General features: G+C 39.3%; 3 protein-coding genes across 4 annotated transcripts; 1 reads left to right on the forward strand and 2 right to left on the reverse strand.

The window, feature by feature from the left end:
• Window positions 1–14146: 14146 nt before the first annotated feature.
• On the reverse strand, window positions 14147–21577 carry LOC139164624 (cystatin-2-like). Its single transcript, XM_070747009.1, has 3 exons — window positions 21292–21577; window positions 18733–18846; window positions 14147–14481 (listed from the first exon to the last, which is right to left on the reverse strand). Exons 1-3 carry the CDS (start codon window positions 21514–21516, stop codon window positions 14404–14406), a joined length of 417 nt encoding a protein of 138 aa, XP_070603110.1. The 5' UTR covers window positions 21517–21577; the 3' UTR covers window positions 14147–14403.
• A 5693-nt stretch (window positions 21578–27270) lies between these two features.
• Window positions 27271–43943, reverse strand: CCT5 (chaperonin containing TCP1 subunit 5). Its single transcript, XM_070747010.1, has 11 exons — window positions 43593–43943; window positions 41571–41631; window positions 41317–41481; window positions 40834–41032; window positions 33174–33366; window positions 32840–32989; window positions 32061–32180; window positions 31797–31982; window positions 30397–30534; window positions 29651–29831; window positions 27271–27596 (listed from the first exon to the last, which is right to left on the reverse strand). Exons 1-11 carry the CDS (start codon window positions 43695–43697, stop codon window positions 27469–27471), a joined length of 1626 nt encoding a protein of 541 aa, XP_070603111.1. The 5' UTR covers window positions 43698–43943; the 3' UTR covers window positions 27271–27468.
• A 2252-nt stretch (window positions 43944–46195) lies between these two features.
• Window positions 46196–54876, forward strand: ATPSCKMT (ATP synthase c subunit lysine N-methyltransferase). Of its 2 annotated transcripts, XM_070749067.1 has the most exons (5): window positions 46196–46273; window positions 47519–47817; window positions 50837–50974; window positions 52104–52154; window positions 54055–54876. In XM_070749067.1, the coding sequence occupies exons 2-5, from the start codon at window positions 47533–47535 to the stop codon at window positions 54256–54258; spliced, it is 678 nt and encodes a 225-aa protein (XP_070605168.1). In that variant the 5' UTR covers window positions 46196–46273; window positions 47519–47532; the 3' UTR covers window positions 54259–54876. The 2 variants fall into 2 exon arrangements, with proteins under 2 accessions (XP_070605168.1, XP_070605169.1); XM_070749068.1 differs by lacking the exon at window positions 52104–52154.
• Window positions 54877–72089: the final 17213 nt, after the last annotated feature.

A 72089-nucleotide genomic window follows, 5' to 3' on the forward strand; every position in this document is an offset into this window, starting at 1 on the left:
TTTAATAGATTGTAAGAACGTATTAATTTCAGTTGAACATTTAGCAAGTTACCCGATGACATTCTGATTAGCAAGTAAATTAAGTACGTACGGGGTGGATTGCATGATATTAAGATTGGTACATATTCACAAAGTATTTGAATTCCCATCAAATGGAATGAGGTATCAAGATAAATAAAGTTTAATCTGAAACATATATTCATCAACATTTTTAATTAATGGCTTAGATGAAGAAATTGAGATAATTATTATCAAAGTAACAAGGATGTAAAATTGACTGTGGTAGTCAAAGCAGAAATAAAATCCAAAATGATACATTAGAAAAATTGGCTGATAGCAAAATTAAATTTAATATAAGAGGAATGCAGTGTCTTTCCATTAGGAAGGAAAAAATCAAATACCTAGCTAGATACTAATGGGTACCTAGCTTGGAATCATAGTTGTGAAAAATATTGGAATAGTAGTTGATTGCAAACTATCTATGAATTGGCAGGGAGATATGACTGCAAAAAGTTAGTTCTACGTGTAGAGTTTTCAAATCGTATGACTTATTAATTTTACTTCATTTTGTAGTGATCAGACTTCACGTCAAATATTAGATCCTTCACTTTGGGAATTGGAATAGCTTCAGAGCTTCAATCCAAGGGATGTCCAAGGGACTAGAAACTACAGCCCATGAGAAAGCAACCTTCAAATTCCTAGAAGGTCAAGGCACATTTTCCATCTTTCCGTAGTGCAACATGCAGAATAAATTATAGGACTGTGAAGGCATGGTGGCTCAGTGGTTAAAATGCAGTATTGCAAACTGACTCTACCCACAGCCTGAAGTTTAGTCCTGACCCACTCAAGGTTGACAGCCTTCTATTCTTCGTAGGTAAGTTAAATGAGAATCCAGGTCATTGGAGGTAATATGCTGACTGTGTAAAACCACTCAGATAGCATTTACCCAATACCTATTGTGAAATTGTCAAGGGCTTGGCTGGAAGTCAGGCTGAAATTGACATACTTTGTTTTATGTTTGGCATGAATGTTGCTGTTTGGTTTTTAAGTAATGATAGGGTTTTAATATTAGATTTGTTCCACTGTTATATTGTTTTTATTGCTGTTGTAAGCCGCCCCGAGTTTTCGGAGAGGGGCAGCATACAAATCTAATAAATAATAATAATAATCATCATCATCATCATCATCATCTTGCAGTTTGTGTTGATTTGGGGACTGTGAAAACTTTTGCATCTCATTTGGAAACCAAGGACCCAGAATCTGGAAGAAGAATGAAGAGGAACACACTGCAAGTTGCTTTGAGGGCCAGTGTAAATTTTTCACAGTCTATGTTGATTTGGTGAGCCATGTCATCTGCTGGTGTTGGTCCACTATGCTTCATTAAGTCCAGGGTCAACGCAGCCCTCTACCAGGAGATTTTGGAGCACTCCATGCTTCCATCCGCATATGAGCTTTATGGGGATGGTGACTTGAATTTTGCAGCAGGACTTAGCACCTGCCCACACTGCCAAAAGCACCAAAACCTGCTTCAATGACCATGGGATTATTGTCCTTGACTTGGCAGCAAATTCACCTGACCTGAACCCCATAGAGAATCTATGGGACATTGCCAAGAGAAAGATAAGAGACATGAGACCGAACAATACAGAAGAGCTGAAGGCCGCTATTGAAGCATCCTGGTCTTCCATAACACCTCAGCAATGCCACAGGCTGATAGCATCTATGCCATGGCACATTGAGGCAGTAATTGCTGCAAAAGGGCCCCAAAATACTGAGTACATATGCATGCTTATACTTTTCAGAGGTCCAATTACTGTTCCATGTACAATATTTTTTTTATTGATCGCATGTGATATTGTAATTTTCTGAGATGGGGGATTTGGGATTTTCATGAGCTGTACCCCATTATCCTCACAATTATGACAAATCACGGCTTGGGCTATCTTGCCTTGCATGTTATGAGTATCTCTCTTATATTAAGTTTCACCTTTTAAATTACATTACTGAAATAAATGAACATTTGCACGATATTCTAATTTTTCAAGTTTCACTTGTAGAGGACTCAGGCATTCTGACCAAAGCAAATATATTTGCAATTTAGCCAATAATCTAGCCTTTCAACTTACTCTCCCTTGTTAAGAGGCATTAATATTGTCTTCAAACTCATTAGATAATGTTAGCTAGGCCTGGACACTCTTTGTGGAATCTGATCTGCAACTCAGTTTCCCAACCTTATGGAAGAAGGCAAGGCTAAAACAAAAATGATTTAGTCCTTTTTTGGGAAGTTATTAAAGTTTCAAATATAATAAATAGTTTGAAATAGTGCTATTTAAATTAGGCTACTTTTCTGTCAAATTTCAATGGTGTAATTTCTGGATGCTGAGAGAGCTTTCGTGAGACCTCGAACTTGTCTTCTCCTAATATAAGCTTATGAACATTAAGAATCATAAGTGCTTTACATGCTGTTTGAAACATCTTATTCCATAATGGTTCAATAACGTCTGTTAAGTTACTTACCAAAAAGGATTTGACAGTTTTGATAGTATTCATTATAACATTTATATAAAGTAGAAACTATGTTGTAAGTTTGCTCTGTTCATCAGAATTTTTGACCTATTAAACAGTTGAGTTCTGGGTAATCTATCCTATTAGTCTCTTGGCAGAACTGGAGAAAATCACATTTTGCTACCTTAAAAAACTCTCTATGAAGTTATAGGACACATGTACAGCTTCTTTGCTATCAACACTCTTACATTATTTAAATTATTTTAAACTTGCATATGGAGACATTCACTTCAAATCTTCCCATCAATGTTCCAGCTGGAATCTCAGCTACTTAACAAGTTCTATCCAGGGGAAAAGGGGCATATTAGAAAAGTTACACCAAATAACCATTTAGGTATTGAGCAATGATTGTTCAAATATGGGTTCCCACACTGCACTGACCCATAATTTATTGTGATTATTATTTGTTGATACACACTAAGTCAAAAAAATATCCTACTATTTTATTGTTTGTTTGTTTATTATTTATTTATTATTTATTATTTATTATTTATTTATTTATTTATTGTTTGTTTGTTTGTTTGTTTACTCGACTTCTATGCCACCCAATCCCGAAGGACTCAAGGCGACTTACAATAATATGAAAAAGTACAGTTAACAATAAAAAGAAGTCAAGTACAAATTAAAACAATAACCCCAGTTAAAACCCACACCTCAGCAATCCAATCAAAACATACATACATATTTTATGGACAAAGAGGAATTAAGACTTGGTATGGTTCACTGAGGAGTTCATTTTACTTAGGGATATCACAACTGGGATGACCTGACTAAGACTAGTTGCGGTTTGATTCCTCAGCACTCCTCTCTCTGAAACCATGCAATAATAAAAAGGCAATGATGCTTTTGTATTAAAGGAAAGGTTATTTGGCGCCATCAAGTGGTCACTTAATGCATTTCTATAGGATTGATAATTGTTTTATAGGTTAAGCTGAATTGCAACACTGTGCAACGAATAGAATGAGAATATGCAGGGCAAATTCAGAATGTGAAAACTTGTTCTACTATTGATTTGTGATTTGGTATCTACTGTACTACCCCCAAAAGGCTTTTCAAAGCTGTACACTGATTTTTACACAATGTAGTGTGTATCACTTCCTATAACAAAATTGGTCACATTCTGCTTAAAATGAAACGTTTTAGACATTAGAATAGAATAGATTTTTTTATTGGCCAAGTGTGATTGGACACACAAGGAATTTGTCTTGGTGCATATGCTCTCAGCGTACATAAAATAAAATATACATTTGTGAAGAATCATGTGGTACAACACTTAATGATTGTCATAGGGGTCAAATAAGCAATGAAGAAACAATATTAATAAAAATCTTAGGATATAAGCAGCAAGTTACAGTCATACAGTCAACATGGGAGGAAATGGGTGAAAGGAATGATGAGAAAAACTATTAGAAAAAGAAGTGCAGATTTAGTAGAAAGTCTGACAGTGTTGAGGGAATTATTTGTTCACTAGAGTGATGGCATTCGGGAAAAAACTGTTCTTGTGTCTAGTTGTCTTGGTGTGCAGTGCTCTGTAGCGACGTTTTGAGGGTAGGAGTTGAAACAATTTGTGTCCAGGATGTGAGGGGTCAGTAAATATTTTCCCCGCCCTCTTTTTGATTCGTGCAGTATATATATATATTATAGAAATATATAACATTTAAATATGTTAAAGGGTTAAATAAGGTTTAGGAGGGAAGTGTTTTTAATAGGAAAGTGAACACAAGAAAAAGGGGGCACAATCTGAGGTTAGTTGGGGGAAAGGAGCAACGTGAGAAAATATTATTTTACTGAAAGAGTAGTAGATGATTGGAACAAACTTCCAGCAGATGTGGTTGGTAAATCCACAGTAACTGAATTTAAACATGCCTGGGATAAACTGAATTTAAACATGCCTGGGATAAACAGAAGACCATGAGGTCTTTTTCTGCTGTCAATTTTCACAGCAACTGAAGATTAAAATCACCAAAAGATTCAATGTAAATTATTATTCTGAAAGAAAATTGCCTTAAAATAGTTGCATATGAAATGTTAACTCCAAGCTTAAGAAATATGATGGGAGGGATGGACAGAAGTATTTTATGTTCAACTTGTAGTAATGGACATGGATCCCAAGGTAACTCATCATTTCAAAGGTCGTTCTTGCACCTTCAAAATTCACACATTGCTGATAGCATGACTGTATCTTTTTCACTTTGAATGCTCTGTTTTTTGTGTTCTATTCTGTAGGTTGTTATTAAATACTACTAACGCATGACTCATTTCAGAGTCAAGTGGGAGCAACTTCCACTTTCTTTCTTTGTAGGAAGCTGGTTAGAGAATATCAGAACTCTCTCTCTCTCCCTCTCCCCCCATCCCTAGTTCAGGTCAGGATTTTGCACCATTAAGTCATGGGTGACTCATGGCGACCATATAGATCTGGGATTCACAAACATGGCAACTTTAAGACTTGTAGACTTCAATTCCCAGAATTCTCCAGCCACTATGCTCCAGTAGCTCTGCTGGCTGGAGAATTCTGGGAATTGAAGTCCACAAGTCTTAAAGTTGCCAAGTCTGAATACCTCCGATACAGATTTTCTCTGATTTGTCCATGTCCTGGGTGCTCTTTTAGTGATGCTCTTTTACTGCTACTGTAACTGTGTCTATCCATCTTGCTGGTAGTCATCCTTTTCTTCTTTTTCCTTCTACCTTTCCTAGCATTAGAGCTTTCTCCAGAGCACCAAAACTTTGCACACTGTGTCTAAAATGGGATAATTTTAGCCTGCTCATTTGTGCCGCAAGTGAGAAAACTGAGTCGAATTGTTTGATGATGCATTAATAATAATAATAATAATAATAATAATAATAATAATAATAATAATTTGTTTATTATTTTGCTTCTTGACTGGTCCATGGTATATTTAGGAGTCTTCTCTAAGGGTCAAAACTGCCAATACTTTTCCTATCCAGCTCCAAGTCCATCTTTTCCTTCCATAAAGTGCCAGGGAAAATGCCATTGCTAGTAACAGTCTGATTTCTACACGTAAAAGTATAGCAACCAGAATTGGGACCAGTAGCTTTATCACTGAGTGAGTGGTTGATCATGACTGTACCCACTCACTGCCTTGCCCTTTGGAATGCTCACTCTTGGACTGAGATAATTAACAAAGAAGGAAATTTGTTTTTAAATTTACATTCATTGGAGAGGAAAGGATTATAAGAGAATAAGAAGGCACATAATGGAGAATATACATCAAAAGGAATGTAGTGGCACTATGTACATGCTACCTGCCTGATGCATTGCCCATTGTGTACCTGGTAATTTTTTTGTAATTCCTTCCTCTACTCTGCCACGCACAGGAAATTGCCCCCCCCCCCCCAAGATTTTTATTTCCCCTTGCAGAAAGAATGGGCACTTTCTAGGCACATTGGGCAGGGATTACAAGACACTAAGCAGACACACAATGGGGGGGGGGATGCATTGGTTTGATTGCATAGCACACTTGTAGCTCTTCATGGCTGCCAGCACCACCACATTCCTACCAATGCATATTCCTTATTGCGTGCCATCTTACACTCTTGCAATATCCTATTTCTCCACTCTGCAGGGGAAGAAAAGGGAAAAAAACAAAAATGTATTGACTGTAACAGCAATCACATTACTGATGGATGCTGCAAAGGTTGTATATCTGGGCATTACTCATAAAGTTATTTTTTCAGCACCATCATAACTTTCAACCATCAATGAATAAGCAATTGCCAACAAGGACTATCTGTATAGTCATACCACGGCATCTGATTTCTTTATAGGGCATTCATGGCTGCTCTACCAAGTACTAATCTGCAGTGTATTTCTTGACCACCTCTTCCTTTACTGTTGATGGCTGATTCTAAAAGGTAGAAGCTATCTACCACTTCAATATCCTCATTGTCAACTGAAATTACTCACATCTTCAAAACCTCCCCTAGTTGCATCTGCCTTACTTTAGTAAAGAGGAAATAATAAGGAAAGGGGTTTTTGTTTTAAGTGCTTTATTTAGCTATAACTTTCTGAGTAGCTAGGCAGCTAATTCAAGCAGTTTTGGTATGGCAACGTTTCTCCCAAACAAAAACACTGAACTCTTTGTACACTGAACTGAAACCCTGAGTACAGCTGCCTTTTGCTGAATCTGACTGTTCTTGGAAGAGCCATGTTTGTCAGAGCAATCACCCAAAATTTACAATCTTCCATAATTGGTTTTAAACATGGGATGGACAGGATATAAGATGAACCTGTGATCTGAAAAAACGTTGGTCTGTTGCAAAGATTTTCCTTGTGACTCTGGTTAAGTGGGCATTAAAATGTCACTGAAATTCATGGTGCAAGTCAGTAATGACTAACATAAGCACCATATATTTAATGAATTACATAATGATTAGGGTAAACACCTAGTATAACTTTTGTTTCCCTGAGTAAATTATTAAAACAATCCATCTTCTGCTCTTGAGGATTAACGTATCTGAGTCACTCTCCCTTTGCACCCATCTAATGGTCATCAGGATTTCTGCAGGGCAGATAAAATATTCCTACCTGGGAAGTAAATCACTTACTGAAAGCATTTTTTCTTTAACAGACTTCATTGTAAAAACAAACACTGCAATACTTTGGAAATGTGTCTGGTTGGCCCCCCAATCTCACAGATTTACTAAAACTAAAACAAACTCATCTGTTGGGAAACTCCCAGCCAGGGGAGGAGGAGGAATCAAACAGGGAGTTAACCTTGAGTCCAGCAAGAGGCTTCGGACTGATCCCTCTCCAAGTTCCATGAGACTTTTATCTGTTAGTTTCCAAGGGAAGATGAGCAGCCTAGGGAGATTAATATCAAGTGCAAAGAACCAGATCCACACATGAAAGCTGATTACTTTACAATCTTGTGCTCTTTTGTACAAGAATTTCTCTGGACTGTTCAGCCTCCCTGGAGAACAAACAAGTTCCATGGAACTTGGGGAAGGGTGTGATTGTACAATGACTCAACGCTAACTCCTTGTTTGATCCTTCCTGCTTGACTCCTTCCCAATGTCACCAATGTATTTTAGCCTAATATTTTTGGGAGTTATGCAGCTCTTGTTTCAGGAAAGCTTTTGTAACAGAAAGGTCTGGGGATATTATCCATGTCCAAGCAGAGAACTGAGTAGTTATGCAAAACAATATGCAGACTGTCAAGAGCTTTGTTTTTGATATCTCTCATTGTGGAGCAAAGTAGGTTGATTATCAGCAAGGCTCTTGATAGAGGAACAAAACCTGGAGTCATACAGAAATGGATTTAACTCTCACCTCAATGATACAGTCAAGTATCGCTATGCTCACATCTTTCTAATAATAAATATTATTATTATTATTATTATTATTATTATTATCATTATTATTATTATTAATTAGACTTGTATGCCACCCCTCTCCGAAGAATAGGCCTTCTGTTCATTGGAAAATTAACAAAGAATGTAATAATATACTGGGATACCACTTTTAGTTCTCAATATTATGTGCTCTGGCCTTCTTTGCAAACTTCTAAAAGGGAAAGGGAAAACAAGCTTTGTTTTCCTTCCTCCAGTTTAACATGTTATTTCTCATATATCACCCCACTTCATATCTACAGGGATCAATCTTGTCTACTTTTATTTAGCCCTTAAAACATTGTCCTCCTTTTTTCTGCCACGTACCTGTGCCAGTTTAGGTGCGGTATGAAATGCACAATTTTCAAGGTCAGATGCTCCCTGACAGCAAACAGTACATCCAATCTTAACAGTGAAGTAATACTTAATTCCACTGACAATCTGCATGATATAAAAAGTTGGAATATGCAACATTACGGCACTTACGCAATACATGTCTGAAAATATTTAGCATTCTGACTGCCCAAGATTACAAAGGATATTAAGTGATAGGCCTTACTACAAGAATATCAGCAAGTACAGCTATGGCCACCAAGTATGAGACAAGGGACACTTTCCTTTCTGATAAGTGATCATTTCCTTTGAGAAGGGGTGTCTTAGGACCCACACCTGGAGAATCTAATTCACCCAAAGGAAGCACCACAATATGGTGGCATTGCTATACTTTTCTAGATGCTCATCCAGCAGTTGCAGGAAGCTTAGGAATTGGGCAGCTCTCTCCTCCAACACACCATCATCATTCTCCACCCCCAATAGTTGTCACTCAAAACGTCCCAATCCTGCTTAGTGGTAGAAACAACTCTAACTGGATATAATTGATGACAGTTTCATCTCTACTGATCCAACTGCTCAAACAATAAAATGCCCTTTAAATATAGTACACTGCTGTTCCCCAAAGAGATGAATGCAAAATAATGTATCAGAATCAAAAGAGAGTGAGTTTCAAACAGAGGAAGTTCTCCAAAAAGCTTATTTGATGCTGGAGTGCATCTGATAAGAAGAAGTGCCACACTAGGCAGATGTGAACGAAAGCAGTTTGGATGCTGCTTCAACCAGGTATAAAGCTGGTGGCACTGCTAGATTTGCTAGATTGTCTGTGGAGAGGGCTGGCATACAAATCTAATAAATAATAATAATAATAATAATAATAATAATAATAATAATAATAATAATAATAATAATAGATTGCATGGCCCAATCACTGCTGGAAGCAGCAATTCTTTCATTTTATGTCATAGTAAGGGAGAAGAGCATGTTAGTGATAGCAAAATTATATAGGAAGGTAGAGCAGGGAGCAAATAAAGAACTGAAGCTGGGCGCTTGGGTGATAATGTTGACAGAATTAAGAAAAATATTTAGGATCTAACTTCATTGTTTGTAGGGGGAGGGGTATACATATATACACAAAAATCTCTCCTTGCCTCCTTCTTCCTTTTGATGATACCAGCTAACACTGGACATGACAATCACGCAAGCTGTCTGACTCTAAGATGTATCAAAATCAGCAGGCCAAGCAACAGAATAGGCTAGTTTTGATTAAGGAAGTGTATGAAAAACACACAATGTTCTGGGAATTGGATATACAATACTCCTGTGCAAGTTTTTTCTTTCCAGTTTAAATTTTTATTTGTTTGTTTGCTTGTTTGTCAAACATGTATAGGATAGTAAAAAGCAATGATTAAAAAAGGACAATAGGAGAGTAGGACAGGGACATTAGGCACTTAGGCACACTCTTCTTAGAAACGGAGAGAGGTCAACTGTAGACAATTTTCAAAAGCACTACAAATTGGATGATACCCAGGGACCGCAAACAAACATATCTAATCTCTGAACTGGGAATTGCAAAACAGATGGAAAGGAAAAGGGAGGCTCTCTTTGACCCAATTACAGAGCATTTTTAAAGTTATGCTGTATTTGTAATTGATTAATAATTGTTTTATAGGTTAAACTCCAACATTGTGCAAAGAATAGAATAAGAACATTCAGGGCAAGTTCAGAATGTGAAAACTTATTCTACTTTTGATTTGTGATTTGTGCTCTATGGTCCCCAAAAAGGCTTTTTTAAATAAAAACAATCAGTACTTATTCAAGAAAAATGTTTTAGTGGAGGAGGTTCGTTAATTAGCTTTTGTTTTTACTGTATAAAATTTAATTTTTGGTTTATCACACACGTGTTCCTTTATAAACAATTCAAGGTAGGGATCATACTTAAGATACCTCCCTTCTCCTATTTTCCCAATAATCACGTGAAATAGGTTGGGCTGAGAAAGTGGAACTGGCTGAAATACCTTAGCCGGCTTTCTTGACTATGGTAGGATAGAAATCTCAGGCTCCTGGTTGCAGCTTATTGGAGTTTTCAAATGATGCAAAAGAGTTTCTCAAGACTTTTGTAGTTTTTTCAACGCTGTACACTGATTTTTACACCATGTAGTGTGTATCATTCCCCATAAAAATTGGTCATATTTTGCTAAAAATAAAACACTATAGACATTACAAGACTTAAGTTTTATTTTTTTATATGGGTTTTTAATTATTTTTAGATCCTAATATAGTCACTATTTTTCTGTTGCATAGATATGTAACAGTTCTACTATTATATAGTTTAGTGTATCTAACCTTATGGGTATAATGAATTGATTTGATTTTTTATTTCAGCTGAGACTATGGGAGCCAAGATGAAAAGGACAGTATTTTCCAAATGAGTTTTCTTTCATTTAAAAATGAAACCGCAGATATGACAAACACATACCATGCATTCCACAGCAACTGAAGATTAAAATCACCAAAAGATTCAATGTAAATTATTTGCATTATCGTGGAAGAAAATAACTTTAAAACAGTTGTATATGAAATGTTAACCTCCAAGCTTAAGAAATACGATGGGATGGATGGACTGAAGTATTTTATGTTCAACTTGTAGTAATGGACGTGGATCCCAAGTTAACTCATCATTTCAAAGGTCATTCTTGCCTCTTGCAAAACTCACAAACTGCTGATAGCATGACTGTATCTTTTTCACTTTGAATGCTCTATTTTGAGTGTTCTATTCTGTAGATTGTTATTAAATGCTACTAACCCATTGGGTCATCATTTCAGAGATATTTCTTTAACAAATGAGCCTGGGTGGACCAAAAAAAGCAGTGGGAGCAACTTGCAATTTCTTTCCTTGTAGGAAGCTAGTAAGAGAGTATCAGCTCTCTCTCCTTCCCTCCCTAGTGCAGGTCAGGAATTATTCATGGGGTGCACAAAAGGTACTGCATGGGCCAGGAAGTGCACAGGTGTACCCAAAAGATGCCCTGCAGGTTGTGAAGAGCATGCAGGTGGGGGGGTGAGTCAGGAAGAGTATGTATAAGACATGCTGTGCAAGTTGGGAAAGCATGCAGAAGATAGTTCAAGGATACATGGGGAGATGTTGCATGAGTTGGGTAGGACATGTGGAGGGGCTAGGTCAAGGAAGGTGTATGGTGGTCCTGTGGAGTGAGATAACATGTGGGTCAGAGGGTGCACTAGTGGGCAGTACAGCTCACGAAAGGCGCGTGGGGGTTGCAGGGGTGCTTGAGAGCAGTGATGGGCTCCTACGGGAACAGTCAGGAACGCAGTTCCGGTAGCAAAATTTGGAGCTCCCCCCAATTTGCACTGAAAGATGTTGAAACAAAATGCATAAGCCATGCCCACAGTGGAAGTAAAATTTTTGGTAAGAGTACCTAGGAGTGTTTGGGAGTGTGAAAGAGGTGCTATGCAGGTCTGAGATATTGTGTGGGTACAGCATGGGTCAGGAAACATCCATGGGGTGCACAAGAGGTGCACATGGATCAGGGAAGGCATGCAAAGGTGGTGATGGCATGAGTTGGGAAGGGTGAGTGGAGATGCCTAAGAAGTGTTACATGGGTCAATGTGGGCCATGAAAGACACATTACATTCCTTCTTTTCTTTTCTCCTTATCTTCCTTCCTATTCCTTCTTTCCTCTTCCCTTCCCTTCCCAGCAGGCAAATGAGTGGCGACTGCAGGGTGAGGTTACAAGGGATTGTGAGATTGGCTGGAAAACAGTCACAGAACGTTGAAGATGAAGATCACATGAGCAGAACAGAAGCCTAGTAGCACAGCAGCATTGAAGCAGCCACAACTTTCCCAAATGTTATTCCCTCAGGAGTCATGGGTTCCAGATTTTGGACACATTCTGTAAGTCAACGCATTTGAGATATCTTGGTTCAAAAACTGTTGCCCTATGATCCATTTTTGCCTAGTTGAAGGTCACAACAAGAGTTTTAGCAGTACATTAATTGTAGTTTCCATCTGAAGGAGGAGGAGTACACCATTGAGAAGAACCAAGCTTCATTGCAACAAATAAAGAGGAACTCCCCACAACAGCAAAGCAAATATTTTTAATAGAAATGGAGGGCTACAAAATAGGAAATCCTAGCAATCTGATTGGCTGGCCAGTTTTGGAGATGCGAGGCAGGTCCTTGTCAGCATCAGTTCTATTGAGATGCCCTTCTTAGAGCTGCCCCTGGAGTGAAGTATAGGGGCTCCTATTTTGGGGGGATTGCAGGGGGCTTTGTTATGGAGAGGGAGTGTAAGTTTAGGCCTGATGGGATTAGGCCAGTGTTTTTCAACCAGTGTGCTGTGAGACATGGTCAGGTGTGCCGTAAAGAAATTAAACATGGGTCCCCAAACTATGGTCCGATCTGGCCCGCCTCCAGCACCTCCATCCGAGAATAAACATTCCCCTCACAATCCCTCCAGCTATCAGCGACAGGAAGAGTGGAGGCACAGGGAACGCTCACTGACTAATCACCTTCTAGAATTCATCCCGACCACTAGCGATGAACCAATAGCAGGCAACCTCTCATCCACACCCAGGAGGTCCCCTCTCGGGCTACCGCACATTTGCCATTCTATGGCTGCGGCAAGTAGTTGAAGCTGCAACTACTCCCCATGGTCCCGATTTCTAATCCTGGTCAGGACTGGAGGTAAATGTTGCCACCACAACCACATATCTATGTGAGCTGAGTTTCTCAAGCTTGACTGCGATAAAAACTAAAAACAGAGAAAGACTGAGAACTGTTGAGGAAGAGCTTTGTGTGCGTCTACCATTCCTGCCAGGATATCCCTTCTGTGTTCATCAAAACAGGCCAAAGTTTCACACTAAGTGAGTATAAATACATTTAGAAACCATATTATTAACTATATGTATATAACTAGACTTAATTACTTCAGCAATTCCGGATTTGTTGTTTGGATGGTAAATTGCCAAAAGACTCTGTGGCTGGAATAATAAATTTAACAAACTAAAAAACCAGGCAGATTAAAGACAAGGCTATTCATTTTGAGAGTTCAGTGTGGTCCACTAAACTAGGACAAGTGTCAGGACAAAGCCATCAATTTTTGAGTTAGAGATTCTGGCCTGCCACAAGTAGAAAAGTACTATGAGAATTGGACAGGGGTGGTTGCATAAGAGTGAAAGATACTAGACATAAGAAATTATTTCCGGTGATTCAAGGTCATCCTTTGTTCAGCACCAGTGAGAAGTTCAGGGGAGGATCGTGAATGTTGAGAGAACTGGAGTGGTCCATGTCATGAACTAGTGGGTGTGAGGACCAGGGATGAACCTTAACCTAGGTGGAGAACTGTAGGAAAAGTTAGCATTGGATTGACTACAATTCGTAACCAACATGGCTCTGTCAATAAATTGGAACTTGGAAGGTTTGGACTCTGATTAATTTATCGGATCTTATTTCGAACGCTGACATCTGCGGGAGATCTGGGTTCAATTTCCCGCCCTACCCTGAGGGAGGAGATAAAACAAAAGGAAAATCCCAGTCAAGTCTTCTTGAAGTCCATGGCTGAAACTGGTTTATTATTAACTACACTGGGGTTAAAAATAGAGCTTCCCACTTGTTCCCAAACCTGAGCACAACAGAGGGAAATCAGGTGATGCATTAGGCAGCACCTGGGAGGAAAGGCAATAGGAGGAGAAGGAGTGGCAATGAGAAAGCAAATGCCATGACAGTAATCCTTTGCAAATTCAAATATAGGTGGACAGCACTTAGGGGGAAGAACCTCAAAGAGTGCTCTATTCTGTGAAATACATGAGCAGCACAGATTTAGAGACCACGTGTCACCAATGGCTAAGTCTTTCTAATGAGTATTAAGAGAATAACATCTTTAAAATCATTTTAAAAGAAAACCTTTAATGTGATTTTTCTCTGCTATGACATAATCCATGCTTGCAAAATAAGAGGAGATGTTTAATATAAAGTATTCTAAAAGGAAAATTACAGGAAATTACTTGCTTTACGAAATCAGAAGCCAAGCTGAATTAGCCGCACAATTCTCACTTGAAAATATGTCTAGATTGTTACTCATTTTAACTAGAGACATAGGATCAGAATAATAAAAAGCCGACTTGTAGGAAACCAGATTTTCTTTTAGGCGCAGGTATTTTTTTCCAGAGAAATGAAGTTTCTCCAAGGAATCCTGTAAACCTCAAAAGTACAAGTGGTTGTCTGCAAACAGGAGAAAGAAAAAAACAAATTATTTCAAAACACATTTCATAACTGGCCATTGTAATTAATTGGCAATATTAGAACAATATAATAAAGTATGTAAAAGTACATCAGACCTAACAGTGCACCTGCATGTATGACTACTCAAATTCAACCTGATTTCAATCAATTTGAGAACTGGAACATAAACCTATATAGGGAAGGCTTTTCCTCTGTTTTCTACATTTTCATATTAAACTTTCAGGATTCTCACAATATGACTTTGCCCTGATTGCAGCCTATTAAATATGCATTTGCTCTTCTTGACCATATGCATATGTTGGACTTTATGGACATATCAAAAATTTACAGGCTTGCACCAACTATTTAGACAGCAATTTCCCTGCCTCCAACACTTCAGTAATATCTCCATTTACTACTGTATATCTTCTATGGGTTGCCATGAAGTTAGGGTCTTAAATTTTATGGATTATCTCACTATGCTATTATTACCGTATTTTTCGGTGTATAAGACACACCTTTTTTCTCCCTAAAAGAGGCTGATACTCTGAATGTAGCTTTTTCCCCCACAGCCCGAACTAGCTGCTAACGATCTTCCCAGCTCTTACCTTGCAGGCTCTTTCATTGTCTCTCTCTGTAAAGAATGTTTTCCAAGCCCTAAGTTTTTGCAGGGTTTGTTTCATTACTCTAACTTGCTCTGAGTAAGTTTCTTTCCAGCCCTAACCAAGTGCTAACAATGTTCCCAGATTTTACTGGCTTGCAAGCTCTTTCATTGCTACTCTCTGCCAAGAATATATTCCAAACCTTGTCTTTTTTCATTGCTTTACTTGCTCCAGATATTTCTTTCCCGCCCTAACCAGGTACTATTAATGTACCCAAGCTCTTTCATTGTTACTCTCTGTGGAGAATGTTTTCCAAACCCTAGGTTTTTGCAGGGTTTGTTTCCTTACTCTAACTTACTCTGAGTAAGTTTGTTTCCAATCCTAACCAGGTGCCAACAATGTTCTCAGCTCTTACTGGCTTGCAAGTTCTTTCACTGTTACACTCTGCCAATAATGTATTCTAAAGCCTGTCTTTGATGTTTTTTCTCTCATTCTCTATTTGTTCCAAATGTAAATAAATAAAAATAGAATAAATAAATAAATACATGTTTCTTTCCAGCCCTAACCAGGTGCTAACAATGTTCCCAGCTCTTACCAGCTTACAAGCTCTTTCACTGTTACTCTCTACAAAGAAGGTTTTCCAAGCCCTAAGTCTTTGCAGGGTTTTTTTCCCATTGCTCTACTTGCTCAGATTGTTTCTTTCCAGGTCCTAATGATGTTCCCAGCTATTACTGGATTGCAAGCTCTTTCACTATTACTTTCTCAGAATAATTTTTTTTAAGCCCTTAACCATAATGTGCTGAAGCTGACCAGACCAACGACGCTAGCCAGATGAATACCTGATAAGCTGATGCTTTTCCCTATTTTCCTCCCCCAAAACTAAGGTTTGTCTTATATTCCGGTGCGTCTTATACTCCGAAAAATACGGTACAATTTATTCAGGACTTAGACATTTGGGTTATTTCCCAGACTGAAAAAAACAGTAGCAAATAGTGTGTTTTAAAACAAAAAGGATGAGCTTCCCCTCTCCTACTTTGGAAGAGATTTATTGATTATGCACCATTAAATCATGGATGACTCTTGGCGACCATATACAGTGATACCTCATCTTACAAACCCGTCATACGAACTTTTCAAGATACGAACCCGGGGTTTAAGATTTTTTTGCCTCTTCTTCCAAACCATTTTCACCTTACGAACCCGCCGCTGCCGCTGCGATGCCCCGCCCTCGGACTTCCGTTGCCAGCCGAAGCGCCCGTTTTCGGGCTGGTGGGATTCCCCTCAGGCTCCCCTCCATGGTAAACCCCACCTCCGGATTTTGCGATGCTGCAGGGAAATTCCAGCAGCGCGAAAACAGGCGCTTTGGCTGGCAACAGAAGTCCAGAGGGGTGGTTTTTCATGGAGGGGAGCCTCAGGGGAATCCCACCAGCCCGAAAACGGGCGCTTCAGCTGGCAAAAGGGGTGAATTTTGGGCTTGCATGCATTAATCGCTTTTCCATTGATTCCTATGGGAAACATTGTTTCGTCTTATGAACCTTTCGCCTTACGGACCTCATCCTGGAACAAATTAAGTTTGTACGCCAAGGTATCACTGTATATCAGGGACCCACAAAAGTTGCCAAATCTGAAGACCTCTGATACAGATTTTCTCTGATTTGTCCCTGTCCTGGGCGCTCTTTTAGTGATTTACTGCTACTGTAACTGTGTCTATCCATCTTGCTGGTAGTCATCCTTTTCTTCTTTTTCCTTCCACTTTTCCTAGCATTAGAGCTTTCTCCAGAGAGCTAAAACTTTGCACACTGTGTATGAAATGGGATAATTTTAGCCTTCTAATTTGTGCTGCAAGTGAGAAATCTGGGTTGATTTGTTTGATGACCCCAACGATGCTTCACTGTCAACTGAAAAGAAAAATTCTATTTAAATTACTCACATTCTCAAAACCTCCCTTAGTTGCATCTGCCCTACTTTAGTAAAGAGGAAATAATAATGTTGCAGCTACTGTATTGTTGAATAAGATCTTGTGACTATTTAAGGAAGGAAAGGGTTTTTTTAAGTGCTTTATTTAGCTATAACATTCTGAGTAACTAGGCAGCTAATTCAAGCAGTTTTGGCATGGCAATTTCTCCCTAAAAAGACAGTGAACTCTTTGTACTGTTTGTTCAGTTGTACTGATGAAACCCTGAATACAGAAATCATGTATTTTGCTTCTATCTGACTGTTGCTGAAAGTGTCTGGTTTGTCAGAGCAATCACCCAATATTTACAATCATTCATAATTGATTTTTTAAGATGGGATGGACGGCTAATAAAAGATGAATGTGTGATTCCAAAAAACGTTCATCTGTTGGAAAGATTTTCCTTATGACTTTGGTTAAGTAGGCATTAAAATGCCACTGAAATCTATGGTGCAAGTCAGTAATGACTAACATAAGTACCACATATTTTAATGAATTACATGATTAGGGTAAATACATAGTATAGCTTTTGTTTCCCTTAGTAAACTATTGAAAACAATCTATCTTCCGATCTTGAGGATTAGCATTATTATTTATTATTATTTATTAAATTTGTATGCTGCCCCTCTCCGTAGACTCGGTTAGCATAACTTAGCATATCTAAGTTGCCCTCCCCACTTTACCCCATCTAATGGTAATCAGGATTTCTGCAGGCTAGATAAAATATTCCTAGTAAACATCTACCTGGGAAGTAAATCACTTACTGAAAACATTTTTTTTAACAGACTTCATATTAAAAACAAACACTTCAGACACTTTGGAAATGTGTCAGGTTTGGCCCCCAATCTCACAGATTTCACAGAGTTCCACGAGACTTTTATCTGTTAGTTTCCAAGGGAAGATGAGCAGCCTAGGGAGATTAATATCAAGTGCAAAGAACCAGATACACACATGAAAGTTGACTACTTTACAATCTCGGTGCTCTTTTGTTCAAGAATTTCCCTGGACTCCCTGGGGAACAAACAGATAAAGTTCCATGGAACTTGGGGGAGGGTGTGATTGCGCAATGACTCAAGACTAACTCCTTGCTTGATCCTTCCTCCTTGACTGGCTGGGAGCTTCCCAATGTCACCAATGTATTTTATCCTAATATTTTTGGGAGATATGCAGCTCTCGTTTCAGGAAAGGTTTTGTAACAGAAAGATCTTGGGATATTATCCATGTCCAAGCAGAGAACTGAGTAGTTATGCAAAACAATATGCAGACTGTCAAGAGTTTTGTTTTTGATATCTCTCATTGTGGAGCAAAGTAGGTTGATTATCAGCAAGGCTCTTGATAGAGGAACAAAACCTGGAGTCATATAGATATGGATTTAACACTCACCTCAATGATGTAGTCAAGTATTGCTAGGACCACATTTTTTTAATGTGGATCGGGCCTTCTATTCATTGGGAAATTAACAAAGAAGGTAATAATATACTGGGATACCACTTTTGGTTCTCAATATTATGTGGTCTGGCCTTCTCTGCAAATTTCTAAAGGGGGAAGGGAAAGCAAGCTACCATACTTTGTTTTCCTTCCTCCAGTTTAACATGTTATTTCTCGCATATCACCTCACTTCATATCTACAGGGATCAATCTTGTCTACTTTTATTTAGCCCTTAAAACATTGTCCTCCTTTTTTCTGCTACGTACCTGTGCCAGTTTAGGTGTGGTATGAAATGCACAATTTTCGAGGTCAGATGCTCCCTGACGGCAAACAGTACGTCCAATCTTAACAGTGAAGTAATACTTCATTCCACTAACAACCTGCATGATATAAAAAGTTGGATTATGTAACATTACGGCACTTACCCAATACATGTCTGAAAATATTTAGCATTCTGACTGCCCAAGATTACAAAGGATGTTAAGTGACAAGTCTTACTACAAGAATGTCAGCGAGTACAGCCTTTGCCACCAAGTATTCAATTCAATTCAATTTGTTAGATTTGTATGCCTCCCCTCTCCGAAGACTCGAGTAAACAGTATAACAATGGAACAAATCTAATAATAAAATATATAAAAACCTCAACAATTAAAAAAAACCATACAGCACATAATCAAACATTAAATATAATAAGCCTGGGGGAGATGTCTTAGTTCCCCCATGCCTGGCGATATAGGTGGGTCTTAAGTAACTTGCAAAAGACAAGGAGGGTGGGGGGCGTTCTAATCTCCAGAGGAAGTTGATTCCAGAGAGCCGGGGCCGCCACAGAGAAGGCTCTTCCCCTGGAGACCGCCAAACAACATTGTTTGGTCGACAAGGGACACTTTCCTTTCCGATAAGAGTGATTGTTTCCTTTGGGATGGGGTGTCATAAAACCCACACCTCAAAAATCTAATTCACCCAAAGGAAGCACCACAATATGGTGGCATTACTATACTTTTCTAGATGCCCATCACCTAATCTGTGCTGATTGTTGGGTCTTAATTTAAGACAGCAGTTGCGGGAAGCTTAGGAATTGGGAAGTTCTCTCCTCCAACACATCGCCATCATTCTCCACCCCCAATAGTTGTCACTTGAAACTGCTCAATCCTGCTTAGTGGTAGAAATAGTTTCATCTCTAGTGATCCAACTGCTCAAACAGTGCAAGAGTTAAATACCCTTTAAATATAGTGAACTGCTGTTCCCCAAAGAGATAAATACAAAACAATATCTGGGAATCAAAAGAGTGCGAGTTTGAAATAGATGAAGTTCTCCAAAAAGCTTCTTTGATGCCGATCTGATAAGAAGACCTGCCACACTAGAGAGATATGAACAAAAGCAGTTTGGGTGATGCTTCAACCAGGTTTAAAGCTGGTGGCACTGCATTAGATATTTTTTCTAGATTGCATGGCTCAACCACTGCTAGAAGCAGCAATTCTTTTATTTCATGTAGTAAGGGAGAAGAGCGTGTTACTAATAGAAAAATTATATGGGAAGGTGAAGCAGGGAGCAAATAAAGAACTGAAGCTGGTGATCTTGGTGATAATGTTGACAGAAGTATTAAGAAAAATAATTAGGATCTAACTTCATTGTTTGTAGGCGGAGGGGTATACATATATACCCAAAAACATCTCCTTGCCTACTTCTTCCTTTTGATGATACCAGCTAACACTGGACATGGCAATCACGCAAGCTGTCTGACTCTAAGATGTATCAAAACCAGCAGGTCAAGCAGTAAAATGGGCTAGTTTTGATTAAGGAAGTCTATGAAACACACACAATGTTCTGAGAATTGGATATATTATACTAGAAAAAGTTAAAAGGATAAGAGCATTTGTAGCTCTTGCTTACTCCTGTGCAAGTTTTTTCTTTCCAGTTTAAATTTATTTATTTTTATTTGCTTACATGTCAAACATTTATAGGACAGTAGTTTGTATAAATACAGTATAACGTAAGTAAAAAGTAATTATTGTTTCTTTTTTCTTTCCAGTTTACATTTTCAAAAGAAGGATTAATTGGATGATACCCAGGGACTGCACACAAACATATCTAATCTCTGAGCTGGGAGTTACAAAACTGATGGAAAGGAGAAGGGAGGAGGCGCTCTTTGACCCAGTTAAAGCAAGGACATTCCAATCAACAACAGCCCACATTCTCCCTTCTCTTGCCTGCCAGATAGGCAGAAGAATGCTAACCTTCCCCAATGACTGTCACAAAACCTGAGTTTGTCCCGGTCATGTCTTGCAATTAACTTTCCAGACGCTTCCATATCTACCAAAGGGAAGGATGATCATCTGAACTCTGAACTCGGTTTAAAATGTTAAATTACGGAATGAACGGGTGGGGGTGGGGGAGATTATAACCCCACTTTTAAAAAAAAAGATGCTCCTTTCATTAATAGCCTCTTAATTTAACAGAAAACCTTTTTTTTTTAATTTATTTATTTATTTATTTATTTATTTATTTATTTATTTATTTATTTGATTGATTGATTGATTGATTTTGTCCAATACACAATGAGGTTTTTAGTGGGTATACACACATGATGAAGGTTATAGAGGAGATACTCATAGTAAAATATATCTAAGAAAGAATGGAAGAGAAGATATAGGAATAGAACATATCAATGAAAGAATAGAAGACATATAGGAATAGAAGAAAGATATAGGAGATATAGGAGAGCAATAGGACAGGGGACGGAAAGCACTCTAGTGCACTTGTACTCGCCCCTTAATCCGCCCCGCGTTGCTACCCCAGAATTTCACCTTCGCCTATTCTTCGCTCACCTGTTGTTCGGCTCGGACTACTTCGGATACGCGACTATGATACATATCATTGCTCCCTCTGTTGTATTCGTTCATGGCAAATTGAAGGGCCGAGCGGACTTCCGGTTCCTCCAAGGAAGCATCCCACAGTCCCCCGGGGATCCCGATCCTAGTCCCGAGCGCCTGGTTGCAGACACAACCGAGCAAGAGCAAGCTGCACACCAGAATCCCCCGCAACAAAGCCATCTTGCCTGCGCGAACTCGCACCCGAGGCTTCTCCCGGTCTATTTGTAGCCTGCCTCCTTTTCATAGGAGTCTCCCCTAGATGGAAAGGAGGCGGAGCCTCGTCCCTAGCCAATCGATGCTCTTTTCTCTGTAAGGCACCGCCTCTCAGCTCCGGTGTTGTTATTGTTTTTCCAAACTGTTGAAGCGGTCGGCTTACTTTCTTATGGGGGAGGTGGGGAGAAAACCCTCATTCATCTTGTGATATTTCCAGCTTTCTGTTTGCTTAATCATTGTTTGCAGTTTTAAAACTGATTTTTTTCTCCCGATAAACTTTGCTTTATATTATATAAATTTTCCCAAACGCCATCGGTCTACTAAACAAATAATTTCCTTAACACTGTCAAACTTTTTACTAGGTCTGCATTTCTATTTCTACTAGTTTTTTCCCATCATCTTTTTCCTCCCCCTTAGGACTGTATGACTGTAACTTGTTGCTTGTATCCGAAGATTTTTATTAATATTGATAGTTTCTTCATTGCTTATTTTACCCCATGACAATCATTAAATGTTGTACCACATGATTCTTGACAAATCTATATTTTCTTTTATGTACATTGAGAGCATATGCACCAAGACAAATTCCTTGTCTGTCCAATCACATATGGCCAATAAAGAATTATATCTATCTATATAGTATTAAACTGCTAACCAGTTGTTTGTTTATTTGTCGAACAAGTATAGATAGTAGTTTGTATAAACATAAGTAAAAAGTAATTATAAAATAGGATAGTAGGACAGGGATGCTAGGCACAATGGTGCGCTTATGCACGCCCCTTAGAAACAGGGAGACATGACCATAGACATTCTTAAGGTTAAAGTTTTGGGGGTTTGGGGAAGAAACCACAGAGTCAAGTAGTGTATTCCAGGCATTAATCACTCTATTGCTGAAGTCATATTTTCTGCAGTCGAGTTTAGAGCAGTTTACACTTAGTTTGAATCTTAGGTGCTCGTGTATTGTTGCGGTTGAAGGTGAAGTAGTCATTAACAGGTCATTTTGGTGTATGATTTTATGAAAGGTGCTTTTTCAAGAGGCAACTTGGCTTTCTTGGGTTCTGTTGCCTCCTGAAAAAGCACCTTTGGGACAACCATGACCTGCCTGACTGACAATCTCCACAGACTTTACTACAGTAGTTGCAATTTTTTTCCTTACCAGAACCAGATCTCAAAACAACAGAATGGTGGTGTTGATATTATCCATTCATTCGTGTCCAACTTTTGGAAATTCTATATAGCCAGTTCTCTCTATATTTTCTGATCTTGCATACTACAGCAGTTTAAGTGCTAAAGCCTTTCTACTACAATCTATAATTTATAGGGAATGGCTAGAGGAGCTGTAAATGTGTGAATGATTTATTAATATTGGATTAATTAAAAGAAGACATTCAGAAGAATATCTAAAAGATACCAGTAAAAGAATACTACCAGATGTCACCCCACACAAGCTCGCACATGCTAGATTGGAGGGTTGCTCTTTATGATTCAGCCCATACTATTGCAGATTTAATTCCCAGATAGTAACAAATTCTGCCACAATTTGAAGAGAATTAAATGGATCAGCAGGTTCAGCATAAAGCATGTTTTTGTGTCTCTTTGGTTATGTATGAGGCTTTCTCCAATACCCAGATTCAAAGAAATTTGGATGTATAGTGGTACTTCTACATACGAACTTAATTCGTTCTGTGACCAGGTACTTAAGTAGAAAAGTTTGTAAGAAGCAGCCATTTTTCCCATAGAAATCAATGTAAAAACAAATAATGGGTGCGATTAGGAAAACCACAGGGAGGGTGGAGGCCCTGTTTCCTCCCAGGAGATTCCTAGAGAGGCCCCACAGAGGCTTCTTCTTGCTTTTCCGGTTACAGTTTCGGAGGCTTGGGTTTGTAAGTATAAAATGGTTCTTGAGAAGAGGCAAAAAAATCTTGAACACCCGGTTGTTATCTAGAAAAGTTCTTAAGTAGAGGTGTTCTTAGGTAGAGGTACCACTGTATGTCTAATTTTCCAATCTTACAATTATGTGGCATAACCATTGTGACCTTAGCTTCCTTACCCTATGAGTTGGCTCAGTGAGCCATTTCCCCTTATTTTACTTCTGTATTTTTAATGAAAACAATAGTTTTAAGGAAACACACTGTTCCAAGTTCTGTTCTGATGTGGGGTATTTTTTTTACAGATGTGAGCCACCCCGACTTGTTGTGAGCCGCCCCGAGTCTTCGGAGAGGGGCGGCATACAAATCCAAATAATAAATAAATAATAAATAAAGATGTTTTGCAAGACATGCTGTTTCCTAGGCAAATTAACACTAATCAACACATTAACAAAGTTTTCAAAAAAGAATCCTTTTTTTCTATAATTGAGTTCAAGTAAATTTTTACCATGCTACAATTTTACAATTAAGGTCCTTCAATATTTTGTAAGAATGGTGTCATTTAAAAAAAAAATCCACTTAAATTATGTTTCATTGTGACTTTATAACTCAAATGGTAAACTACAGAATTACCCGGGTAAATCCAAACTCTTACATGTTTTATTGCTAGTCAGCAAAAAGTGTTTATTAAAATGTTGGCTGGAACCCACAGTGCCAATAATAACCACGGTAATAGAACACATGAAACGACTCTTTAATGTAAAACACCTGGAAGTGGAAAAATCTAAGAGCAAATTTACAGCCCCCCTTTTTAGGAAATGAAAACTTTTTTTAAGTGTACACTTTACTAAGGCAGAACAAAACACTTTGATACGTACGTTCGCTCTGACGGAGTGGTATTTATCAGAGAGACTAAAAGGTTCCATAGAGATACTCCAAATAAATTAAAAAGCAGATGCTGGCAAGAAAGACAGTATATTAAACAAATAGAATGGAATTAAAGTTTATAGTTAAAGTTTATATTTAGTTTGTATATTGTATATTTATATGAAACCGTGACTGTCCATTTTGACAAATATAAGAACTTATAAAAACCCGAGCATTTATCCACCTTATATAGACTGACAAACTCGCAAGCCAAAAACCGACTTGATATATAACGTATTGAAATGTATGTTTATTGTCATGACATTCTGTCATATTTTTGTTGTTTGAATTATAAAATATTTGAAAATAAATAATAATGGATTTTGGCAACAGCAAAAAAGTCAGTCTGAACTGCAGACCATACTTTTTGCATTTCTCATTTCAAAAAGTCAAACATTCAGAATCTTAAAACTTATTGCATTTAAAGAAACTTCCTGCAGATGTGTGGAATAATTTGCAGTACCATGGAAAATTCTGATTTCGAAATTTCAAAACTCAATTGTTTATTTCATAATTTAACTGAATCAATATTAACTTATGTTTAATATGTAATATTGTTCCTTCCTTAAAAGTATACAAAATAAATAAATAGTCTATAATGAAAAGCAGAAGCATGCAAACTTCAATTACTCATTCAGACAACATAAGGTCCCTGTACATTATATAAAAAATGGAATATCCAAATTAAAAACTTTACATCACTGGACAGCAACTTGTACAAATTTGCTAACGATCCAAACCTGGATTTAAAAATCCAGAGGATTTTTAAAGAAAGAAATTAAAGTTTATTGAACTCTAAAATTGTATATATAGCATATGACTACTTTGCTCTTAAGAAAAAAAAAATCCTTAAATCTTACTAGGTAAGTCATAATCATGAAACAATATGCAGATTATTTCACCCTGCAATGACAGGCTGTTTAACCAACTGCACACCTTGATAAAGTACATTAATACAGTTGCAGCGGTAGTGCTCAGAAATTCATGACAGGAATTTAAGAGGGGAACTCACCATATACGGTATATAGAAGGCATGTGAAAGAAAGGTGTGGACCAAATGTAAGACTTTACTGAGGACCATGATCAAAAGGCCCTTTTGTAAGACATATTTCATTAAATATAAACCTTCTATACATACATATAGACTAAGTCTTCCAATTATTTGTGCGTAGGTAATATAAAATTTTTGGAGAGGATGAGAATCCTAAATGCAAAGTAATATGTTGCTGAAAGAAAGTATTAAATATGTAGTTTCATCTTAGAGGAACATCACTATTTCTTCTAGTAGAAAACTCAGCCAGGGGTTGCTGAGTTATACTCTGAACAAACTGGGGAAAGCTTCTGCAGTAAACATGGTCACAAGGTAAGTCACATTTTTGCATGTCTCAAAGCATGCAAAGCATTTCTTCCCAAATGAATCCAAAATTCTGCACAAATTGCCCAATATTCATGTTATTCCTGTACTCTTTTATGAACAGAATCTATAATGTATAAACATACATATTCAAAACAAGTCCAGTGGATCAAGTTTTGTGTGGAGATGGCTGGTTGGCTGGTGACGGAATAATATATCAAGGTTACAACTAGCATAAGTACAGTACATGTATATTCAGTTTAGTATTTCACATACAAGCAGATTTTACAGATAATTCTTGACTACTTGTTTAGTGACAGTTTGAAGTTACAGCACTGAAAAAGTGACTTACAATGTCTTTGCATTTATGACCTCAATGACCGTCAGTGTCCCTGAGGTCATTTGACTATGGTTTGGACACTTGAAAATTGGTATGTATTTATCAGCTATAGCATGCTGGAATCACATAATTACCATTTGCAACTTTTTCAACAGGCTTCTGATAAGTAGTCAATGTGGAAAACTGGAGTCAACTAATGGTCCTAAAATTGGTCATGGTCATGTGAGGACTCACTTAATGACTTTCACTTAGAAGTTCCAGTCACAATTATGATTGTAAAGCTGGACCACCAGTAACTGCACAACTGTTATAAAGGATACTATTCTTTTGCAGTTAGAGAGCAGGCACTCAATAGTGGGGGAGAAGACACAACTCTCTATGGCCAGGATGTCAAACTTGATCGTGTCAAGTGACATATTGCAACCCATCAGTTTTTTGCCTTTGGGTATGGGCGTGGCCTGTGCTTTACATATCCGGCCTGCGGGCTGCCAGTTTGACACCCTGATCTATGGAATGGAGAATGGAACCAAATATTCTGAAAGATCAGCCTTTTAATCTGGAACACTGAACATTTAATGCAATGTTAGAAACTTATATCAGGTACTAATTCTCTGCCGCAGGTATCTCATATTTTCAATAATACTAAATTATAAATCATGATTATGAATTTATAAAGCACTCATTTAAAAAACCCCAAAACCCCTTGTTCCTATTCAAAACTAGAAATCTTATATCAGCTTCCCCCAATCTAATTTGTTCTACATCTGTTACTTTAACTCACAGAATTTCTAATCTACACTTCTTCAGATGAGTTAAATTTATATCAGTGAAAGGTGGCTATAGTTCAAACCAATGTTTAAAAACATACTGTCAGGAATCTAACATAATTAGAGAAAAATAACAATGATAAGTGACAAATCTCTCTCCCTCCATCTGAGAACCCAAGCTACCGCTATTAATTTAGATTGAAATTTATCATTGTCAGGTAGCAATGAAGTTATGAATCTAACAACAAAAATTAAATGGACTGAAAAATGTGCTACTGTACTCCAAAGCAGGACCTGTCAGAGTGCTCTGCTTTTCTGAATCCACTTAACTGCTCTGATTACTGCAACATTACAACAATTCTAGGATTGTTTAGTACATTCCTTGCTAAATCCCAAACTTCAGAAGAATTGTTTATATAACTCACATTAACTTCAGTACATAACAAAAGGGATTAGGGCTGAAAATAATGAACAAGTGTGGTTTATTCTTTTCCACATTATAATGAAATGTTAAATACAGCATAACTTAAAAAATGCTCAATGATACTTCTGAAGTGTTGAAGTCTCATTAGTAATTTATTGATACAGTAACATCAAACTCAGGCTATGGGGAAAAATTGTTGACATGACTACTAAATTTATAACATTTCAGCTTTTTCATGTTCATTCTTCGGTTTCACCAGGCTTGCGAATATCATCTATTTTCAGAATCATTCTAACCATTTGAGTGGCAAGAGAGATCTGCTGCTTTTTGCCCATTAAAGTTTCTATAACATTTTGTTCCTTCATATCTGTTGAAAGAGGAAAGTTCAATCATTTTAAAAATTGCAATTACTTTATTCTAAAACAATGAAAAACAAAACAACATTCAAATCCAATCCACTATCCATTTATTTGTGGTTCTTATAATTACATTTTAGTCATTATATTCAAGCAAAGCTTAAGGAAATCATAGTTGATAACTAGTGTTGGGCGAACCCGTTGGAGTTTGGGTTCGGATGAACTTGACGGCAGAGTTTGGGTAGGTTCACCAAACCCGAACCCCAACACCTCTGGCCCGGCGGGAGGCAAAGCGCTGGAAGGGGGTGTCAGGCCGGGAGCCAACGAAAATCCCTGCCCCTAGTTCTCTTTCATTTTGGAGGCTCCTGGCCATCGCCCGCTTGATGGAGCCTGACACTTCCCCCCCAGCGCTTTGCCTCCTGCTGGGCAAGAGGGCTCGGGAGGCAGGTTCTGCCGGCCGGCTATTCAGGATCCTGGCTGGCAGCTTCAAGTGGGCGGTGGACGGGAGGGGGAAGCGGTGAGGGCTCTGACTCAGATCCAGCTTTTGTCCAGATCGAGCTGGACAAAAGTGTAAGTGTCTGAAATCTCCATGGAGCTCCTGGATTTTGGATTAGCCCTCAAAGCCGCCACCGCCAGCCCCAGATAACCTCAGCGGTGGTGGCTACGGTAAAAGAAGACAAAAATGAACCAATCACGAGGAATGAATGGGGCGCCCCCAGCTCAATCTCCACCTTCTTCTGCGAGATGGATCGAGCTGGAGGTGCCCCATTCATTCTCCGTGAGCAGATCGTTTTTGTCTTCTTTTACCGTAGCCACCACCGCTGAGGTTATCTGGAGCTGGCGGTGGCGGCTTTGAGGGCTAATCCCAAATCCAGGAGCTCCCTGCAGATTTCAGACACTTACATTTTTGTCCAGCTCGATTTTCACCAGTTCGGTTACATCTCTCGCCCTCCAACTGTGCTGGGCAGTTATGCTGCTTACGGGAAGGCCAAAAAGTGTCACCTTCTTCTGCGAGATGATCTTCTCCATTAGTTTGCTGATGCTCATGTTGCCCACAGCTCGGTTCCATCTCTCGCCCTCCTCCTGTAAGCAGCATAACTGCCCAGGACCGGGTCCTGCAATCCCGAGGAGACTGGCTGAGCCCATAGCTGTCGCAGCAGCGACTGACTAAATTGCTCTTTAAATATTCTGAGTCAGAACCCTCCCCGCCTCCCCCTCTCACGCACCGCCCTCCTGAAGCTGCCGGCCGGGATCCTGAATAGCCGGCCGGCAGAACCTGCCTCCCCACCCCTCTGGCCCGGCGTGAGGCGAAGCACTGGGGGGGAGGTCTGGTTCTAGGTCTGGAGTCACCCCTCCTGCCCCCCCCAAGCTGAGTTGGCGGTTTGAGCCTCAGAACCCTCCCCGCCTCCCCCTCCCGCCCACCGTGGTGTTCGAGCAAATGCCAAACCTGAACACAGACTTTTTTAAAAGTCCAGGTTCAAGTTCAGTATGCCGAACACTGCAAAGTTCTGCACGGACCGAACTATGCAAGTTCGGTTCGCCCAACACTACTGATAACCACCATTTCTGTAAAATAATTATCAGCCATATTTGCCAAATGCAGACTCCTAAAACATTTATTATACCAGTGACTATTAGTTATCAGTCTGAATTTATCCAAAGACAAGTCTATATTACAGATTACTTTCCCCGCTTATTACTAGTCCTAAAGGGACCTATTCTAGGCAATATATGCATTTATCATAACATAAAGACATACAAGTAGTCCTTGACTCATTTAGCGATTGACGGAAGTTACATCAGCACTGAACAAAGTGACTTGTAATTGTTTTTCACACATATGACCATTGGAGCAGCCCCATGGTCACATGACCAAAGCTCATAAATACATGCCAGTTGCCAAGTGCTGACAATTGCACTCACTTAACAACTACCTTGCTTAGCAACAACAATTTTGGGCTCAATTGTGATGGTATGCCAGCCATATATAAATTCATAGTAAAGCTATTGTTACGGTGATTGGCGCTTAAATGAAAACAACACATCTGGAAAAGTGGGTTCTTACCATTTGTTCCTTTACGTAAGCAATCAATACCCAAAGCAGGGTTGTTTTCTTTCACTTGTCGAGCTCGTACTGCAGTCATTGTTTGAATGGGATTCATGCCACTATTCTCAGAAAGTGCAAATGGAATGACTTCTAAGGCATCAGCAAAAGCTCTCATGGCATACTGCTCCAGTGATGGGCACTAAAATCAAGGTAGCAGATTTAGAATAGGCCAATAAATCATGAACAATCAGTTTGTTTGAAAAGGCAGAGATGTACCAGTTTTATGTTAGAATTATTCTCTTCGTCTTTAAAAACACTATTTATAATCGAAGAGATTTGTTTTGTTTAAGGAGGTAAAAGTCATTCCAATGATCAACAGCAAACTATATTGCTCTTAATAATGTCTATCCCAGGATTACTCTATAATTTTTTTTTTGCATTGCAGGATTTATTATCAATAGGTGTAAAGTCATGGACATCCAGAGATTAAATTGCAGTTAGGAATTATTTTTTAAACTGTTATAATAAATGCTTTAATCAGAAAGAAGCATTTTTAATCATATGAATACTCTTGTTTTATCAGCCCAGGAAACAATCCATTCCATCAGCCTGTGACCTCAAAACTATTCCAATTACACACATTCAGATGGAAAAATGTTTATAGGTGCTTCCTCAAAAACATTAGATAAATTTATAGCATAGTATTTCAGCCTCTGTAGTTCTAGAACTGCAAATAAAAATATTAAATGCATAAAATGTTTTACCTTATCTGCAGCTTCACTAACAGCCAGCGCACAAGAGATCTCAGAAGCACCTCCACCATAAACAATGCGGTTATCTCGAACAAGATTCCGGATTACACACAATGCATCATGAAGAGAGCGTTTGGCTTCTTCAATTATCTTTAATTATAGGAAACAAACACAAATATATAAGATGAATTTCTATACCTATTCCTTTATTCTCATCTAGCTGCAGATATCCTAATAAATATATTTTAAGACAACAAACTATTTACCTGAGCACTGTAATCCAAAAATCCACTGTCGAACGTGTACATTCATAGAAATATAGTCCTCAACTTACAACCATTCATTTAATGAAGTTAAATTAAGTTTGAAGTTAAGACAGCGCTGAAAACAGTGACTTATAACTGGTCCTTGCACTTATGTTCGTCATAGCACTTCTACAGTGCCATGATCATTGTATGATTCATTTAATGTCCATGCAAAAAAGTCATAAAATCAGGCATGACTCAATGACTGTGTTGTTTAGTAACCACAGCTGCAGTCCCAATTGGGACTGCTTAAATTGAGGATTACCTATATTTCAGTAACTCAGAAACATTTTTTTCAAATTATTTCTATCTGGATCAAAAGCAGAACACACAAAATTACATTTGATTTACCGAGAGATGTCCTTCCGAAAAATCATTTCTGGCCAATATCTGTTCTTTGTTTTATTTGCCTTGCATAGAGGGACACAGAAGTAACTTTTCCAATTTCCCCTATTAACCTTCCTAGAGGGACAAAATCTGTCCATCCAACCCTGTGGAGTTTAAGCCACATATTTTGCTTTTTAATTAGCAAATTGACCTTATTTTTCTAGGTTATTTATAAACAGGGTGTCCGTGTGAAAAGCATTTTGAAATTCCCTGATATTTCCCTGACATTTCCCTGTATCTTGAGATCTAGTTAAGGCACAATCGTAGATGACGTCATACCAAATGGCTAAGCCATGGAGAAATATTGGTAGCTAAGTTGTTGCCAGTTATGCTTATTTTTCTTGATTCTGCCAGGCAACCCGATCTCTTGTTGTTTTTCACATGATTTTTCCCTGACTTTTAAACATTTCACTATAGTTTCCCCCCCCTGATTTATTCTGTTTTTTTCACGAATTCCCTGATAATTCCCTGATATTTCCCGAACGAATTTTCCTGATAATTCCCTGATTTCCCTGTTTTCCAGGTTTGCTGGACACCCTGTGTAAAGCACATTCCTGTTAAAAGTGTGGCAAAAAGTGTACAGCAAATAAAATACTCAATGCGATCCTTTGAGAATTTTGCCTTCATTAATAGTTAGCCATCTGAAAAACAGCCTGTATAATCAGTATAATCCAGCCTTGAAATAGTGTTTCTCCATGAACTTTATTTGAACTTGCTCACCATTTTATTTCCACCTCTAATAAAGATAGTCACTGCTCTGGAATTCTGGCACTGTTCAATCACAAGCATTCTGTCTTTTGTTGTTCCAAATGAGATTTCTCTGACTATGCCAGCAAATCCTAATTTTTCAGACGTAAGCTCACAGAAACGAGGAACAATGCGTCCTCCAGTTGCAATGGCAATCAACTGAAAATTAAAAAAGACAGACCGTAAGAATAATAACTTAAATATAAAAACCACAAACAATAAATACTTAATACTTACTTCTATTTCTGGGCCACCAACCCAACGAACAGCAGGCAATTCATTCTGTAGTAATAAATGATTGGCCTCATCATCAAATCCCCACTGGCAGATAGCTAAGTTTGCACCAGTATCTTTTATCTAAAAATACAAGCATTCATTTTACTTCTATTGCAACTTATTCCTTTTTGAACAATATTAAGCCCTGCACATATGGTAAACAATAGCTTTAATTTAAAATCAACAAAGCACTCCCAGATCAAAATAATTACAGTGGTTATTGTATATCATATAAATATTAAATAGCAATAAGGAAACCTTGGCTCTTCCACCTGGCTTTCCCCCACTCACATCATGAATTCCCGCAAAGCCACCATTTCACCATAAAGATTAAATTGGACAGGCATGGTAAGAAATATCCCACTATGTTTGTGCTTTCTAATTAGTAATGTCTTCTATAGCAGCCATTTTGGAAATTGAAATCCCCTTCCTTGCCCTGCAACCATTTTACCAAATAGTGACATTTTTTGAATAGTGATAATCATTCTGAACTGGCTAATATTAAATTAAAAGTTTAAAGTAAAAATGTTTCAACAAAAATATGGACAAAAGTACAAAAGGAATATGAACGAAAAAATAAACCAAGAAGTTAGCTGTATATAAGCAAAATAACATACATAAGCTTTTCCCCGCCAGTAACTTCAGAAGCAATTATGTTAAATTACTCAATTATCATTAACATAGGATTAACATAATGTAGATACTTAAAACATTTGTTATTGTCAAGTGCATCTTCTAACCTGTTTCACCATCTCATCAAATTTCTCTTTCTCATACTTCTGCAATGCCTTGAAGTCATCCACACATGTAACATCGAGCTTATGCTTGGTTTTTGGTTTAGGAGGTTCAAATGGACAGGTCAGTATTGCAATTTTAGCATCTTTAACTTCCTGAAGAAAGAATGGTAACATTTTAAGAGGCAATTAACTGAAATTTTTATTTAATAAAATCAATTATTCTCTAATTATGTATGATTTTAAAGGAGCTAACGTAATAAAATAGCAATGGAAAAACTTAAAATTTAATTACATTATGTACAAAGTCAGTTTATCTACCAACAAAAAATTTCCTCACTTTAGGCATCTGTGGATGGCTGAAGTCTTTATCCACAATGACGCCCTTAATCAGCTGAGTGTCTTCCAATCTTCCACCAACTTTGCCTTGGACCTTTATCAGCTCAAAATCAACATCTTTACGGTCCATATCTGCCACTGTTAATATTGCATTCACAGCTATTTCTGCCATTTGTCTATGGCAACGATTAATTCTAAATACAAAAGAAAGCACTGATTCAGCTTTTTCAAATGCTAAAACAAAAGCAAACAAAAATTTATAGAATAAAATGATTTACCAAGATGTAGAAGAATATATAGTATACAAACTACATTGTAGTACAATGCTGAAGCCAATTTGTAGTTGACATAAGATTAAATTGTTATTAAACTTCTTTTAAAATTAACTTAACTTTGCCACTTTTGGAAAAAATCAAACCATTCAGCACTTAAACAGTACAAGGAAAGGATAATCACCTGATTCTCTCACTTGTTCACTACCATTAATTCTTCAGTTGACACAGTAATATGTATACATGAATACATTTATCAAATTTGTAACACCATCCTAAGTCCATGGCTGCTGTGAGTGGTTTGTCATATTAAAAACAAACTGAAGCAAACATGCCAAGAAAAACATCCCAACATCCCAAAAAGAGTAAAGCAAACATCTCCTTTGATATACAGTGAACCCTCGAGTTTCGCGTCCTCAAGGATCGCGAAAGGGCTATTTCGCTATTTTAAAACAAATGTTACCATCTCGATTCTCGCGAGCGCTACATCGCGATTTTCCGGGAAATTTTTTTTTTTTTAAAAAAACAAAAACAAAAAAAAACTGCTTGGTTTTTCCCGCCCGATGACATCACGCGTCATTGCTGATTGGCCGAAATCTCGGCCAATCAGCTTTGCAATTGCAATCAGCTTTGCAATTGCAATCAGTTTTGCAACTTTTGCAAAAGTTTTTGCAGCCGTTCCTTCGAGCCTTCGAGCCGTTCCTTCCAGACGTTTCTTCGAGCAGTTCCTTCGAGCCGTTCCTTCGAGCTGTGTCTTCCATCTGTGCCTTGGAGTTGCTGTGCTTTGCCTCTGTGTCTTCCATCTGCCTTGGAGTTGCTGTGCTTTGCATCTGTGTCTTCCATCTGCCTTGGAGTTGCTGTGCTTTGCATCTGTGTCTTCCATCTGTGCCTTGGAGTTGCTGTGCTTTGCATCTGTGTCTTCCATCTGCCTTGGAGTTGCTGTGCTTTGCATCTGTGTCTTCCATCTGTGCCTTGGATCTGTTTGGATCTTCTTTGAAGATGGCACCTAAACGTTCAATGCGGAGTGGAGGCGATGCTAAAAAGACCCGGAAGATGTTGACAATCAAGGAAAAGATTGAACTGTTGGACATGCTGAAAGCGGGACATTCTAATGTAGAGGTTGGTCGCCATTATGGGCTCAACGAATCGACTGTGCGATACATTAAGAAAGATGAGAAGAAGATAAGGCAAACTTCTCTGATATCATTCAACAAGGCTGCCAAAAGAGTAGTGACGCCTAGAAACAAACGGCTTATGAAGATGGAAGCTGGTTTGTCTGTGTGGCTAGAAGACTGCCGAAAAAAGAGCATTGCTTTGGATACGAACACTATCCGAACCAAGGCACAGCAATTGTACAACCGTCTTGAACACACAGATGCAGATGGGGTAGACCGAGGTAAGGAATGGTGTTTTTTATAAGTGTATTTAAGTGTTTTTTAAGGAAGGAGGGAAGGAGAGAAGGGAAGGAGGGAGGGAGGGAGAGAAGGGAGGGAGGAGGGAAGGAAGGAGAGAAGGAAGGAAGGAGGGAAGGAGAGAAGGGAGGGAGGAGGGAAGGAAGGAGGGAAGGAGGGAGGGAAGGAGAGAAGGGAGGGAGGAGGGAAGGAAGGAGAGAAGGAAGGAAGGAGGGAAGGAGAGAAGGGAAGGAGGGAGGGAAGGAGAGAAGGGAGGGAGGAGGGAAGGAAGGAGAGAAGGAAGGAAGGAGGGAAGGAGAGAAGGGAGGGAGGAGGGAAGGAGGGAGGAGGGAAGGAGGGAGGGAAGGAAGGAGGGAAGGAGAGAAGGGAGGGAGGAGGGAAGGAAGGAGGGAGGGAAGGAGAGAAGGGAGGGAGGAGGGAAGGAAGGAGAGAAGGAAGGAAGGAGGGAAGGAGAGAAGGGAGGGAGGAGGGAAGGAAGGAGGGAAGGAGAGAAGGGAAGGAAGGACTGTATGCTTTCATTCAAGTCACTTCTCTCTCCCTTTCCTGTCATTCTCTGTAGATGAAGGCGCTGATGACCCTGGAGACCCCCAGCCGTCAACATCTGCTTCTTCAGCCTCAGCCCCAGCCACATTCACAGCAAGCAAAGGGTGGTTTGAGAAATTTCAACGGCGCTATGGCCTGAAGAGTGTGTCATTGCACGGAGAAGCTGCCTCAGCAGATACAGGTGCAGCCGAAAACTTTGTCCAGGGCACGTTTAAAGAGCTAATTGCAGAAGGGGGCTACCTTCCAGAACAGGTGTTCAACATGGACGAAACAGGCCTGTTCTGGAAGAGGATGCCTTCAAGGACTTTCTTGATGCAAGATGAAGCCAAAGCCCCTGGCTTTAAGGCCATGAAAGATCGGGTGACTTTGATCATGTGTGGGAATGCAGCAGGCTTTTTGCTGAAGCCAGGGCTAATCTATAGGTCACGAAATCCAAGAGCCCTCAAGAACAGAAATAAGAATTCATTGCCAGTGTACTGGATGCATAATCCTAAAGCATGGATTACAAAACCCCTCACGCGGGACTGGTTTAATCAGTGCTTCATCCCACAGGTGCAGGTTTATTTGGCTGGCAAAGGACTCAATTTCAAAGTGCTTCTCCTAATGGACAATGCGGGAGGCCATGATGACCTGGAACATGAACACGATGGGGTGCAAGTCGAATTCTTGCCACCAAACACCACATCGCTTATCCAGCCAATGGATCAAGGTGTTATCCGCGCATTTAAGGCACTGTACATGCGCAATTCTCTTGCAAGCATCGTGGCAGCAATGGATGCTGATGCAAACTTCACATTGAAGGCCTACTGGCGTCAGTACACAATTGCATCTTGTCTGACGAACATTCAGAGTGCCTTAGTGGATATGAAGTCGCAGACAATGAATGCCTGCTGGAAGAAATTGTGGCCAGAAGTGGTGCATGCTCACAGGGGGTTTGCTCCCGAAGAAATTCAAGATGCTGCAGTCCAGAACTCTGTGAAGCTGGCACAGGCACTGGGTGGAGAAGGCTTCGTTGACATGACACCAGAGGAAGTCAATGGTTTGCTTGATGAGCATGGCCTACCGCTGACAGACAAAGATCTGGAGGAGCTGACCAGGTCAGCGAGTGAAGAAGAGGAGGAAGAGGGAGCTGAACAAGGTGAGGAACAAGAAGATGTTGGCCTAACGCTGGAGCGGCTTGCAGAAATGAACAAAGCTGCTGCAAATCTCCAACGCATGGCGGAACTTTGGGATCCCCACATGACTCGCTATTTTCAATTTAAGGCCTCCCTTGACAACACCATTGCACCATACAGAGCCTTGTTAGCCAAGGAAAAGAAAAAGCGCCAACAACTGCCCATAACTATGTTTGTCACGAGAACCAAGAGGTCTGCCACAACATCACCTGCAGCGTCCATTGTAGACATGGTGATAGAAGAAGATCCCGATTTATCCTAGTTATGCTAACCCCCCCCAAAAAATGTAAAAATGTAAATAAATATTTTTGTTATTTCTATCAGGATGACTAAGTGTGTTATTCAATGTGTACAGTACAGGTACAGGTAGAGGTACAGTACAGTACATTAAGGGGATGGGAAATGGTAATTTGTGGGTTGACAGTGTTGGGACTGAGTGGCATAGAGAAGAATGAATGAATGACTGAGTGAGTGAATGAAATTCAAACACAGGTGAGGGCTGGGGGGTTTTATTCTAGCAACTTGGTTGGGCAGTGCAAGAAACCAGGTTAAAAATGAAGTCTGGGATCAAAAAGTAAATTTCCTCACTGAGGACTAGCAACTTGGTTGGGCAGTGCAAGAAACCAGGTTTAAAATGAAGTCTGGGATCAAAAAGTAAATTTCCTCACTGAGGACTAGCAACTTGGTTGGGCAGTGCAAGAAACCAGGTTTAAAATGAAGTCTGGGATCAAAAAGTAAATTTCCTCACTGAGGACTAGCAACTTGGTTGGGCAGTGCAAGAAACCAGGTTAAAAATGAAGTCTGGGATCAAAAAGTAAATTTCCTCACTGAGGACTAGCAACTTGGTTGGGCAGTGCAAGAAACCAGGTTTAAAATGAAGTCTGGGATCAAAAGGTAAATTTCCTCACTGAGGACTAGCAACTTGGTTGGGCAGTGCAAGAAACCAGGTTTAAAATGAAGTCTGGGATCAAAAAGTAAATTTCCTCACTGAGGACTAGCAACTTGGTTGGGCAGTGCAAGAAACCAGGTTTAAAATGAAGTCTGGGATCAAAAAGTAAATTTCCTCACTGAGGACTAGCAACTTGGTTGGGCAGTGCAAGAAACCAGGTTTAAAATGAAGTCTGGGATCAAAAAGTAAATTTCCTCACTGAGGACTAGCAACTTGGTTGGGCAGTGCAAGAAACCAGGTTAAAAATGAAGTCTGGGATCAAAAAGTAAATTTCCTCACTGAGGACTAGCAACTTGGTTGGGCAGTGCAAGAAACCAGGTTAAAAATGAAGTCTGGGATCAAAAGGTAAATTTCCTCACTGAGGACTAGCAACTTGGTTGGGCAGTGCAAGAAACCAGGTTTAAAATGAAGTCTGGGATCAAAAATTAAATTTCCTCACTGAGGACTAGCAACTTGGTTGGGCAGTGCAAGAAACCAGGTTAAAAATGAAGTCTGGGATCAAAAAGTAAATTTCCTCACTGAGGACTAGCAACTTGGTTGGGCAGTGCAAGAAACCAGGTTTAAAATGAAGTCTGGGATCAAAAAGTAAATTTCCTCACTGAGGACTAGCAACTTGGTTGGGCAGTGCAAGAAACCAGGTTAAAAATGAAGTCTGGGATCAAAAAGTAAATTTCCTCACTGAGGACTAGCAACTGAGGACTAGCAACTTCGGCAGGGCAAAAAAACGGGGCGAATAGGGGAGAGGGGCGAATCGGGCGGGCGGGGTGTAGCGGCGAGGAGCTCGGAGGCGCTGGTGGGGGGTGGCCGGCATGGAAAGTAAACATTGCCAGCCTCCGAACTGCCGTCGCCCCACCATCTGCGCATGCGTGGCCATTTTTTAAATTTTTTTTTTAAAAAAGAGATCACGCATGCGCAGATGATGCTTTTACTTCCGCGCCGCTACTTCGCGAATAATCGACTGTCGCGAGGGGTCCTGGAACGGAACCCTCGCGAAACTCGAGGGTTCACTGTAATACCATTCTCACAAGGGGCCTACCACTTTTGTGACTTAGGGAAGGGATCAGATTTAAGAACTTGTTTAAGCAGGAAAGAGCAATACAAATATTTGAGGGAATGTTTTTCTAAAGGATCTTTGACAGAAAATTTCCAGAGTTCCATTAGTTGACACATTTTAATTTGTTGGACCCAGGCCTATAAAATCTATAGGATAAAATAGGACAGGAGAAACTACAGGAGATGAACAATCTCTCAGATAGCTGGGCTCTATAGCATGAAAAACTTTGTAGAAGGCATTAAGAATATTAATGGAAAGAACCAAAAGGCTAAATCCAAAAATGGGGTACAGTATCTCAAATTGTGTGGCAAGTTGAATGCTGTTTTATACCAATAACAAAGATGGGTCTTTTTCTACTAGGAGGGAAAAAACCCTAAATTCTGATAGCAATAACAAAATCAAATTACAGTACTGTATCTTGAAATTTAGATTAAGATAGTTCCCTTCTGCAGAATGAGACATGGGTCTGTATAAATTCCAAAGGATGTGGCAGATTCTTCACTACAGGGGCTGAGAAGGCTGCGAAAATCCTGACTCATCTAAGCCAGGTGTATCAAACTTGCTGGCATTGCAGGCCATATCGTGACATTTTTTGCCTTTGCGGAGCTGGGGTGGGCGTGGTGTATGTGGGCAGTGGTCTGTAAATTTGATAGGCCTGGTCTAAGCTCTCATCTGCTTAGCAGAGCTCACCCACACCACTAATATACAGTATCTTTTTTGTGTTAAATTGTTTTAATAAAACCCCACTCACTTGACAGTTACCATGCAGGCTCCTACAAAGCAGAACTTTTCAGCAGTTATGCCCCTTTTAAATCCTTCTTTACAGTGTTTTACCTAGTATTTTCATTTTACAATTTTGTTACTGGATTTCACTGGTAGGATAATATTTGCATTGACTATACAGTGATCCCTTGATTTTCGCGATCTCGATCTTCGCGAAACGCTACACCACGATTTTTCAGAAAATATTAATTAAAAAATACTCCACGGTTTTTTTGCTATACCACGGTTTTTCCCACCCGATGACGTCATACGTCATCACCAAGAGTCACTTCTCTGTCTCTTTCTCTTTCTTTCCTGTCATTCTCTGCTTCAATCATTTTCTCATTTCTCTTTTTTTCTCCCCTTTTTTCTATCATTTCTCTCTCTCTTCCTTCCACTCTTCTCTCTCTCTTTCTTCCTCTCTCTCACTGTCTTCTTTCCTTTCTCATCTTTCTTTCTCTCTCTCTTTCTCTATCTTGCTTCTTCCTCTCTCACACTCTCTTCCTCCCTCTCTCATCTCTTTCTTTCCTTCTCTCTCTTTCTCTATCTCTCCCCCTCTTGCTCTCGAGCGGCAAACGGCGGCCGGGCGGCCGGGTGAACAGGCGAGCGGCAAACGGGGGACAGGTGAGCGGCAAACGGCGGGCGGGCAGGCGGGCGAACGGACAAACAACGAACGAGCGGCGGGCAGGCGAACGGACGAGCGGCGAACGGACGAACGAGCGGCGGGCGGGCGAAAGGACGAGCGGCGAGCGGGCGAACGGACGAACGAGCGGCGGGCGAACGGACAAGCGACGAGATGTTTACTGTATTTTATTTATTTAGATAGATGTTTATCTAATACAGTATTAGTTGCACTTATCTAATATTAGTCGCTCCCCGGCTCCACCATCTGCGCATGCGCGGCCATTGAAAAAAGGGCGCGCACGCACAGATGGTATTTTTACTTCCGCACCACTATATCGCGAAAAATCGATTATCGCGAGAGGTCTTGGAACGTAACCCCCGCGATACTCGAGGGATCACTGTAACTGCTTTTGTATTTAGTTATGCTGATATCATTTTAGATGTAATACAATGTTTAAATATTTTATCATTTTTAAATATAATTTGCGGGGGGGGGGGATGATGGCTCAGCCGTTAAAGAAATAAAGCTTGTCAGCTGGAAACCTGACAGTCTGGGTTTGAGACCCAAGTACCAGGCAATGGAGTGAGGACTCACTCCTGCTCCCCATCTTGCCCAGTTTGAAAGCATGCAAGTGCAAGTAAGAATAGGTATCGCTTCAGTGGGAAGATAACAGCATTTCGTGCACCTCCATGTATACTCATGGTGGCCACATTACCAAGGAAATGTCTTCAGACAACACTAGTTCCCTCAGCCAAGAAAAAGAGATGAGCATCGTCTCCTAGAATCATATATGACTAAACATATACTTCAGAACAATGAGCAATATGCATTCTCTCGTACACCAACTTGGTTCTTTGAAAAATACTTACATTTTTGAGCCTAAAGTTGTTTTTGCTGTCTGAATAAGAGGTTCGGTGTTCTCAGGATCAACAGGAAAACTATCGCTAATCTTATCTAAATTTTCAATAGCAATACGAGCAGCTTGTTCATAACCGTCTGCAATTCGGATTGGATGAATACCACGATCTAGCAAGTGCTCTGCCTGTTCCAATAGCGCACCTGCCAGAACTATAGAACATTATATATTAAAATGTTGTACTTTTTGCTGCAAGAAAATATGAAACAATTACTTAATGGGAGTTTATCATATATTTGCTCACGGGTTCTGATAAATATCTAGCAAACAAAAGCTAAATGAACTGCGTTACCCCACCTGCAGTAGAAATAGGTTGGAATATCTCTATTAAATAGTGTTATGAAAATGAAAGTCCAATTTTCTAAATATTACACAGAAAGTAATGTTATTGAATTAAATAAAATTCTGATAAGAAAACAAAACAAACAAATCTTACCAACGACACCTGTGGTTCCATCCCCAATCTCATCATCTTGTGATTTTGCCAATTCAACCATAAGTTTAGCAATCTGATGCTCAACATCCATCATATTCAAAATAGTAGCTCCATCATTTGTTACTGTTACATCACCATCTTTGTCAACCATCATCTTATCAAGGCCTATAATAAGCATTTAAACAACAATATAGATTAAAAGCCTTCCAATATAAAAAGTTTAAAAGTGTACAGTAATAAATCATTTTACTTACCATTGGGGCCAAGTGATGTTCTAAGTGTATTGGCTACCGCCTTAGCTGCCATTATATGAGACTAATAAACAAAAAGAAAAAAAATGAAAATAGATTCAGCAGTTTCAAATGTTAAAAATACTACAGATTTTACATATGCATGCATACAAACAATTCCAGACGTTTTGAAGGCAGATGCTTTTGTAACCATCTTGCAAAAACTGTGCCTATTTAAATGTTTTGATAAGTGCTTTTTTTTCTTGCACACTGTTTAACCTCATCTGAATGATGTTCACAGCAAAAATTCTGTTTGCCTAGTCCAAACCTTCTATAAGTTATATAAATGTTATTGGGAAGAACATAGAATTTTATGCTGCCAAAAACATCAAATGTCAGAATTCAGAATTTACTATCCCAGCAACATATCAAAAGTCCACAGGACATTCCAGCTGTGCAGACTATTTAAAAAAGGATGGATTTAAAGATGCTAGATCATCTTTAAGATCATCCATGACAATCCTTTTTCAAGTGTCTTATCACTGTCAGGCACCCATCCTTAAATTTACAAAAAAATTATTATAACAAATTACTTGTCTCACTGTTAATCCCTATCCTGCTACACTGATGATGTCAATGATGAGAATTTAACTATGAGAGATCAATTTCAGGAAGGAAACTGGTTCTTCTCCCCCCCCCCAAATCTTTATTTCCCTCCCCCAAATGTCAGGTTCCAGAAAAGGACGCACCTATCACTTTTGCTCATGGTGCTGAGAAGGATATAGTTTTGACACAGGGAGCTGTGCTGTTTGTCAAAATTTGATGTTAAGACAGCTGGGATGATAAAATACATGAATAAAGTTGAAGAGGTAGTGCTCAGAAATTCACAACAGAAATTTAAGAGGGGAAGAACCCGCCACACAAACATAGAAGGCCTTGGAAAGGTGTGAACCAAATGTAAGAGTTTTCTGAAAATGAGGACCATAATCAAAAATGCCTTTTGGTGAGACATATTTCATTAATTATAAACCTTCTATATACACAGACCAAGTCTTCCAATTATTTGTACATGAAATTTTTGGAGAGAAAGAGAGTCCCAAAAACAAAGTAACATGTTGCTGAAAGAGAGCATTAAATATGTAATTTCATCTTAGAAGAACATCACAATTTCTTCTAGTAGAAAACTCAGCCAGGGGATGCTGAGTTATACTCTGAACAAACTGGGGAAAGCTTCTGCAGTAAATATGGTCCTGAAAAGATTCATCTATTTTAAGAAGTCACAATGCATTCAATTTTTGCATGTCTCAAAGCATTTTTCCCCAAATGAATCCAAAATTCTGCACAAATTGCCCAATATTATTCATTTTATTTCTGTACTCTTTTATGACCAGAATCTATAATGTATACACACATATTTAAAACAAGTTCAGTGGATCAAGTTTTGTGTGGAGGTGGCTGGCTGGTGAAAGACAGGCAAAGATTTTACAGACAATTCTTGACTAATTGTTTAGTGATGGTTTGAAGGTACAGCACTGAAACAATTCCCAAATGAATCCAAATTGCCCAATATTATTCATTTTATTCCTGAACAGGATGTTGAACGGAGGTGAGGGTGGGTGCACAACAAAAAGGAGACAATCGGTTTTACTTGCAGTTGATCCACAGAGATTCCCCTGACTCTGCCCCGGCATATGACTCTTCTAGGCTGCCAGGTTGCCATAAGCAACCAAATTACCTGCCGCTTTAAAGGAAACTGATCGGTACAGATTTAGTCCACAATCCTATTGTAATCTACAAATCCATCCCGGTGCACGTGGTCGAATACACTTACTGCTCCTTTTCTGCCCACTGGCCTCCAATAGTTTGTATGAAATGGAATTTGGTGTATCTACAAGGCGACCTGCTGAGGCAAGGCTTAAGCTGAGGGGGGGGGGGGCTGTCCGGGGAACCCAACTCCACACCTCTGAACCTGAATGCCCCATCGGTGGGAGGCCCCTAGAAGGGCAGGGAACGGTGGCCCGACCCGTTTCCCGCCGCAATCGCTACCTTGAGGGCCTCCAAGCCCGTCGTGCGGGTCTTCCGCTCCTGGTCCTTGAGGATGAGGAACGGCCGCCCATATTCGTCAAACGCTAAAGTCCCCATGGCCGACATGACGGTGGTGAATCCTCCCGAATGAAGGCGCACGAGGCCACAATTAACCGCACGGAGAGAAAGAGAGCACCACGCTGACCCGCTCCGCCAGGCGCGAGCTCTTCTCTTCTCGCGAGATCCACTGGCGGACAGAAGAAGAAACGCCTTTTGCTTCTAAGGTGTAGCCCGCTATGTATTCTAGAAGCCTCTGGGTTGAGGCGGGGTATACGCGAGTGCGCAAGCGCATTAAATGGAATCGACTCCCCCTCGGACCGTAGAGCTAGATTTAAATAGGAGTAGCCCAAGTTGGCTCTTCTATAACTGGTGAACTTCGACTCCCAGAATTCCTGAGCCAATTATGCAAGGTCAGGAATTCTGGGAGTTGAAGTCCACATTGTCATAGAAGAGCCAACTTTGCCTACCCTCTAAGATAGGAAACACGCACACGCCGCGTTCACTCATTGCATTAAGCAAAGATCACTTTAACGAACTATAGTGGCTTCGTTTACATTTCCCGCTAAGACAGCGTTTCTGTTTTAAATCACGATCACTAAAAAAAAACCTATAATGGCTTCATTCACATCTCCTACTGAGACCGTATTCTATTTCTCAACCTCAGCAACTTTTAGATGGTCGGACTACAATTCCCAGAATTCCCCAGCTTCTGAAGTCCACACATCTAAAAGTGGAGAAACGCTGCATTAAGACATCAGTGATGGCTCTACAGAGGCTAAACTGGACTTTTTTCCGAGGCGGTTGCCTTCACAGTTCAAGCATATGGGAAATCTTTCAGCAAAATGCTATACATGCCTAGCAATGTGTGTATATTGCACGAATGTGGGCCGCGTGGGTTCAGACAGCTCTCTAAGCTGAAGTGAGAAATATATTGGTGTTTGGAATCTTAATTTAATTAAGAACTGTTTGTCTTTATATAATTACTATGATCTTTCTCACTACTACCATAGTTTGCCTTCCTCAAGGACACATATAAATCATATACAGTGATGTTAAAACACAGTTTAACAATAAAGAATTTATTATTACTATTATTATTATTATTATTATTATTATTATTTCATTTTAAAATATCACAATATTTTAACACAGATCTGCACCCGTTTTCATAGATTATTTCTACTTGGTAATATACAATAATTCCTATTTCCATATTTTCATCATTCGTTTCACATTGTTTCATAGTTCTAGTTTTCTTAGTCCAGTTATACCATCTATTCCATATTTCCTAGTATTCTGAGTTATTTTGTCCTTTCAGTTCAATGATCAGCCCACCCATTTAGACACCCTATACTGTACATTTTATCCATTTGTACATTTTCCGGTGGAATTAGATTGTTCTTCCAATATTGAGCATATGCTATTCTCGCTGCCGTTATCTGTATAAGTATTGTATGTTTTTGGGATACTGTTTCCTCATTATTCTCAGCAAGAAGAATTCGGGTGTAAATTCCATTACATTTTCCATCCTATTCTATTCTAGTTAAAATTTGGAGACTAAAACAAAATTATAAATATGAAAATTACCGTTCATATTCTACCAAAGATGGAATTAAAACTAATCACAGAAAAAAGACATGTTCAGATGTTTAAGATTTACTTATAACAGGATTGCAGTATATTTTTCAGCTAAACAAGTTTTTCATATATATAATTAGCTGAGTTTTGAACAGTACAACTTGTATAGAAATTAAAGGTGCTCAGAGAGATTTATTTTGTGTAGTTTGGGTCAAATTGGATGTTTTTTGCAATGTAGGGACAGTCAGCAATTCAAGATACTTCACAGATGATGGATTATAACATAAAACTGAGCAAAATACAATGTCTTTAGTCACATCGTTTTCTGCTATCAGAAAAACTCTTTTTAAGAACTGCACTAACATTAATTTTGATGTTGAGAAACTAGTATCTTTAATCGAATATGAGCCCTTTTGGTTACATTTTTTTTTCAGGGAATGGGAAAAGCATGCTGTTGCCAAGCATATACTGTATAAAATAATTTCTCATTATCTTACCAACGTTTCATTTTTTACCCTGGGAAAGGGACATCAGGCAAGATTCTAAAATAATTAGGCTCCAACTTCATGAAATGTATAATACATTGACACTTGGGCATGTTCCATTGCATATTTATTATCTGGGTTCATATAATACACTCAATCTCAAACAAGCAAATCATACATTTGTGTAGCACAACTTAAGCTACAACTTCACGATACGCCCACTTTTCTCTCCAACTGCTAGCGATTCAGATTTTACCCATTTTATACAATGGCATATACCAACGGTAACATAATTATTTGTAAAGCACAGCTTCCCTGGCAATTTTTTTAATGTGATGATGATGAGATCAGAGAAAGCTTTAACAATATTGAGTGCCTTTTATTTTCAATGCGGATTAGAAAAAGCGATATTATTTCGAAAAACACCCCCTAATGAAAATAATGGTACGATCCACTTGAGCAGGAAGAACTGTTTCCCGAGATTTCCGCTATGTAGGAACTGGCTTTCGGAGGGGGCGGGACCTCTTTCGTCACTTTGTTCCGAAGGGGTGTGGCCAAGCGTGAAAGGGAATTAACAAGGTAGGGAGCAATTTCATAGTTCTTGCTTCTCTGTCCAAATTAGTTAGAATTGCGGATTAATAATTTACGGTGTACCCATTTTTTCCGCACTGCTATATTTCTCCCCACCCCCTATACGGATATTATGATATAGGTAAACCAATTAGAACTTTCGGGGGGGGGGGTCACCAGTACTGTACCTTTTTGCTTACTCTGATGGTATTAATTATGTTCCATCAAGATCACGTCGATCTTGATTCCTAACGATCACTCACATATTTTTTTACGACGATCTGTCCCACACCTGATCCCTCAGTTCTTCCAATGGCACCCCATCACCACTATAATTGAGTGTATATAAAGTTTAAAATATTGCACCAATTAATTGAAACCTTAAATCATTTATAAGAATTTTTTTAAAGAAAGAAAACCATGTTCTGATTTGTTTGCTGCTTCTAATCCAGAGGAAGCTATTAAAATAAGATAACTTGTCTTTCTTTAACCAACTTTTCTCTAAAAACTATTATTGTCTTTTATTATTTTAATGTGTTTTGGTTTTAGTGTTTGTAAACTGCCCAGCATCAAGAGACAGGTGGCACATACATTAAATAAATACATACATGCTACATACATCTGACATCTTGAAATGTTTTGAAAGAAGGTAATGGCCAAACCCTTCCATTACATTGTTAAAAACAACAACAATATGTCTATTATTCAATCAAACTAAAACTATTTATTTATTTAGAATCAGTTTGGTGGTTAAGGCACCTGGCTAGAAGCAGGAGATTGTGAGTTCAAGTTCTGCCTTAGCCATGAAAAACCAGCTGGGGGACTGGTTTTTTCTCAGCCCAACTCACCTCACAGGTGGTGGTTGTGGGGAAAATAGAAGGAGAAAGTATGTTAGATATGTGTAAACTATGGCTTTACAGAGAGATTATATTCAATTGTAGATTTTTCCATTGGCCCTAATAGCTTCATCTCTCAATATCATTAGTTAAGGTACAAAATGGTGAGATATGTTGCTTTAGCCGCTCCGAGTCTACAGAGAGGGGTGGCATACACATCTAATAAATTATTATTATTATTATTATTATTATTATTATTATTTTTGTTGTTGTTGTTGACAAAAATATGTCCCTGGGTACTGTTAGAAACCAAGTATTGAAAACCCAAGTAAAAGTTTTCTTGTTCGAATCAGGGACATAAAAATATAAATACCATCTACATCTTGTCAGGCTAAACATACTACTTTTTTTTTTTTAGGTTTTTTGTTTGTTATGTCAAAAATACTTGCTGAAGGCAGTGCAACTCAAGAAGTTACACTTTTGACCATTGCTGATGAAGACTCTGCCAAAAGGAATTGGGGTATTTTGCTCCCTGGTATAATTGGTGGGACATTAGTAGCCTTGTACTCTGTGGCCATTCCATTTATTGCTCCAGCACTGAGAAAACATTGCCTGCCATTTGTGCCTGCAACTTCAAAGCAGATTGAAAATGTTCTAATCATGTTGAAAGGCAGAAAAGGAATGCTAGTTGACATAGGAAGCGGTGATGGACGTATTGTAAGTTCAAATTGAATCCTGTTTAATGAAATAGTTTTCAATGAAGTGCATGTTGACACACAGCTCTGTTTAAACACATTGCTATATCCTACTCAGGACAAGGATGGAATTTAAAATCACACACACCACTTAATGAAGCAGCCTTGTAGTGATACAAGCATCCAGCTTAATATTATTCAGAAAGTCTTTCTTAGAATAGCTTTTGAAAAGCTTTTATCTGGTAACTTTAACAATTGTTGTGGAGCTCTTAAAGCATGAAAGAAAAGTACAGTGGTACCTCTACTTAAGAACGCCTCTACTTACGAACTTTTCTAGATAAGAACCGGGTGTTCAAGATTTTTTTGCCTCTTTTCAAGAACCATTTTCTACTTACAAACCCGAGCCTCCGAAACGGTAACCGGAAAAGGCAGGGAGAAGCCTCTGTGGGGCCTCTCTAGGAATCTCCTGGGAGGAAACAGGGTTGGAAAAGGCGGGGAGAAGCCTCTCTAGGAATCTCCTGGGAGGAAACAGGGCCTCCACCCTCCCTGTGGTTTCCCCAATCTCACACATTATTTGCTTTTACATTGATTCCTATGGGAAAAATTGCTTCTTCTTACAAACCTTTCTACTTAAGAACCTGGTCACGGAATGAATTAAGTTTGTAATTAGAGGTACCACTGTATTATATCTCTCATTTATAAAATAGATCAGTAGAACTCTGAGATTACAGTATAAGGCAGGGGTGGGCAATTAATTTTGCCATGGGGCCACATGAGAAATTGGGATGGTTTTAGAGGGCCGGACTAATATAATTAACTCAGTTCTACCCAATACTGAATATAGTATACAGATGCTATTTTTTCATAAACAAACAGTATGTTAAACAATGCAAAGATTTGCAATACAATGAAAATAGGGAGGACCTAATTACATCATTATTTAGTTATGAGATGATGAACTGCAACCAGCTTGTGATTGTTCACTTTAGAAAATTGTTAACTTTAACAGTGTTTGGAAAATCTTGCTATTTCAGGTCAAGATATCATGTTAGTTTTTTAAAGACCGGCATCCCTTTACCTTAGTAAAGAATAGTAAATGAAACATTTCAATAACATCAAAAGGTTCAATGAGAATAATCTAGCCTATTTAGAAGTCCATTCCTTGTTAAAAACTCTGCATTCTGCATCAATCTTTCATTTTTTAACGTTAGTTGACATATTTAAGGGCTAACAGCTATCCTTGGCTAATTCTTCCGATGGGAGTCCCGATTCTCTGCCCGAGTGTCAGAAGAACAGAGCACTAGTAGCTGCTGCAGGGGATAGGGGAGGAAACATGTGGTATCTGTGTACCACTCCTATACTGCTCAGTTAGGGGATTTTTTCAGTGCTGACCACTCTAATCCCAGCGACCGGTTAGGTCCCACAGAGTTGGCCTTTTCCAGGTCCCGTCGACTAAACAATGTCGTTTGGCGGGACCCAGGAGAAGAGCCTTCTCTGTGGTGGCCCCAACCCTCTGGAACCAGCTCCCCCCAGATATCAGAGTTGCCCCCATCCTCCTTGCCTTTCACAAGCTTCTTAAAACCCACCTCTGTCATCAGGCATGGGGGAATTGAAATTTTTCCCTTCCCCCTAGGCTTATAGAATTTATACAAGGTATGCTTGTTTGTATGATTGGTTTTTTAAATTGGGGTTTTTTAGATTATTTTTAATATTAGATTTGTTTACGTTGTCTTTTTTATTGTTGTTAGCCACCCCGAGTCTTCGGAGAGGGGCGGCATACAAATCTAATAAATAAATACATACATACATACATACATACATACATACATACATACATTCATACATACATACATACATACATACATACATACATACCCAGACCCACTCTACAAACCCCTAATTGTTTGCTTTACGGCAACGCTGTGCACCAGTCACTGTGCTGGAGTGTTTGTGTGGTTTCTGTGTTCTGCCACTCTCGGTAGGAGGTCAGGATCTGCTCCAGTGCGAGGATGAAAGAGCTCACCTGGTCTGCCGAGACTCCTCCGGTTCCTGCTTTCTTCATGATTCATCAGGAAAGCAGGAACCGGAAGAGTCCCAGCAGACGCGGTAAGCTCTTTCATCCTTGCACTGGAGCAGACTCTGATCTCCGCGGACTGGTCACAGACAGCGGGCGGGCCAGATGCGTTCCGCGAGCCACCCCTTGCCCAGGTCTGGTATAAGGTCTAGTGGTTGTGACTTTGTGCTTCTGGGATGCATACTTTTGGCTCCCTTTCCTTCCACCTGTTTGCTAGTCCATTATGTACTTGTAATTACCTTTATAATCTTGCAACAAAATAAGGAAAGGGAAAAATGTGAGCAAGATATCTCCGGATTTGACCTTACAAAGGAATAGATGGGATCAAAAGAAGAAGCTTATTGGAGCTGTTACTTTTCCAGTCTTCTTGTGCTATTACAGGCCTAAACAGCTGCTCTGGGTTATGACCTCTTAGCCATGTGGCTTCAACTTTTTGTTTTGTTTAATGCAGAAATATTTCACATATGAGACAAAGAGGAGCTTCCTGCAGACAAGTGGGTAGAATGGCAGAGAGGGAACAAGTTACTTAAATCGTTTTCTACAAGCCTCCTCAAGAGATAAGGCAAATTTCTTCTGGACTACAGTACTGTGGGTATTCAGTAGGCTGGTTGGCAGAGGAGTTACAAGGATTTTTTTTTTAAATTTAACCAGAAGCTTGTAAATCTTGATTTCCATGTTTTCCTCCTTCCAAACATTACAGTCAGTAAACAAAGTCAGAGTATTAGCTTCTCAGCAGACTAATAATTTTTGTAGACTAATAATTTATACAGATTTATTAACAATATTGCAGTAAGACTACAAAGTGCAATAAATCTCATAAAGAATAAAGAATCTGGCAAAGTATTTTAGGCAAATTGCTAAGCCTATTTATTTGGCTGTCATACAGACACACATACGCACACGTACACATAAAATTTATAATAAGAAAACCATTTTTAAAATTAAATACTTATTTATCTTTACTCAGGTAATAGCAGCTGCAAAATTTGGATTTAAAGCGGTGGGCTATGAATTAAATCCTTGGTTAGTGTGGTATTCGAGGTACCGTGCCTGGAGAGAGGGCGTTCATCAAGATGTCAATTTTTACATCTCAGACTTATGGAAGGTATGGAAATGTAACAGAAGCCCAGAATGCAAATCCTCAGTTGTCTAGAGAAAAGAAATAGCTTATTTATTGTGGCTTTTAACAGGTTTAAAATGCTGCTTATGCCCATTAATATTTCTGTGGAATAACTCAGTGGAATTACTGGGCTATATTTTTTAATGGCTGCTGTGCAAACCAGCAGCAAAATGGCAGTCCCACTTCTCTTTTCCAATAATAATAATAATAATAATAATAATAATAATAATAATAATAATAATAATAATAATAATTTATTAGATTTGTATGCCACCCCTCTCCGCAGTCTGTTTTGATTCTATCTTAAGATCACCTTAGATGTACTAATTGGTTACAGTTGTTTGCTCCATTAATAAATAAGGTAGAAAGTTTTATTCCTTTATTATTGCCCTCCCCAAACGAGAGCCTCTGTATCCCTTACCAGGGAATGCTGTGCCTGTCATCAGTATATAGAGGAAAGATTTGTTTGGTACGAATAAAGGATTTTGTCCTGATACAAGTACTAAGGGGTTTTTCCGGAAAGCTTAGAGCTGTGATGACAGATGTATGGCATCTGAGGGCACGTGAGACATTGCTCTGTATCAGCTCCAGTGTGCAGCTGATTTTCAGCCTTGGGAAAGGCTGTTTCCACACTCCAGAGCCTTCAGGAAACTTTCGAACTTCTGGTTTGCCCATTGGGCTGTTTTTTGCACTCTGGAGACTTCAGGGAAGCCTGAGGGTGAAAAACGGCCCAACCGGAGGGCAGGGGCCATGTCAGAGATGCATGGCACGCGTGTGGCAGGTTGTGTTTCTGCACACATGCCTACTAGAGTGCGTGCGCACTCCCATTTTTAGCACACAAGAAGAAAAAGGTTCACCATCACTGGCTTAGAGGGAAAGGTTTTAACCCACTTGATCTAGCCAACAGTTTTTTAAATCTGATTGGCTTCCCTGCACATCAGTGGTGGGTTGCTCTTGGTTCGGCAAACTGGTAGCGTCAGTGGGAGGCTCCACGAACATGTGTAAACTGGTAGAAGCGGGATTTAGAACACAATACCACTGCACATGCATGTTCATGAATGAAAAGTGCATTTATATAGTTAATTTTTAAATTTCACATTTTATTTCAAAACAGGTCAGTTTTTCACAGTATACGAACATTGTTATTTTTGGAGTTCCTCAGATGGTAAGTTTCCATTAGAATATTCTAATAGAAGGTCTAATTGTGAGGTTGTAGAATATTTGAGGTTTTTATTAATGCATTTGATATAAAACTCTGTTCATCCTTACAAATGCTGAACAGTGGAATCTTTCTTTTTTTATCTGTAGCAATTTTATTAAAAATTACAATTTAGAACAGTAACAATTAATAAAAATGGGAAAAAATGAAGTGTCAAAAAAGGAAAAATAAATAAAGAAAAAACAATATAGTAAATGGGGGGGGAGAAATATATAAAGAACAACTTTTCCCTTTACCATCTCAAGTATAAATAATTTTAGTAAATTATCACCACAGTTAAGCAACAAATGATCTCTTATCTGATAGCTATTTAAAAAATCCATAAAATAACATTTCAGGTCTGATTACAGCAAAAGTCCATTAGAGATTATCAGAGATGATAACATACCTATTTTAACCCTAATTAAATAAACCATCTTTATATTCCTTCCTTTTACTTTTAACATTCTTGATTTTTAATCCCTTCAAATAGTGTCTTGGAACTTAATTTATTTTCTTCGTTATTTTTTCACAAAGTTAGAGAATGGAATCAAGCCCTGTAATGGACTTCCTGTGTCCAGATTCACATTGAGATCTAAGAAGTTACCTCTGAATATTTTTTATAGTGTTTGAGATAATTGGCTGCAGTCTTAATGAAGTAACTTGAGCTTCCCATTATGGATATGAGAACCCCAAAAAGGAATAATGTATCGCTTCATTTTGCATTCCAAACAATTTATTGCAAGCAACATGTATTTTTTTCCTGCTAATTTGGTGCAATCAGCATTTTGCTGTCCGGTCCTGTCCCGTATAGCCAATATCCATCTTTCACATTCAGGGGGCCAATTACTTTTAAACCTTGCACCTCTTTACTATATTCTTTGTACCCAACCATGTAACATTTATACAAGTCCACATTGAATGTCTATCCCTGAATACTCCCTGATATGCATATTTTTCAAACTGTATCAAGACATTTCCATCTGTCCGTCCATTACCCTGGGGGGGAATTGCTGACCCCCTCGGTTCGCAACTTGGGCATCCTCCTCGATCCACAGCTAACATTAGAACACCATTTTTCAGCTGTGGTGAGGGGGGCGTTTGCACAGGTTTGCCTGGCGCACCCTATTTGGACAGGGAGCCATTGCTCACAGTCACTCATGCCCTCATCACCTCGAGGTTCGACTACTGCAATGCTCTCTACATGGGGCTACCTTTGAAGAGTGTTTGGAAACTTCAGATCGTGCAGAACATGGACACGAGAGCAATCATGGGCGTTCCTAGATATACCCATGTTTCGTCAACACTCCGCGGCCTGCATTGGCTGCCGATTAGTTGCCAGTCACAATTCAAAGAATTGTGAATACCTTCAGGACCGTATTCTGCTGCACGAATCCCAGCAGCTAATTAGGTCCCACAGAGTTGGCCTTCTCCGGGTCCCATTGAATAAACAATGTCGTCTGGCAGGGCCCAGGGGAAGAGCCTTCTTTTTGGTGGCCCCGGCCCTCTGGAATCAACTCTCCCTGGAGATTAGAACCGTCCCCACCCTCCTCGCCTTTCATAAGTTGCTGAAAAACGACCTATGTCACCAGGCATGGCGTAACTAATGTATCCCCTTGCTAACATGGTTTATGTATGGTATGATTGAGTTGTATGTTTTTTTAATGATAAGGGGTTTTAGATAGTTTTTAAGTATTGGATTTGTTTACATTGTTCACTATTGTTGTGAGCTGCTCTGAGTCTTGGGAGAGGGGCGGCATACAAATCTAATAAATTATTATTATTATTATTATTATTATTATTATTATTATTATTATTATTATTGTCTCTTCCATACTATTTGGACATTTCCGATGTTTCTTCATAGATGTTGCAGTTGGAGAAGAAGCTTGGAGATGAACTCCTACGGGATTCCAGGGTCATTGCTTGCCGCTTTCCTTTTCCCCATTGGAGACCAAATCATAGCTTTGGCGAAGGAATTGACACTGTTTGGGCTTATGATTCCAGTTCGTTTAGAATGGAACAGGAAAATGATGCAGCTGTTGCCAAAGGCATCCCTCCAGTTAGCTAAAACTCCAGAGATAACGCTATGTTAGCTTTTAATCGTGAGTGTGAATGTTTTACACAACATATTTTTTTCTTGTGCTCTTGGGTTCGTGGGCAAGCATTTCAGAGGTTTCTGGAAATATTTTATGTGTGTAACATAGTGTAAGTGTTAAGCAATGCTTCTGTTATGGAAAAACAAATGTGTGGAAGTTGCTTCTAGATCTATGGCCCTAACCTTGGAATTTTATAGGATAACAATTGACATTTAAAATAAATTACAATATTGCAATTTACCATTGTAAAAATACATTGGTAAGAGTATTCAAAATGATATAAATCCTTAGATTAAAACTGTTCTAATACAGTTAATTTTGAATCCTCAACTTTTAATATTTTCAGTACTGTCTGATTAAAGATATACTCTCCAACTTTATTCTGAATAATTTCCTTTATCTCTGTTTGCTATTCACTACAACTATATGTTGCTATGAGTCAAGGAACAAGATTTTAAAATTGCCAGGCTGCAAAGCCATAATGAAAAAATCTGTTTTGTGAATTAAAGTCTCAGGGAGGGAGTGATACTGGAATCCTAAGTTAATGACAAGCAGAAGAGAAAATAAAAATAAAAATTTTGTTACATGAAGATGGTTTTATTGATAATGTTGTGTTTTATTAAAGTTGTTTGAATACACCCAGCATATATTTTACATTTTCAGACAGAAAAATAGCAAAAGCCAGACAGTGGATAAAAAAGAGTGGGGGACAGATTTGTATGGGAGGTCAGGAATTTAAGCAAAAGCATCACAGCTTCCATGGAAAAGGGTCAAGATAAGTAAGAAGTAAGTAGACTTTGGCGTAGTACAAGTTTGGCAATGGCCAAAAAAGGCCTGTTTCCTTATTCAACTAAAAAAAATCCCATTAATATAGGCAGCCCATACTGGAACAGGATTACTGTTTGGACACAAGATATTGTGGAGATACAGATAGTACAATTAGATTTTAAATCCTAGGCAGCACTTTCCATTTTTTAAAGGACAGCGTTCAATGGCATGGAAGGAATAAGTACAAAACATTTTGACTCTTTTTCTAAAGGGAATGTTGACAATGCAATATCCTTTTTTTGTAGATTATGTTAAAATTATTTTAGGACTTGTTTTTTTATTTTATGTTTGCACAGTCACCCAGGATTTGGCATTTTTATCCATCTGGATTTGGTATTTTTATCCACCTATTAAATCCTTTTCATAGTATAATATACAAAAAATATAAAATCAGAGCTGCCAGTCCCTTTTGTTAGGCCTTCATAAGCCCCAAGTTCTTCCCAAGAACCTAGAATGTCCCAATGTATCAGTGTAGTATATGTGCAGATCCAAACCGTGCAACTTGTATCATTGACAGATGGACATTTTGTCAATGTGCAGATTTTCTAAGTGGCAACCACATTTTTTTTGTATGTCTTCTCAATCTGGCAGGATAAAAAGTTTTGTAGGTTTGCAAATTCATATCCTCAATCTTTTGAGATGATCCAGAAAGATACCTTGTTAATGGCACTGAATGCCACTGAGAGATTAAAGAGAATGAAGAGCAACATGTTTCCCCTGTCCAAATCTTATTTCAGTCCATCAAATGCTTAGGCCTGGCCTCTTTCTGAAATGGCTCTTAAGCCATCTGTGTCCTCTAGAGGGCAGTGCACAAACTTTTCCACAACCATTTCCACAAATTTCCTCCAAAATAGGCAAAGTTGGCTCTTCTATGACTTGTGGACTTCAACTCCCAGAATTCCTGAGCCAATCATGGCTAGCTCAGGAATTATGAGATTTGAAGTCCACATGTCATAGAAGAGCCAACTTTGCCTACCTCTGGGCTAGACCAGTGATGTTGAACCTTTTTTGGCTCAGGTGCCAAAAGGTAGCGTGCATGCAGTTGCCCACACCCATAATGCCCTCTTCCCATGCATATACAGTACACAGGCCTCAGTGAAGCTATGGAGGTGCCCTACTACTTCAGTGGAGCTGCCCTTCTACTTACCTTCAGTTAGTTGCAACCAGGCCTCCCACACCTCGGCCCATTTCTTCTGCAGGCTGCAAGGCTTTCCTGAAGGCCTCTGCAGCCTATAACAGAGCTCTGGATCGATCTATAGCTCTGTTATCAGCTGCAAAGGCCTTCAGAAAAGCCTTGCCAGCTGCAGAACAAATGGACCGAGGTGTGGGAGGCCTGGCTACAACTGTCCAAAGCCGAAGAAGTTCCTGAAGACCTCTGACAGTGAAAAGGAGGCTTGGGGTGAGCATAATTGAACCATTTTTCTCAGTCCACCATCTTCGGGAGGTTTTCCTGAAGCCTGAGAAGAGGGAAAATTACAGAAAAGAAAGCCAAAAATCAGCTGACCAGCATGTGCATGTTTGTGGACTGACAGGGCAATGCCTTGCATGCGTCACATATGGCTCTGCATGTCAGCTGTGGCACGTGTGCTATAGGTTCACCATCATTGGGTTAAAATTGGATGATACTGTGTCTGCTTTGAGGCTAGGGATTCCTTTGAGAAGAGTCATCCTCGGATTAGGAGAATGAACATAATGAAAAACGGGGTTTAAGAGGGGAAAAGATGCAACATTCACATCAAAGAATGATTTCAAACCTCATCTCTCCTACCCTGACAATCAACCAGAATCTCAGTCAACCAGCGTATAGTACACTGCTCCAAGTCTTTGGAGAGAGGCAGCATACAAATCTAATATATTATTATTATTATTAATCTCTGTGGGATGAATTGGTAAACCAAGCAAGTAAACAGTGCTCTCAGCTAGAGTAAAAAGCACAGTCATAGTGGACTTACTTAGAATTAGTCTAGGCTAGAGATTAGGACTAATGAATGTCACCTGTGCTGACATGAAGACCAAGTGTTTTCTGTATTTAATTCCAACCTGAATGCGATCTATTAGAACAGGGCTTTTCTGTGTTCTGACCATGTGTAATTGGGTACAAATTTTTCTCAAGTAGCTTAAACCTAATTCATTCTGTTGAAGAATGTTCCCTTATCCCTTCATTTCTATTAAAGGGAGGTAACACCTATCCAACCAAGCTTGTGAGGCTCCTGAATATTTGACCAATGTCAGACATATAATTTCAGCCTAGATTCTTCAGTGACATGCCAGGAAGAAACAAGTTTTTTTTTAACAGAATAATAAAAACATGGCTATACTTTGTCTCAAAGTACTTTTTTCAGAAGGCAACTAGGTTTTCTTGTTTTTTTCTTTGAAGACCTTTCACTTCTCATCCAAGGAGCTTCTTCAGTTCTGACTGGATGGTGGGGAATGGAAGGATTTATATTCTTGTAGACAGCATCCTTTTTGAGGGTTGTTGAAGCAGTTGGAGGTTTATCTGTGTCCTCAGGGTCACCTGAGTAATGCTGCTGGTTCCTATAGTCTCAATTTTCCCTCTGGAAATCTGTTCATACTCCCACACCATTTGAAGAGTGTTCATTCAAAATTGGGACACCCTTTGGGACAACCATGACCTAGATGACGTAGAATCTCTATGATTTAAACTTTAAACTTGTATTTAAGGAGAGACTGTTTTAAAATCAAAACTGAAAAGTGTTTTGCACTTCCTTACAGAAGGAAATCCACTCAATTCATGTCTGATTTTGCCATGAATAAGGTAGCTCATACATACATTAAATATACATCATTCTGTTCTTTTTTGAGATGAGCTACATTATGTAGAGCACAGAAAAGGAGTAAGAAATATAAGCCAGGCAAAATGAAACATTAAATTCTAAAAAGAAAAAGAAACATAGCTAAAATTAGTTTGCCTCAACATTTGTGATATCTCTGCACTACTGTAAGCTATCAAGCCATTCTTGCTTCCACCGTATCATACACTAGAATTGTTCATTTTTTTTCTTGTGTTTTTTTACTTTTATACCATACACTAGAATTTGATGTAGTAGCATGCACCATGATTTATAGCAATCAGTCCAACAAAGCATTACAGACAGACATTGCTGGGCACCAGCCAAAGAACACACTCTGCAAGGAAAACAGTCACCAAGAATCCCACAGGTGATGTTACTGCCTTCTATATTATCATCTGCTTCAATGACCAGCCATACTTTGGTAAAGAAACACATGTTGAAATTGAAGAATAAAGGCTGCAGCTGGCTGTTCACTCGCTCATCACATTTCTCTGTGAAAGGTAACCGCATCAGCAGAGGACCAGTAAATACATAGACTGAGATTATTCTACCTGAAGATCTCACCAAGAGGATTTGAATTGGGCCTATCTTTCATTTTTTTCACCTCTTCCTGAAATTCAGGGTAGTTGTTTTCCAAAGTTATTGCTCTGTCAATGGATGGAATCTTCTAGAAATTGACTTGGGAGTATTTATAATCTCAGTTATAGCTAAGCAGAAACTCAGCTTTTGCAGAGAGCAGAATATTATGTTTATGAAGATACCAACTGCAACAAAACTTTCAGAATGTTTTCATTTGTGAGAGATACAAAATATTTTGTGAGAGATACAAAATATTTTGTAAGCCACCTTGAGTTGCCATGTGCGAATAGGCCACAATATAAATTAGATAGATAGATAGATAGATAGATAGATAGATAGATAGATAGATAGATAGATAGATAGATAGATAGATAGATAGATAGATAGATGTTGAGAAATGGAATGAGGCTATATTGTTGTTGTTATTATTATTATTATTATTATTATTATTATTATTATTATTATTATTTATTGGATTTGTATGCCACCCCTCTGCGTAGACATGGGGCGGCTAACAACAATGATAAAAACAGCATGTAACAATCCAATACTAAAACAACTAAAAAAAACCTTATTATAAAACCAAACATACACACAAACATACCATGCATAAATTGTAAGGCCTAGGGGGAAGGAATATCTCAGTTCCCCCATGCCTGACGGCAGAGGTGGGTTTTAAGGAGCTTACGAAAGGCAAGGAGGGTGGGGGCAGTTCTAATCTCCGGGGGGAGCTGGTTCCAGAGGGCCGTGGCCACCACAGAGAAGGCTCTTCCCCTGGGTCCCGCCAAACGACATTGTTTAGTTGACGGGACTCGGAGAAGGCCAACTCTGTGGGACCTAACTGGTTGCTGGGATTTGTGCGGCAGAAGGCGGTCCTGGAGATAATTTGGTCCATTGTTATTCAAATCATCCAATTGATTCTTTGAGTATAAGTTTTCAGTCAGAATGTACAGCAAAAATAGCTTTATACTATATATTTATAACTGAATAATCATCATAGCTGCCCTGAGTCCTTCAGCATTGGGCGGCATAGAAGTTGAATTAAATAAATAGTATATAAAATCAAAAATCAGAGAGGACATTGATTTTTCATGTATATATAAACGTTTATTTATAATGCCCTTTTAACAAAGGGCATAACAGCACATTAGCAATAGTACTTTTTAACAGAGCCAGCATATTGCCCCCACAATCCGGGTCCTCATTTTACCCACCTTGGAAAGATGGAATGCTGAGTCAACCTTGAGCTGGTGGTGAGATTTGAACCTGCAGATCTAGCAGTCAGCTTTAGTGGCCTGCAGTACTGCACTCTACCCACTGCGCCACCTCGGCTCTTTTCTGATGTAACCCTTTCTCATGGGAAATGCTTTTTTTCCAAATCTTTTTATAAAGGGTACAAAAGAATTTATAAAAGGGAGGGGGTGTTGGAGCAAAATAAAACTTCTTCCTGTTGCCAAGGAAACCAAACTCCACTCCCTTCAAAGATCCACTTGCCAGATTAAAATGTTCTATGTTGCCTCTCTATTCTACTACTGCAATTTATGTATAATTATGTTCAACCAGAGCAGAATCAAGGCAAAAGCCTTGCTGTGCACCATAGGCAAACAATGAAACAACCGACTCCGTTAAGAGCTCCTTCTCTTCCACGTATGACAGCCAGTGTCCTCAGCAGAAACCATAGCTGAATTGTTCCATGGAATCATGATTTTAATTATATGACTCCTGCTGAATGAAGATCACGCGATGCAGAAATGTGAACGAAACAGCAGCATCTTGGCACAGTAACCCAGATTGAAAGACAGTCTGGCAGCTTTTCTCTTCTCTTGAAGACTCAGTTATATTTATTTTGTGTGCATGTAATATATAAAATTATAGGCATTCATATATAATTAATTTGCAGCCTGCAGGCATGGCTTATCTTGTTTTATTTTGGACGATACCTAAGCTGGCCATAAGCACACACAATTCCCCTCTCCCCACACGCACATATTTCTTAGAAAAATGACTCCGTTTACTAATGCTAGGAAATAAAGTCTTGGCTAATATATAACCATGTTCATTATCAGGTGCTATAGCACTCTACAAATCTTTCAAAAGAAATTGTTTTTTGAATGACTAGATCCCTGGGGATATATGATTTCAGCCTGGCAGAGTGATTAATATTTGCACTAACATTAACAGTTGGGATCGTTCGTTATGTTTGCTTGACAATCTTTGTGAATTTTTTTAAAGTTCACAGAATGTATTATCATAGCTACACAACTTGATTTAAAACTGAGAACAGTGATCACTCTGGGTGGACTGTGCTCTCAAAAACAACAGAAAGAGACAACTGTGGAGGGGTGAACTGTATTTTCCTTCCAGAGACTGCACCTGTTCTCGTCCACCTGGAATTTCCTAAAAGCCCCAAATCTCAGAGGAGCTGGTTGTATTGTTTTCTGCTCTCTGAGTGATAAGAGCTTCAGCACAGATTCATAGTGAGATGAAAAAACACTGGATATCCATGAATGGATAGATTGGGAACAAACAGGGATTTATACCATGTTTCCCTGAAAATAAGACAGTGTCTTATATTAATTTTTGCTCCCAAAGATGTGCTGCGTCTAATTTTCAGGGGATGTCTTATTTTTTTTCAATGAAGAAGAATTCACATTTATTGCTGAACAAAAAAATATGAACATTTATTATATATTGTACAGTAGTTGTCATCACAAATCAACATAACCAGACCAACTGTGAATCCTATCAAGAATTTCTTATTACTACCGCACCAGTATTTCCATGTACAACAATTATACTTTCTTCAAATATATGTTATATATGTTCTGTTCGGGAATGCTGCAAAATGAAATGTCTCCTACGTCTTACTTCGGGGGATGCTTTATATTAGGCAATTTTACGAAACCTCTCCTATGTCTTACTTCCGGGGGTGACTTATCTTTGGGGAAATGGTATATAGGAGCATCTCTGAAAATGCTACTGTTTCTAGCAATGGGCATTTCTCCTTATTCCCTCCCTCCCTCCCCTTTCTCTTCTTATGATATATATTGATCACAGATACTCCACCCAGTAAGTCAAATATATCTGTATGGCATGCTGTGTGAATATGCTCTAAAAAAGATGTTACGTTGTTTCTTTTGGTATTTAATAAACAAGACATGCTTTCATGTATTTGGAAAGACACCTAATCTTAAATACCACAGCATTCTTTAGGTCTTTATGCAGCTAATATCTCAAAAATGCATTGAATAAAAATACTGTCAGATACTTTAGAGGAATCTTCTAATGTTTCAGAGTACATTTGCTGTACATATTTAATGCTATTTTATTATAGGAAATAAAGAGCCCAGAATGAGAAATTATCTGCATGTCAAGGAGTCTAGGACAGTTAAAAATCTGGGAGATTACAGATCCTTAAGGTATAATGAGGGGGATATTTTATTTATTTATTATTTATTCATTTGTCCAATACACAAATACATAGGAAGAAAAATAGACATGTGGTAATATATATAAGGGTAAAAGTGAACTTAGAGGAGAGGATATATGAAAGGAAGAGAATATATATGATAGGTGAAAGAAAGGAAAGATAATTGGACAGGGGATGAAAGGCACTCCAGTGCACTTATGTACGCCCTTTACTGGCCTGTTAGGAACCTGGAGAGGTCAATCGTGGAGAGTCTAAGGGAGAAGTGTTGGGGGTAAGGGGTTGACACAATTGAGTCCGGTAATGAGTTCCACGCTTCAATAACTCGATTGTTGAAATCATATTTTTTACAGTCAAGTTTGGAGCAGTTCGTATTAAGTTTGAATCTGTTGCGTGCTCTTGTGTTATTGCGGTTGAAGCTGAAGTAGTCATTGACCTGTAGGACGTTGCAGCATATGATCTCACTGCCTTTCTCTCCATCCAGACAGGATTACATTGCACAAACAGCCTGGCCATACTAGGTGGGCTAATAAGGACAAGAGAGGATCCACAAGGACTTAAATTGTTTGACTGTTTTCTTCTTCCTTTGATTGGAGACAGCTACAGGGCCTGTGCATAATTACAGATCTTATTTTATTATTTTCATTTTAAAACTATATTACAGCATATGTTTCTGTGACAGAATGATGCCATGACTGACGCAGGTAACCTATGGGGAAGGGAGAAGAACTGTAAAATAAATTTTGGAAAACAGTGAAGCTTAGTTCAGAGTGAATGAGTAGGGCTGAACGGTCAGATTGCTTTATAAAATATTCTGGATTGGTTGAATGAGAAGTTATAAGATCTCATAGAAACAAAAAGCCAAGTGAAACTTTTGGTGATGTGGCAGAGATAGCAAGAGAATATGAAGGAAATATAATAAAAGCCCCAATTAAAAATTATAAAACCACTGCATGTATATTTCTTCTTCTGACAATCTTTGATTCATCAGCTTGTTCTTAGTCTTATTTTTCCTTACTGTAAATATGTAGGCTATTAGGTTAGCTAAAAGCAGAAAAAGTTTGATCAAATCAGAAACACTTTCATTTAAAGAACCATGAACCTGTTATTTCAGTACTTGCCATAAAGGCAGCTTGTTGACACCATCAATGGCTCCTTTTCAAATATTTTTATTAAAGTTTTACAAAACACATAAAAATTGACACAAACTAATAAATAGCAGAAGCAAGCAAGCAAAAAGAAAAACAAAAGTGCAAAAATAAAATAATAGAAGCTTCTTATTTCCTTTGCAGCATATATACAGTGATCCATCGATTTTTGCGATCTCGTTCTTCGCGAAACGCTATATCGCGATTTTTCCCACCAGATGACATCACTCTCTTCCTTCCTTTCTCATCTTTCTTTCTCTCTCTCTTTCTCTATCTTGCTTCTTCCTCTCTCACACTCTCTTCCTCCCTCTCTCATCTCTTTCTTTCCTTCTCTCTCTTTCTCTATCTCTCCCCCTCTTGCTGGCGGGCGGCGGGCGAGCGGGGGCATCAGCGAGGAAGACCCAGGGAAGGTTCCTTCGGCCGCCCAGCAGCTGATCTGCTCGGTAGCGCAGCAGCAGCGAGGAGCCAAATCGGGGTTTCCCCTTTGCGTGGGCGGCGGGGAAACCCCGATCTTCGTCTGCTCGCTGCTGCTGCGCTACCGAACAGATCAACTGCTGGGCGGCCGCAGCAGCAGCGAGTAGATGAAGATCGGGGTTTCCCCGCCGCCCACGCAAAGGGGAAACCCCGATCTTCGTCTGCTCGCTGCTGCTGCGCTACCGAGCAGATCAGCTGCTGGGCGGCCGAAGGAACCTTCCCTGGGTCTTCCCCGCCGCCCACGCAAACTCCACCATCTGCGCATGCGCGGCCATGAAAAAAAAGGGCGCGCATGCACAGATGGTGTTTTTACTTCCGCAACCCTACATCGCGAAAAATCGATTATCGCGAGGGGTCTTGGAATGGAACCCTTGCGATAATCGAGGGATCACTGTATATATGTATGTATCACATATTTTTGCTGAATGTTTAAAATTAATGTTTAAAATATATATTAATGTTTAAAATATATATATGACGGTCTTGGTATATTCGGGTTTGTTCCCGTGTAGGATTTGGAAATTTCTGGCGACGTTTCGACGAGGTCTCACTCGTCATCTTCAGGCTGGTGTTTCTGTCCTTCTTCTCAGGCGAACAATTTTTCTTTATCCATTTTTTCCTAATCATCAAAACCACAAGTCAGAAGTACTTTTCATGTTTTGCCCCAAAAAACCTTTATACCCTACAACAAAAGAAAGATTCCATAGATGAGAAATTATAACTAACATAAATGATTACAGAGAAGTGTTAGAATTTTCTCAAGGGACTGCAAAATGAAATCAAGAGAAGATTTGATAATAGAAGATATCCTTATGTACAATTACTGGAAAGATTTAAAGTGGATAAAAGATTTTATGGTTTTAGGCAAAGAAAGATTGAATTTGAAACAGAATTATGTACACATATGAGCATGTTATTGCTAAAATGTATAAATGTTTGCTGAAATATGAGATAGAAAAAGAACAAGTAAAAGAATGCATGATAAAATGGGCTAAAAGTTTTGACTATAATACACAGAGGAACCAGTGCAAAAATATATACAGTAGTTAAAAGGTTTGAAATGTATTTTACGTTCTAGAATCTAGTTTAAAGAGAAATTTTACAAGATGTTGTATCATTGGTATTTGTCACCAGAGAAATTGTCTACAGTGTATAAAGATAATTTGAATCTTTGTTGGAAATTGAACAACCTGAAGGAACATTATATCATGTTTGCTGGACATGTAAAAAAGGCAAAACATTTTGGATACAAATACATACATTTATTCAGAAGATTTTAAAGGTTATAGCAGTGTTGAAACAAGAATGGACAAAGATTTTTTTTAAAATCACGGAACTTTGTTTTTATATATGACAATTGCAGTAATACTATTCTATGCTCAAAAGTGGAAAGGCTCAACAGGGCTTACAACAGAGGAATGGTTGATGAAGATGATGGAACTTCCAGAGTGGGCTAAATTACTTTGATTTGAGAAAAAAACCATTTATGGTCTACTGGAAACCCCTTACAGACTTTCTGCATGAAACAGAAAATATAATCAATTATGATTTGTGGTTTTGGACATTCCATCAATGGCTTCTGAATACATGTCATTTTTAGCCAAGTTTCTCTGCCTAGTATGTTGGTTGGTAAGTCCCATCATTCCCAACCAGCAATATTTATGCCAGTTGAAGTAAGAACCATATCTACGCCTATATATAGGCTTAAAGCATCCTTACTTAGATGGGGTGGATGGGTGGTAGTCATCGATGCAGGTAAAGATGAAAAGGAAGTTGATGTTTAAAGATAAATAAAGAGGATTGTTTTCTCTTGTCCCTGTTTGCCCTCTAAACTTGCCCCCTTTCCCTTCTATTGGAATTGGGGTGAAAAGCAATCCCATCAAAAAGAGTGAGTTAGAAGTTCTTCAAGTTTGCGTTGTGGCTAAAACCTGTCTCACCTAAAGCAACTTATGGTAATCACTTTGAATACACACTGCAATTTTATTTGCATGCATACAAGTATACGAGCCATGGTGGCGCAGTGATTAGTGCAGTACTGCAAGCTGCTTCTGCTGACTGCTGACTATAGTTCACTGGTTCAAATCTCACCAGGCTCAAGGTTGACTCAGCCTTCCATCCTTCTGAGGTGGGTAAAATGAGGACCCAGATTGTTGGGGGTGATATGCTGACTCTGTTCACCACTTAGAGAGGGCTGTAAAGCACTGTGAAGCAGTATATAAGTCTAAGTGCTATTGCTATATACTGGACTTTCAGGAAAACTTTGATACTTTACTAAATGGCCGTAAGAAAATGCCGAAACAAAATACAGTATACCTTTGGCCCACTACACTGGAAGGCAAAACAAGGAAAAAGGCAGAGTGGAAATTAGAGGGTGACTTTGAAAATATTTTAGATAAACCATTCCGTTTGGCCTTGTTATTGTTTGCCCTTTCCTATTAGATCAGCATGCTCAGCATTCTATCTTTTGAGATATGCTTGGTGAATAGAAACAATTTGGTTTACTGGCCACAATTTTTTAAACTGAATGTTCTCCTTGTCCTACTCAGGGTCAATTCAGTTGCCCTGAATGGCTTTTTTTGTGTGTTTTTTTTTAAAGGGCACGTTAAGCAGTTCACATTGTCACCACATATTAAAGAGTTGTCAGAAATTCACTTATTGTTCCTTTGTTCGCTCCTATATTGCTCTTCTTCCCAAAAGTGCCCATGATGTGCATATGCACGCATTTTGGCTTAGCACAATGGATGAACTTGAGCATTATATTTAGTTTATGACTTAGTGTTAAGTATACCCTTGGTATGTTAAACTCTGAGAAGAGGGATAGTTTAAAATTTTCCTTTGGCAGACTCCTTTTTTGAAGGATTCCTTTATAAACTATAATTATAATAGCTGCTACTAAACTTCCTGACACACCCTAGTCTGTTTGTCAGGGGAATTGTTAGCTATTCTACCAAGGATTTATTCTTTCATGATAGGAAAACTAGAAAGTAAAGTGTTTCAGATTGTCTTGCCACTGCCCAGAAATACAGATATTAAACAAACTTTTTTTATTTATCAGCAAGCAGTTGCTGTATACAGGTAGAGGTAGTCCTCGACTTAGGATCACAATTGAGTCCAAAATTTCTGCTGTTAAGTGAGAAATTTCTTAAGTAACTTTTGCCATATTTTTACAACCTTTCTTGCCATGGTTGTTAAGTGAATCACTGCAACTGGTAAATTAGTAACTCGGTTGTTAAGTAAACCTGGCTTCCCCATTGACTTTGCTTGTGAGCAGGTCACAAAAGGTGATCCCATGATCCTAGGACGCTGCAATGGTTATGAATATGAACCAGTTGCCAAACGTCTGAATTTTGATCACATGATCATGGGGATGCGGCAAAGGGCGTAACTGTGAAAAAGGTCATAAATCCCATTTTTCAGTGCTATTGTAAACTTTGAACAGTCACTAAATGTGTTAAGTATTGGGACTACAGTGATCTCTCGATTAGCGCGGGGGTTACGTTCCAAGACCTCCCGCGCTAATCGATTTCCGCGTTATAGTGGTGCGGAAGTAAAAACCACCATCTGTGCATGCGTGCCATTTTTTTCATGGCCGCACATGCGCAGATGGTGGAGTTTGCGTGTGGGCGGCGGGGAAGACCAAGGGAAGGTTCCTTCAGCCGCCCAACAGCTGATCTGCCTGGGCAACGGGGAAACCCCATCTTCGGCTCCTCGCTGCTTCCGCGCTGCGGAGCGGATCAGGTGTTGGGCGGCTGAAGGAACCTTCCCTTGGTCTTCCCGCCGCCCAGGCAAAGGGGAAACCCCAAGATCGCTTGCCGCTTGCCGCTTGCCATATTGCAGCTTGGAGCCTTGCTTCGCCTCCTTCGCTGCAATACGGCAAGCGGCAAGCGATCTTGGGGTTTCCCCTTTGCCTGGGCGGCGCTGGGGCCATGCGGAGCCGCTCATCTAGGGGGGGCGTGGACCGGCAAGGTGCCCTCCGCTCTCTCTCTTTCTCTCCCTGTTACCGGTGTGGTATAAGAGAGAGAAAGAAAGAGAAAGGAGGGCGACTTGCCAGTCCACGCCCCCTGGATGAGCGGCCCCGCATGGCCCCAGCGCCGGACTCCGCCGTTGCCTCTGCCCTTGTTCGGCTCTGCAGCTGAGAGGCCACGTCCACCCCCTCCTCGGTGTCCCCGGCACCCAGCGTCCCCACACCGCCTCCACCTCCCGGTAATGCGCCCGACCTCTGCCTCTCTCTTTCTCTCTCATATACCACGCCGGCAACAGGGAGAGAAAGAGAGAGAGAACTAGCGCGGACTTATTTTTTAATTAATATTTTTTGAAAAACCGCGTTGCAGCGTTTCGCGCTAATCGAGACCGTGCTAATCGAGGGATCACTGTATACTGCTTACTTCAAGGTCCACTATTCAAGCGGGAAAATGAAGCCTTTGATTGGTCAAGCCATCTGACAGCTCTCTATACAAGGAAGAACTGTCAGCCTGGCTCTTTGTTGGATCTTACTTGTTACTTGTTCTCCAAATCTGTCTTAAGCCTCTCCTGTCCCAGAACTCAACAAAATAAACTGTTGTAAGTTGAGGACTACCTGTAATAGGGCAGTCTTGCACAGATTTAAAGGTTTTAATCAAAAATCCACTTCTAAGAATGAAGAGTGGAGGCTAATCTACAGATAAAGGCAGCAAACATACACAACAGAATTCAGTTACAAATCATTGCTGTCAGCTTTGTTCAGCTAATACATTAGCCTGAGGCAAAGAGGCAGTCCCGGAACCAGCAAAATCCAGGGGCCAGGCAGGGGACAGAATGGTTCTGTGCTCAGTGTGGAAGAGATTGCCACTCTCGGATTGGCCTTTTTAGCTACACTAGATGCTGTTCTAGGAACTCTTTCCAGAGCACAATATCATATAGTCTTTCAAGACTGAAGGTTGCCAATATACATACATAAGCCTGCTGAATAAGCTCTGGGATTTCCACAGGTATTCACTACCTAGGGGTTGGTTGGAGGGAAAGAATTTAAGCCACCTGCTTAGTTGTTCATAGGCAATCCACTCTTGTTACTATTGTCCCTCTTGTTTTCCCATTCCTAAGGCAATGCAATCCCCTTTTGCTACCAAGCAAGCAGAATCCATAAACACTCCATCCTGAAGTGAAGGTGCTACTTTGGGTTCTCTTGTTTGCTGACTCTACAGATTGTTCATGACAGGAGAGAATCTGCCAATAATGTCAACTGTTCCATATTGCTGGACAGGAGAAGATGCAAGAAGGGAGGTGACTGATAACAAGTGCCCAAAAGGAGCAGAATAAGTTCAGCAAAGTGAACGTTTCCCCATAATTTTTACTGAGATTCCTACACAGCTGTCCTCTTTACCCCAAATTCTTCCAAAGCATTGTTTCACTACCCAAAAAATATTCTCACCATTGAGACTAATGGATGGAACACCAAAATCAGCATCCTTCCTCTGTTCCCTTCCATTTCCACCTTTCATTCTCACTTTTGGTTTTGATGAAAATTGAGAAGAAGCAGTCTGAGAGAGGCAGGATGAATGAGATGAAAGTCAACATTTTCCTCCCTTTGAGATCACAGTCACCAGTCACTGTTTCCCACCAGCTGATCTGTAGCTCTTAGATACCAGCAGGGTAGTTTTATCTTCTGTTCTCTCTCTTTTTGTAGGGAATGAGATGTTGGGGGCTTAAAACAACTGAATCTGTGTTTCAGCCCAGCATATAAACCATCCCAATTCTTACTGTGTTATTTGCAATGCTTTCCCAGTGCTGTATGAGTCTGTTTTTCTTTTTGTTTTATTTTATGCTTGTCTTCCCCCACTTCATCAGTTTTTGAATTCTATAGTCTGTCTAACAAAAAGCCACATTTTTGCTCATCTTACTTTGTAAACTGCTCTGTGCACTGGCAGTTGGTTGCATTTATTGCCGAATGACTTATTTGCTCCTGACTTAGCATTTGAATAAAGCCATTGTCTTTTGATAATTTGAATATTTATATCCATATTTATAGAATATTTGCTGAAAAAGGGGATAAATACTTAAGCATTTGGTTTGCCACAATTCCAAACATATTTCACATAGTTTGTGAATACTGGCCTTATTCTACTGATTAAAAAGCTTTTCTAAGCTGCTACTGTATTCATTCAAAATGTATAAATGCCTTGTTTTTTTCAATAACTGCTATTAGTTTTTAAACCCATACTTTTTGTTTAACAGTGTGCAAATGTTACTTTGAAAAGGTTGAAGCAGGCCCATGTTACAGCCAATCATTAACAAGTGGTTGAAATCATGTTATGGTTCTTCCCAGAGTTTCAAAGTTAGCTAACTTATTCAATATACAACAATATCAGCATTGTTTTCTGAAATGTCATAGTTTAAGACATCTGTTTAAATAAATTCTATCCATTAACCTCAAGTAGGGAAAACGAGATTCTTTTGTCATAATGAGTTTGTTCCCAACTAGAATATTAATGATCATTATTTCAATTATGAGGGTCCCGTCGACTAAACAATGTTGTTTGGTGGGACCCAGGGGAAGAGCCTTCTCTGTGGCGGCCCCGACCCTCTGGAACCATTTTAATAATGCTTTTAATAATGGGGTTTTTAGTGTGTGTTTTTAATTATTAGATTTGTTGTACATTGTTTTATTGTTGCTGTGAGCTGCCCCGAGTCCACGGAGAGGGGCGGCATACAAATTAAATAAATAAATAGATAAATAGATAAATAGATAATAGATAGATAAATAAATAAATAAATAGACAGACAGACAAACAAACAAACAAACAAATTAATTCTGGAATACCTTCTACTGCAGTGGTTCTCAACCTTCCTAATGCCGTGAACCTTCAATACAGTTCCTCGTTTATTTGTTTCTTTGTTTATTTATTTATTCAATTTCTAGGCTACCCTTCTCCTGAGACTCATGTTGTGGTGACCCCCAACCATAAAATAATAAAATTATTAGGAAAGTCAGGGATGGGTTCTAATTTAAACCACTGCCGGTTCGCTTCTTCCTGCGCTGTATGGCCACATCTCGTGGGTGCACATGTGCTTTGTGCACTCACACACGCACAGTGCTGAATTTTTTTAAAAAATTGCAAAAAAAGGCAAAAATAAGATGGCAACACATGCATAGTGCCGGGAATTCAGATTCTGCACATGCTCAGAAATTCTGTTTGTACAGATATATTTTTTTTGCAGTAATCTATTTGCATATGGGTAGATCCGCCTGGAGACAGATAGAGGAGCAGTGTTGCGGTTCCTAAAACCATTGGAAATATGTATTTCCTGATGGTCGTAGGTGACCCTTGTGAAAAGGTCATTCGATCCCCAATGGGTCTTGAACCAAAATCTGAGAACCGCTGTTCTACTGTTACAGACAAGTGCTAAAATACTTCCTCAGCAAGTCCTATATGGCAGCAGTAATACTGTAGTATAATTTGTTTCAGTGTTATGGTTTTATATTTTGTAATTATCCTTTCTTGGATTTATCTCTCATTTAAACTTTCTTCTTAAATATTGATTTTTACAAATAAGAAATAAATAGAAAATAGAAAATTGTACTATTTATCATTTGAGTATAGCTGTGATGTGTTTAGAAACAAGTGAATTCTTTTCAGAATAAGAAGTATGTTGATTAAGGAATTTGGTAGTTCCTGATTTGATTATTTGTCACGTGTCTTTAACTTGAATTGGTTAGAACAGTAGCATAGATCTATGCTACTGCCAGGACAGGGGGTAACAGTAGCATAGATCTACCGGGCTACTGCCCGGACAGGGGGGAACGCACTGGGGTAGCGAAAATGGAGCTCCACCCCAGAGCCCCCAATTTGCCCTGAAAGATGTTGAAAGAAAATGGACAAGCCACGCCCACAATGTGGTAGTAAAAATTTTGGTAGCCCTTCACGGTATCTATCTATAGGATCATTTAAAACCGTGATGGCGAACCTATGGCACGTGTGCCACAGGTGGCACGCGGAGCCACATCTGAGGGTATGCAAGGCGTTGCCCTATGTCAGTTACAGTGCACATGTGCTCGCTGGTCAGCTGATTTTTGGTCTCCCGGAGGGCGGAAGTAGACCATTTTTGCCCTCCTCAGGCTTCAGGAAAGCCTCTGGAGCCTGTGAATGGTGAAAAATGAGCCCAATGGGCCTACTGGAAGTTTGGTTTTCAACTACCAATAGGCCCATTGGGACTGTTTTTCGCCATCCACAGAGTCTAGAGGCTTCAGTGAGGCCTGCATGCATGCATGGGGTGTGTGGAATTGTGTGTGTGGGTTGTGCACACATGTGTAGAAGGAAGGCATTGCATTATGGGTATGGGCACACGTGTGCAATATTGTGCATGCACATGCCCTTTTAGCACCTGAGCAAAAAAAGGTTTGCTCTCACTGGTTTGGAACTGTTGAAATATAATATACTAGCTATGCTTCACTGCAAAACTATGTGATGGGGCTTGATAAATTGATACTCATAGCTTGTTAAAATGTATTATAGCTGAAAATGTACAAAGCAGCTGATCCGCCATCCTTAAAGTCTTCA

Source organism: Erythrolamprus reginae, chromosome 3 (assembly GCF_031021105.1).
Source record: "Erythrolamprus reginae isolate rEryReg1 chromosome 3, rEryReg1.hap1, whole genome shotgun sequence".
NCBI classification, from domain to species: domain Eukaryota; kingdom Metazoa; phylum Chordata; class Lepidosauria; order Squamata; family Dipsadidae; genus Erythrolamprus; species Erythrolamprus reginae.

Coding starts and splice junctions, on each gene's coding strand:
- LOC139164624 (XM_070747009.1), bottom strand. CDS start 21,516: ATGGCTTTGTTGCGGGGGATTCTGGTGTGCAGCTTGCTCTTGCTCGGT. Junction 18,847..21,291: donor TAGTCCGAGCCGAACAACAG/GTGAGCGAAGAA, acceptor TATATCATGCAG/GTTGTTAGTGGAATGAAGTA. Junction 14,482..18,732: donor CCACACCTAAACTGGCACAG/GTACGTAGCAGA, acceptor TCCTGTTTGCAG/ACAACCACTTGTACTTTTGA.
- CCT5 (XM_070747010.1), bottom strand. CDS start 43,697: ATGTCGGCCATGGGGACTTTAGCGTTTGACGAATATGGGCGGCCGTTC. Junction 32,990..33,173: donor GCCATCCACAGATGCCTAAA/GTGAGGAAATTT, acceptor TTCTTTCTTCAG/GAAGTTAAAGATGCTAAAAT. Junction 27,597..29,650: donor CTTACGTAAAGGAACAAATG/GTAAGAACCCAC, acceptor CTCTTTCAACAG/ATATGAAGGAACAAAATGTT.
- ATPSCKMT (XM_070749067.1), top strand. CDS start 47,533: ATGTCAAAAATACTTGCTGAAGGCAGTGCAACTCAAGAAGTTACACTT. Junction 50,975..52,103: donor ACATCTCAGACTTATGGAAG/GTATGGAAATGT, acceptor ATTTCAAAACAG/GTCAGTTTTTCACAGTATAC. Junction 52,155..54,054: donor TTTTTGGAGTTCCTCAGATG/GTAAGTTTCCAT, acceptor GTTTCTTCATAG/ATGTTGCAGTTGGAGAAGAA.